Below are 72,089 nucleotides of genomic sequence, written 5' to 3' on the forward strand. Positions count from 1 at the left end.
CACCTTTCAAGAAACAATATGTCTAAAATGTGCATTATTTAATTTCTATAAAATCTCATAAATTTTTAACTGGCATCATAAAATTATCTGACAACAGGTTTTTCATATGCAACCAAGTGAAATAGAAATATATTCTTTTGAAAACTGTAAAGGGGCATAAAATCTCAAAGGCAGACAAAAATAAATTAGATTAATCCTTGGATGAAATCTAGTGCATTGCATATTAGACACAGAATTTTTAATCATCATTTCTCTCACATTTCTAAACAGTCCAGATTCCCAAATTAGGTAGTGGAGAGGATTCCTTAATAAGTCACAAAATTGCATTTTTTTGCTAAAATATGTTTTCTGCATTTAAATGTGTCTTTCTAATCAAAGCCATTTGTCAAGGCTCATTGGACAGTCAGTGAAATTAACTTCCCCCATAGACAGATCCAATCTATTTTTCTTAGATCAGCTACAGTAGCTCTCTTGTACTTTCTTTTTTTCCACCAACTGTAGAGGTAGCCTAACTGCCAACTTAAGTTGTGAGTACAGCATTTAAATGGTTAAATATAGGGGCAGTTAAGGTTACCTTCTGTTATCTTTTTCTGTGTTTATGAACTATGTGGAAGTATTACCATTGTTATTGTTAAGAAGTTATAATTTAGTGTCAGCTAGATCATAATTTGATATGGATGGGTATTTTTTCTTTATTGCTTGCTTCCTCCATCTCTAGTTCCATAGATTTTGAGCACTGTTTTTTTCCTCAAATCCTTTTTTAATATCAAAATTTACCAATGTTTTATTGGAAATTTTTCAATGGTTTGGGTGTGTTTCTTTTTGTTCAAGTTAATTAGCTTGGAAGTGAAAGTAGCTAAACAATATCAGACCTTGAACAAACCAACATGATTTAACACAATGTGAGTGAAATTCCTATCCAAAATAAACAATGTGGTAAGTTCTTGAAATGATACAACATATTTTGTTAACCATTAAAAAAGTTCTGTATGATTAACTCCATGTTTGAACACTCAGGATAAAAATAATTTGCACCTTTCCCCAGGTGCTTCATCTGTCAGGGATGAAGATCCCTCTCTAGTATGAGACCTACAATGATTTATTAAATAAAAACAGGTCTTACCTGATGCTACGTTTCTAGCTGGGCAAATATGTGGAAGATGAAATGAGATAAAAAGTTTACCTACTGAGATTTTGCCTGGAACTGTAATTTAATCTGTGAGTAGTTAGAATCTGGACTGTCCTAGAATGATGTGCTGTAGGACAGCTTGAGAGATTTTCAAGCAGGAAATCTGAACTAAAATTAAAGGAAGTTCTTCATTTAAGATGAAGAATTTGCAATATTGGCTTTTCTTTTTCAATGCTTGAATAAATCTGAAGACTATTTTCTAACATTGATATGATAAACCACTACATTCTTTAATCCTCAGGTTTGTTTGTCCTCAAACTGGGTCAATGTTCTATGTTATATAAGGGACATGGTTTAAGTGGTGCACTTGACAGTGTTAGGTTAATGGTGACACGCAATGACCTTAGAAGTGTTTTTCAATTGAAAGGATTCTGTGATTCTATGATTCTATGTATATTTGCCAAACATGAGCATGACTATATCTAATTTTTGACATCTGAGAATGTGGTGAGAGCTGTTTTTAAGGCTTCCTTTATTGCTAAAAAAGAGGAACTGATTCTTTAGGAACTGATTCTTCCCACCTTACAGCAGTAGGCAGGAGAACCTACATTGTCAAGCAGTTGTCTCTTGGAAGTGAGTGCAGAAGGAGCTAAAATAGTGGATTTTAGAAGTCACCTGACATAGAGATGCTGCATATGGTAAGATTATTTGTACCTGAAACTTCTAGGTGCTAATAACTCCACAGAGAGGATCTGCCTTCAGAAGTCTGTCTCACATGTTAATATTGTCCCCAGACTAATTTAGTCCCTTTAGAGGAATTGTACTCAGAGCAGCTGAACTCTTATTGGAGGCAGCCATGTCCTTGAAAACTGTCAATAACTTCAGTACAATATAATTTTTAGATTGGTAAATCCTCTCTTACTCACTCAGTCAATAGTTTCATAGAGAATGTAATAGTAAAAATCTGTTCATGTGTGTATTGCATCACTCTGGCTGGAGTACAGTGATCATTGCCAGGTCATGCCTCTTTAGAGTCTCTCTTTAGAGCTTGTTCTCATCCAACAGGGCAGAAAACTATTAAATTAAACTTCTGCCCCTGAAGACCAGTTTCAGGGAGACATCTGTCCCCATCTTAATATGAATATGGATAAACAGCTGGCATCACAGACAGTGTTTCTTTCAGGAAATCATTATTTGCTTCCACTCTGAAAACCCAGTATATTTTGCACCCAGCTTCAGAAGCTCTGTCAGTTTCTGTTGTAATACTGCTACAAATTTGTACTTTAGGTTTTATTGCCATAACTTGCATTGGCTGCTACAGTTTTAGACTTCTTTAAGAATCAGCTGCATCTCTTACATCTTGGCTGATAATTCCTAAAGAAACCTGACAATTTCTTCTGGTGCTTGACAGAAAATTCTAGTAGTTTTTAGGACAACTGCAATGCAAAATTATAAGGAATTTTCTACTGTGTCGATTCCCTTCTTTTGTGTGCATTTTTAAATTTTTGTCTGAAAAAAACCCAAAACCCATACAACTGCACAAACCCACCAAGATTAGTCCTGTTATTTTTGCCAATTGCTACAACTTCAAACACTAAACCATGGAACCACCAGCCTCCACTCCTCCTGTTGTCACATCTCTAGAAACATGGCTATGCCAATAAGAAGAGATTTTGTTTCAGCCCTAAATGGACTTTTATTCTATAGACTTGTAATGGCAATTCAATATTATCTTTTGACATAGTTGAAAATACTGACATTGTTAAAGAAAACAATATAATTTGAAATAGCTTGTGAACTTTAGAAGTAACAAGACAATTTTAGCTGATTGCTGACTGCAGCATGGGAATTGCTGAGTCAATTAATGACCTCTAGTTTCCTTTTACAAGAAAGTTCATTAGAGATGAACATAATTTTGCAATGTTAAGTAATGACCTCTAGTTTCCTTTTAGAAGAAAGTTCATTAGAGATTAAGATAATTTTGCAGTGTTACTGTGGAAAAGGCCATTTGACCTTCAAGCTTGCAACAGCAAAATACTTCCTTTTCTTTTCTGTTGTGTAATTAATAAATATTTGTTTTCACAGCATTTATATTTTGAAGAATTACTTCTTGCTTATGCAACTAGTCTTTTCAGACCAGTTGAATTTGTTCACTTAAATAAATACTATTTTAGTAATCAAATGCTTCATGATTGAACTCCAAATATCAAATGCTTTTCTTAGTTTGGATCTATATATGATATAAATAAATTATTACTTTATGATAATTGAAGCAACCTAACATTTTAAAATTTCCAGATTTTAAACTAGATTTTCTCAGATTTCTGCACTGATTTTTGTGTTTGGTACAAATAATTTTGTATGTTGTTGTTTTAAGTCAAAAGAAACAAAACAAATTACAATGTGACATGCTTCCTATTAATTTCAATCTAACAAGAACACATACTCTAACAGCATATTCTCCTCTCTCTCCATTTAGTGGTTTAGCTGTTTTTTTTTTTTGTCTTTATGGATATGTTTGTCTTCATGGTAGGTTTTTCTTTGTTAGTTTGTTTTAGTTTTATTTTGTTTTGGTTTGTTTTTTAATTGGGCATGTGCTTTTAGCCTTGGAAAATCTTGGAAGCTGAACTTCATCAGTCATTATGCTTCCTGGAGCCCCCTAGTCACCTCTGCTATAATGTCAAGATCACAGAATAGCAAGCTGAAAGAGCAAGTGAAACCAGAAGTGATTTTGGATCACAAAAGGAAGAATTCCTTTGTCAGGGAAGTACCATCAGCCACAGTTGTCCTGAATTATGAACTATCCAAATAGCAGATGTTAGTTTTTAATTGTGATGCTCACTGTCAATGATTTGACCCCAAATGACCTTGTAATGAAGTGGGATGAATATTGATTGCTAGATCCTGAGTGAAAAATTACTTTTTCAATGCCCATTGACATGCTGGTTTGATGCCACTCCAAGTAGAGAGTGTTTATCTTCAAGTGACACAACTCCTCTCCCTCAGTTTTTCCCACTGTGGTGGTATCAGCACTTTTTTAGCTTTTGCTTTTCTGAGTGCTTTACTCAGCTTTGGTCTTAATATTAGAGTTGGTAGCTATGGGCAGAAATATAGCATACTAATACACAGAGGATCTTAACCCATCAGCCTACAACCTAAAACAACCAAGAAGTACCAGAGCTTGTCATGTGGAGAATGCTTTGTCAGACACAAGGAGAAGAGGGGGAGCTTGTGGACAAAGAAAACTGGGCCTTCCACTGTAATAAACTGCTCCAAATCCACTAAGACCCTGCCAGATACAATACTTAAGCAAGGCAACACTACTCCTGATTCAGGCACACTGAGAAGGTAGAGTGAGAAAAAAGGTAATGGAAGTGGAATTTTTATTTGGGATGTCTTCAGTCCTGAACTTCCAGCTTCACTTCTTGCTGTAAGCACTGCCAATATACAAGGAGAGATGGCAAGTCCTCCAAGGGACAGAACTGATTGATTTCATTGTCTTTAATTCTGACTAAATTTGTATTGATATGTGACCTAGTAAGGGGCAGAACTGATACAACAATTCCTTGACTGTTTCCTGAACCAATATGCACTATGAACTAACTGAGAGAAATGTAGCACAAATCTCTCATTTGCATTTGAAAATTGGTTTCTGGAAGAAGAACAGAGAAAGTAAGCTTGCTGGAGTTCTCTGTATGCAATAACCTTGTAATGCAGGCTTCTGATTCCTCTTTGTTTTTTTCTGAGAGTAATATACTTGCTAGGTTTTTTTGTGTTGCTGTTTTCATACTCAGTTTTATTTATGGCAGGACACTGACAGAAATAACACAGCATCATTTGAAATGATGGAAGGTGTAATTAAATGTGTTTTTGAAATTACCTGTAAGGGCTGGCAACATCATATTAATGAAGAATACAAGTATTAATGAAGGAATATGTGATGTACTATTTAAATTTGCCTCTGTAGTTTGTGGAGTAACTTGAAATAATGAAGCAATATCTGTTTTTGCAACTCCCTTCTCATAACATTGTAAAACTTTTCAGTCCTTGATACATAGCTCTAGATATTGCTAATAAAAGCCAGAGGGCAATTTTAATGAGAAGAAATCATAAATCTAGGATGTAGCTACCAAGAAACAGATCAGAAGCTAAAGGATAGCCAGGCTGTTTCTAGTTTAGCTAGATTTAACAGAAAATAGAACCACAAAGCACTCTGTCCTTTGCCAGATATCTTTGTCATGAAAATACCATTCTGAATAAAGGAGAGTTTTGAAAAAAGGAATGAGTATTTTGACTCCCATGAGAAATTGTGCAGGTACCAAGCCTTAGGACAGCCATTGTGCCAATAATGACTGTGCCCAGATCCATTCTTCCAATAATGGTTGCGCCCAATTCCATTCCTTTGGATCAAGTCTCTTACAAAATTTTTGCTGCATTTCTGGGTATGGGTGTTAAAAGGCTGTGCCCTCTCTTTGTCTCTCCCTCAGCTCAGAGATGAATAGTGGTTCCATCCTTTTCCTTTAAGTAACCTGTTATAGTTCAAGAACTCTGTCAGGAGTTTCTAATTGATATTGTGACAGAAATATTACAAAGTGCTTCAATGTCCAAATCTACTGTGAACTGACAAGATGTTATTTGTGCCTACAAATATGAATCATAAAACCATATAATCAGAAAAAGATGGGAATGTCATATGATGTAAATGTGCAGAAGTTGCTCCACTGACAGATGGAGACTTAAGGGATAACAGATTGGGGGTGTGTGGGGTGTGTGAAGAGTCAGGAGAGAGGCAGAGAGAAGGAGAGGGAGAGAGAGGAGAGACACAGAATTCTGGGGAGATGCCATGGGCATTGTGCCCTCCTGGCCACCACAAATCACTCCTCTGGGGTTTTTATGATTCCCTCTCACCCTGCACCCCACCCCCACCAGTATTTATTTTTAGCATGGTAGCAGAAAAAATAGGTTACTATAGCAGAGAAATAGGTTACTATGAGGATTTTTTCAAAATATAAGTGTAAATTAATGGGAAGTTAAATTTGTTTTAGAAGCCTAAATGAAGTGTGCTATATAGCTACCTTATGGCTTTGTTTATTAAATTCTAAGTGCAAACTGCTGATATTGTGGACTGTATGTAAAAGGACATGTTCCAGTGAGGAGGCAGTCACTGAGGGGAGTGGAGTCCCTATATCCCCATACGTGCAAGTCTGCTTGGAGAAACACCAATACCTTCTGTCTGGGCCAGGGAAGCTTCAGAGCCCAGATGCCCTGTAAACCAGAGAAACACCAACCAGCCAAACGAGACCAACCAATCAGAAAATGCCCAGGATGAGGACAGTGCAGCAGGAGTGCTTTCATCTGTCAGAGGGACAACAACTTTTAACCTGAGCAGGAATATTTTTGCTAATAAAAGTAACGAGGGTCGTGTGGGCTGGATTGCAAAACTTAGTAGTGAATGCTGCTCATCTGATTTTTGGTTTTACTTTTTCAAATGGAAGTATAATTTATTTTTAGCTGTTTCAAAAACTAGGTATAGTACTTGAGATACAATAACACATAATGGGATTTAAAATATAGATGCCAATGAAGCTGAGGATTATGGAACAGCAATCCACTAAATAAATTGAGGAAAATAACTATTATCATTGTGTTAGAATGTAAGCAGTGTCTTTAGTATGTCAAAATTTTTGTCACGTCTGGGTAGTCTCGGGCCAGTTTCTTAGATAACTTTAATAATCAGTGACATTAGTAGGAGCTATATTGCTTGATGAATTCCATGGATTTGCTTCTTTCCAGTTCTGCTATGAAAACCTGAGTACATCTCTAGTTAAATCAACAGAGTAACAAAACTTTTTTTCATTATTTCTTCTTCACTCTCTGCTGACAGTGAATTCCCCGAAAAATAACACAATATAGTAGGCTTGAAAACAATATTGTTAACATCTATTAATGTTAACAGGGAATGTTCTTAATATTAATATGTTAACATATTAATTTACATAATATTAATATGTTAACATAATCATGTTAACATTAATCTGTTCCATTCCTTTCCCATTGGCAAAACCTGTGTATTGGATCAAGCTTGTAACTTAAGAGGGGAATATAATGTAGCTGTGAATGCCTGCTGAGTTGTACTAGCTCTTGTTTTGGTTGCTAGCAGGAGAGTTGGCTTTTATAAACAAATATATTTTTCATTACTTCATTGCCTTCATTTTTGCATACAGCTTCATTTTCTTTCAGCCTCAGTTATAAAATCTAGGAGCTTCTATGCTCACTTGCCAGATGTTCACTTCCATTACAAACAACAAATATGTTAGGAAAACAAATTTGGAAATGTCCTAAACACCAACATTATTTTTCTGCACTATTGCTCATACTTATGTATTACCTAATTACTATAACTCAATATCTAGAGAAAGGCTTAAGCACAGAAGAGTGATGCTGAACACTGAGTGATGTGTGCAGTGTTCTCTGACACCCCTAACACTTCTTTCTGAAATTCTAATGGAATCATTTCTGCTCTTCTCCATCCTCCTAGGGAGACATTCTGATATTGTGCTCTCTTATCCCCATCTTGAGCCATCAGAGGATCCCTTTTACCCTGACTTTTGCTGAACTATTCCAACCTGCTAAAACTCTCACCAACATTTCGCAGACTCCTGCCCACCTCCAGGACTTCCTGGACACCTCCCAGATACTTGTACAAAAATACTGTGCAGCTGAGTGGGAGAGTAGTTCTGTTCAGGTATCAGAGCTTAAAGAGCAATATACTGTAATGTATAAGCTTGAGTCAAATAACAGTTTGAAGATTGCAGGAAATGCTAAATTTTTTACAAGTCTTCTTGGTTTTTATTAATTGGAAAGCTTAAGACAAGGGAATTCTACTGGGAGTTACAATAGCTGTTGCCATACCAAAAAAACTAGAAAATGGATTTTGTTTTACTTTTCAATATATATATATATATATATATATATATATATATATATCTGCATCAGAAGAGACTCCTTACTTAAAGAATTCTAGCCAGAATCACTCTGAGGAACAGAAGTTAATACCCAGCTAATTTTCAAATGGTCATGTGATGTGATAAGGGCAGTTATTTTCACTGTGCTGAGGCCTCACAGTGCTAAGCAATAGAACATATGAAGTATTTGTCTGGTATGTTGTGCATTTGTTTTATACAATGATCTGTCCACACTTTCATGTTCTCGGTACCTGTTTTCAAATCTGTATTAAAATAACTGGTAATTCATGGGATTTTTCAGTGTTTTTCTCAGTGCAGCCACATGAAAATTTGTCTCATTCAAAAATGAGTTAAATTGTAACATAAAAATGGAGATCTCTATATTCTAAACAGCAAAGCCCCATTATTTTTATTTGAATTCCTCTGCAAATTACATCAGAAAAGAGTTCAGAAGTATGCCTACTTTTAAAGTGGCTTTCTTCCATGCTTTACATCAGAGAAGCTGCAGTTACAATATTTCATCCTTCCTCTATACTTTCTGAGTTGTAGACTTAAAACCCAACCCAAACCAAACAAAGAGGCAGAATGGTACTTCAATAGGATTGCATTACCCTGGAAAAACAGTGAAGGCACTGATGTGTCTACTTAAAACTGCAGTTGAGTGTGTTTCAGAAAGTATGTCAGTTTTTTACTCAGTATTCTCTCCTTATTTTTAAAACCTTGCAGTACACCAAGTACAGCCACATCATGCAGGAAAGTACTTGGATATGAATTTGAGTTTCATTTCCAGGGAATGCAATGAAAATATAGGTATGAAACTACTCAAAGGAATAGTATTATGGGTTCATCTTTTGCCTTTAAATATCTTTATATTGATACAGGTTTCCTCAGTGTATGTGAGGGGACGGTCTTAGCTTTTGGAGAAAATATGGCTCCCTCCTAAACCTATCGTTATGCACCAAATTGCTGATGCAAACCACGAGCAGCAGCAGACTTTTCTGTGGAAAAGTCCAGAAGTCAAATTGCTGTAAGGTTTTCAGGCGCTGTTTTCAACCATTGGTAATATTTTATTTGATCTTAATTTGTGCTTTGTTCACAGAAGGAGTGTATTTAGGAATTCTGTTAATCATTCCATGAAAGTGCCAACACAGGAGATGACAGATAGGACACAAATACCTATTGGTCTTTCAGCTTTGCTTGATTGACTAGTTGCTTGCAGCTTTGAATATGGACTAGAATAAAGAACACCTGGAATAGGAGTGCTTTGAGTAACCATGTGATACATCTAGGTTTCATATTTTGTATGCACACAGTATATATAAAAGACTTAATACAGTGGAAGTATTATTACTGACTCTGCACTACTCCTTTTTCAAACTGACATCAATTTCAGCAGGGATATTTAAAAAAATTACTCTTGCCAATCCAGTGCCCATGATAGACCATTGCTACACTGTTGCTATTACCCTATTGATTTTTTTCTTTTTTTTTTAGCTTTGTTTTAGTTTGGGGTTTTTGTTTGTGTTTTTTTTTTTTTTTTCTTTTTAAAAGTAAGCTTATCTCTTTTACTCTGCACAGCAACCCTATTTTGTAAGAAAAAATTACTCTAAAGCAATTATTTTTGAAGTATTAGACGGGGCCCTGATTTTTCATGTCATGCATAATTTTGTTTGTTTTTATACAGATCCCCAGGAACTATTACAGTTTTTATTCTCAGTCTTTCATCAAGCCAGAAAAATTAATGTGGGAATCATAACACTAAATCAGACAAGTGCTCCACTGAGTCCATGTCACTGTCCAATCTCTAATTAAAACCAACTGGTGGAAACTGGGGCGCATAAAACTACAGAAGATTTTGTTTAATGTCCAGATCTTCTTGACTATTTGTCTCTGATCACATCTTAAAATCATAGTTAATGTTAGTCTCTGCTTTACAGCTGACAGCAGTAATTTAAACACTCATTCTCTATGCGACATTTTCTTATTTTATCTTTTCCATTAAAAGTAATCTGACAATGGATGTGGCAAAGAAATCAAAATGGTATTAAACTTATTGTATTTTTCCTAGACGTAAGAAATGATTAGTTACCACATGCAGGTGCTCTCAGAGCACTAAAATATTCTCGACCTGCTGTCAGACCAGTAAAGAGTAAAACACTGCTGAGACAAACATTAGACATGTTTGTCTAATCTGATTAGACTCTTACAGAACTAGATATGTAATTGATATAATTCAGGTTTTAGTCAGCTGATATGGTGCACAGAAATTCCAAAAATGTGCACAAGATTGTGAATGGTACTTCTAGAGTTTATTAGTGCCTGTCCAAATGGGAATGGAACAACTATAAAATCTCTGTGCATGGTGTGCCTGGTTCTGTACACCACTGCAGTACAAAATATCTTGTTCAGGAGAACTGCAAATGGCATTTCTGATCACCCTGAAGTGGCATTCCAGCTCCTGCTACACCAGAAGGCAATTAATCTACCTCCAAGGAATTAAGAGGAAAATCAAACGAAGATTTTTTATTTCTTCAATTACAAGGGTTCATGTAATATCTTTACATACAAAGATACTGATACTGCAGATGTTTATTTTGCCATCTACTGGTCCTTCTTTTTCTTATAAAGAGCAATTTTTTTTTTCTCTGTAGATATTCTGTGCAGTAACTTCCAGAAGTTGTGAGTAGAAAAACAGTTATCATTTTCATTATATCTCTAATTTATAGCTATAAATTATGTTTACTCCAAGGTAATAAGATTCTGCAACATTTTATTTTTAGTCATGCTATTATTGGTAATTATAATGGTGCACTGATAAATGGTCAAATATTAATGTCAGCCTTTCATATTTATATGAAAGTACTTCCTAGATATCTTTATAAGATTGTGAGTTTGAAAAGTTTGCCATACTCTCTCTCAATAGAAAAAGGATCAACAGTGTCATTATAAAATGTAGTAGGAAACCTGCTTTCTGACCTGTCTGAAAAGATAATTTATGCAGTCTTCTGACTGTCTCAGGCCTGAAAAGAGAGGAAAAAAAAGAGGAGAGGGAGAGAAAAAGAATCCAAAGCCTATTTCAAACATCAAATGCTAATTGCAGCTAAAGAAAAGCACCTGAATTTCTGCCACAAAGGGAGAAGAGTGTTGCCAGGAGCATTGCACTGACCATTTGACATTTCAGCTGTCGGCCCTGCAGCATATAATCATAGGGTGTATTTAAGTACTCCAGAAATTGCAAGCCTACAAAAAATGTAGTATTCTGACAGCCATCAAGCTGAAAGAATGACAGGTAAAAAATACACATGAATATAAATTGCATGGTGATTTTTGTTATAAAAAGCGATTGAGCTTGCATTTGAGTAAGTTTTCTTTTCATTCTTCTTCTTTGAAAACCTTGAAATCACTTGGTAGCAATAACACAGTGTAATTGTTTTATGAAGCTATTATGAGTATTTAGCTTCATAATGACTACCTGTGCACTAAGTAGCAGAATTTTTTTCACTGTTTCAGAATGAGAGTCTTTGTGCATTTGAAAAGTGCATGCCTTTTCCCTCAGGTCACACAGTTTCAGGAATGGTTGTGAGAGATTTGGAAATCCATAGCCGTCATTCTTGCCTACTCCACTGGAAGCTATCTATGCTAACAACAATAACCTCAGCTTCTTCACATTATAACAATCCCAGAAGTAATGTCTTCTATGCAATGGCTTCCACATCAAAGTCACTGAGTGATCTGTGAGCCAAAGCCTAAAGAAATGGAATAAAATGCCATCTTGGTGCCATAGGGTAGAATCCCATGTTACAGGCAAATAGCAGTTGCTTACCTGTATGCTTATGGAATTCTATTTGAAAGCTTATCTTCAAGTGCTAGGGTACTTAAGTAGGTCCCTACCCAACATAACATATACATAGGTATAATATGATGTATAGTCATAATTTTAATAAGACAACAATAGTCTTTACATTTTGCAGTTAAAAGTCTCAAGTAGACAATGCTATGCAGGCAGAATATTGGAATATTGACAGAAAAACATTTTAAAACCACCAAATCAGGAAGAACATTTCCACTGTATCTGAATCATAAATTTTCTTTCTCTTCAGTAAATATCTTCCTTGAAACAAGTCTTCTTCAACTTCATCTCACCAGTGGCAAAGGGATGAGTTTGAACATCAGACATTAAGAAGATCCTTTATTTCAATACTTGTAAAGATATAGCATAAAACAAAGCTGTGATGCAAGTCAATCTCAAATTTGGAGTATTGTGGACACAGCTAAATGGGATTAGTGAATACAGCCTAAAATAATGGATGTGTTTATTCTTTCTGATTGCATATGCATTGCTTACCCTGTATGATAGCTTAGTTTTTGCTTTGGGGCACCTTACTGGGTCTTGCAAGTGTAGTTTATACAGCTGAATGTTAATTTCTGATTAATTTTGTTGGAAGCTGTGTCTAAATAATGACACAGAAATGGAAGTTCTATGTGTGACTGGTAATCATTTGGAAAAGCACAAAAATTCTCTACCTTGCTTGCAAAGCTGGTTTTGTATTAGATGCATATACCTGAGTTTACATGGAAATAGTGTATAGTTTAGAGCTAAAATAGTGTCTCCAAAACAAATTAAAACTGCAAGATTTATGAGAGTATCAGCCCCAAGGCATGCCAAAATGATGATTCAGGATCATCTACTGCAGCATTTTTCTTGAATAGTAAGAGGGTAATGAAACTCACCCACCCTTCAAAATATGTCTAATGCCAGGAGCACTTGAAAGCTCAAGAAATTATAGAATTAAGTAGAGAATGAATGTAAGAAGACACATCTTGTGTTCTGATGTGATAGAATCTTGAGAGCATTCACAGCAACCACACACCCAGAATGAGGGCAGATTCTGGACTTGACTGTGGTATGAGATGTGCTCATTCTATGTCATGGCCACAAAGCTTCTACAAACAAGGTTAAAATGGAGATATAAAAGGAATTTAAAGTTGGTTTTATGATTAAAAAAATACAGAAGGATGATATTAAATGCAGGGCAAGAGGCCACATACAATCCCATAGCTGAATATTCCTGAGGGGAAAAAGAGAAAGAAAAACAGGCTGACATGAAGAGGTGCCCCTATATTAATATTAAAGCAAAAATCTGTGGTGACTACTGATCTGAGATGGTTTATTCCCCATCTCTGGCTGTTAAGTTTACAGATCTCAGCTGGGCCCATTTGGTATTTATCTTTTCTCTAGGGAGAGAAGGGAAAAAACAGAGTACAGACTTCCCAGTCTTTGAAAGCCCAAAATAATAGCTGTTACACTTCACATTGGCTGACCTTTGTGAGTGAGGACATGCCTCCAACTGGCTCAGATATTTTCTCAGTAGAGATGTCAGTGTGCTGCACATACTCCATGTTACTGAAGAAAGCTTTAGGGGCTTCTTAGTAATCAGGAAGCAGCTTCCATTTGCATGAGAAGATTCCCTTCAAACTGCACCTGGTGTGTTCACTATGTTTAATTGTGTGACACTGCTAAACCTAACAAATAGTATTGCTTCATAAACTAAACATATGCTTTATTGCAGTAGTACATCAAGAAATGATGCCTTAAGATAGTTCTTCAGGTAACTCCGTAAACACTATAAAATAATTACTTCAGAATATGAAAGCACAAGAAAGACTGTACCTCATGGCCTGTGTTACAGACTTTATGACCAAGACTTTAACTGGATCTGCTCTAGCCATTTTCTTTCAACTTCAGAAATATGACAATGAATGTGGCTTAAAAACTAAGATTGACTTTTATCATGAGAGTATGTAATGACAGTATGTCTGTCTAAAACCACTTTTCTCCATAACAGTGCATCGGCCACTATTTTAAGGGCTGGGGTCAAGTTTAATAAGGCTGTATCATAGACAGAAGAAGGGAAAAAGCATGAAAAAAATTAAATCAGCTTCAAAATAAAATGAAATTACTTCATACTCCAAAATGTTCTACTTTTTGAGTCATATAAATACATCAAGGAAATTGAAGGCAAATGTAGAGGAAATAAATATTATTTATAATTCCTCTTTGAATGATACTGAAGACTTACTATTTAGGTAGCAACAAGAAAACAATGTTCTATGGCCATGTAAAGCACCTAAATTGGTAGATGGATTGCAAAGTGTGGAAAATAGTGGAAAACACATTCCCAGTATAGGTGTAGTGGTAGGCTATATTTTAGATTCCAGTTCAAAAGAAGTTAAGAGAGGCTTGGAAGATCCATTTACATTTGCCTGGAATGGTATGTGTGAACTTTAGATAAAAGTTAAATGAACCAGAACCTCTTGAGGGTGGAGTGTGGAATATCTTCCTTTTACAGTTACTGGTCAGATGAATATGTTTCTATTTTGCAGCTGCTATATGGCCACCTTGTATCCATTCCCAAGTTCTGACAGCCAATGGTGTGTGGGTCAAAATTATTTTTGTTCAAGACCTCTTCTACTGCAGTATTGATTTTAGAGCAGAATTAAAGGGTGCAGAATTCTTTCATCTCCAACCAAACACAGCAGAAGTTGAAAGCATGCAGACTGGACCTTTTGAGGACACCAATACCAGCTGAACATCTTGTGGGAAACAATCTTTGTGCTTACATGACCATGCTGCTCTGTGTTACGTATCTCGGAAACATAAGATTAATGTTGTGCAGGAAATACTGTAATAGGCCAGAAAACTAAACAAACAGCAGTCATTCCCCACTCTCAGCTATTTCATCAGTTTTCTGTAATTGTTACAGATGGCTTAACTAAAACCAGAAAGAAGTGTCTGAGGACCCCTCCTACAGGAAAACCTGCAGAGCAGTATAACGAATAAGAAATCTCTGCACAGTCTATTCAAAAGTTGTTCTCACTGATTCCAAATGGGGAGGAGGAGGCAATATTCACTTTTCTGTATAGGAACACAGCAAATTCCTGTGCATATCAGCTACAGACTGATGTCAAAGTGATCCCAGGCAATCAGCTGCAGAGCAAACCATTCAGACATGGAGATATCTAACAAACTTGCACAAAAAATTATCCCTGGGGAGAAGCCTCAGGAATAATTGCACACATTCCTATTATGAAAGAAGTTCCTTGTAGGTTTTTAAGGTTAAAAAACATAAAGGCCCTCCCAAAATAAAAACAAAACAGATCATCAGGGAAATAATTTCTGATTGTTAGAGTATCAGAAAAGTGTTGCCAGTTCAAACACTCCAAAGGAGATTTGTCTGAGAAACCATATGATACAATTTATTGGACAGTGACCTGTGCACACAACAAGCTGCTGTCTAGTTGCTAAAGCTGCGGTCATGAGGAGGGGAAAAAACAAATTGCTATAGAATGACCATAACATTACAAGCAGAAAGTCCAGCAAATGAACTTAAATCTCATGAAAATGTGATTCATGAAACAAAGATTTGTTTTCTGAATTACAGAGCAGAAGAGGTATGTATTCCTAAAACTTAGTTGAGTTTTAGGTACATATGAAATCTCTGTATGAAGAATAATTCACAGTTTACTCAGCATGAAGATCAGTCATGATAATCCTAGGCAGTCATGGTTTGGTGTGCAAGGTTTTGATAGCAGGAAAGCTACAGGTGTGGCTTCTGTGAGAAGTTCCTAGAAGCTTCCTCTGTGTCTGATAAAGCCAATGCCAGCTGGCTCCAACACCAGGCCATGTGTCAAGGCTAGCCATTGGTGATACTGGTAGCATCTCTGGGATACTTAAGAGGGAAGGACCCTGGTTCAATAAGAGCAGCAGCAGTCAGAAGTGAGGAATGGGAATAAGTGAAATTACTCTGCAGACAAGGTCAGTGCAGAGAGAGGGAGAGGAAGTGCTGTAGGTGTGGGAGCAGAGATTCCCCTGCAGCCCATGGTGAAGGCCATGGTGAGGCAGCTGTGCCCCTGCAGTCCAAGGAAGTTCATAATGGAGCAGAGATCCATTTGCAGCCCATGAAAGCCCAGTGGGAAGGCCATGCTGCAGCAGGCTCCTGGAAGAACTTGCAGAACCTTGGAGAGAGTAATTTTGTGAAGCAGATTTTTTAGCATTACCTATTACCCCATAGGGGACTCATGCCTGTTCCTGAGAGACTGTTGAATGGACCCATACTGGTGTAGTTAATGAAGCATTGCAGCCCATGGGAAGAATTCACATTAGAGAAGTTAATACAGTGCTCCTGTGGGAAGAGCCCCAAGATGGATCAGAGTGTGAGGTGTGTTCCCTCTGAGGAGGAAGGGGCAGCAGAGATGATATGTCTAACTGCAACTGACTGCAGCCCCCACTCCCTATAGCCCTCCTGTTGCCTTCAGGGGAAGGCAAGGCGACCTGGTTTCAAGGAACAGCACGGCAGCCCAGTCTCCCCTGGGCCACTCGGGCCAACGACACACGCAGGCACCAGTGTGGTGGACGGTCGAAAGCCTTTATTATCTTATCTCATGGGTTTAAATAGTCTTGGGGGACTCTGCTACGTCAGGGGGGGTTGGTAGGGTCTCTAGGGTTAGTCAGGAGTGGAAGACTACTGGGTTAGGTGTGGTTACATTCTTTGGGGTAATGGATAACATGTTGCAGGGTGAGAGGGGGAAGGGGTCTTTCTTTCCGTCACATCCCGAAATCTTCCGTTCGCCTGTCCCTATCTACTACATCTCCCCCCTCCTTTTCATAAGTAACATGAGGTAGTCGTAGATATAGGCACTGGAGTGAGGTACAAACTTGTAACTTGGTAAGGAAAAAAGGGTTTTTGGTAAACCTGAGTAAATCTCGCAAGGTGAGTTTCGAAGGCTTTTTGCAGCTGACTGTGTTCGCACTTTTTGGTTTACAGCATTTGTTGCTGGCCTACAAACAGAATGTTTGCCCGTTCTAGACGGGCCTGAACAAACGAGACTAGCTTGTTCAGCAGGCATGGTCCTATGGTAACAGCTAAAAGCAGTATTGCCAGTGGACCTACCAGGGCAGAAATTAAAGTGGTGAGCCAAGGTGATTGATTGAACCAGGATTCGAACCAGCTTTGCTGGGTTTCCCTGTCTCTCTTTCTCTGAGCCAGTCTATCTCGGAGTTCTGCCATGGAGTCTTTAATGACTCCCGTATGATCTGCATAAAAGCAGCATTCCTCTTTCAAGGCTGCACACAGTCCTCCTTGTTGCATGAACAAGAGGTCCAGTCCTCGCCTATTCTGTAAAACTACTTCTGAAAGCGAAGAGACTGATTTCTCTAGATAGGAGATGGATTTCTCGATCCTCTGCAGGTCTTCGTCGATGGTCATTTGCAGCTGAGAGAGTCCGTGCTGTTGGGTTGCGATGGCTGAGACACCCGTGGCTGTGCCAGCTGCTCCTAGGCCGAGCAGCATTGCGATAGTTATACCTGTGATGATTTCTCTTTTGTGGAGTCTGTCAGGTTCTTCGAAAAGGTGGTACACTTCTTCATCTGAGTGGTATAGGACCCTAGGAACAATCAGAACTTGGACACAGAAGTCAATAGAGTCATTAAATTTGGCAAGGAACACACAAGGACTCACTCCGGATCGCTGGCAAACCCACATCCCAGATGCGGATGGGACCACCCACTTACCGATCTTTCTGTTGGGCTTGACAACTTTAGTGCAGAAGTTGCCTTTCTGCTTTGCTAAAGTTGCATTACCAAAACATTTGCCTTGTCCTGTGATTTGACTCAGGGTGATTCCTCTGCGGGGAGTGTCCCATCTGCACTGGTGGGGGGCACTGGCTGTGGAGTAACTGAAGGGGGTGTCTAAAGCAATGCCTTCGTAGAAAGGGGGTTTAACATCATAACAAAGCCAACAGGAGTTAGTCAGGTTTGGTTTGGTTTCGTTTAGGGTTAGAAAGGTAGCTTCTAGCATACGAAAAATTGGGTTTGGATCGGACTCGGCTGTGCGGCTTATCTGGAATACATCTGCATGGCTAGCCGGGGTGTCGGTGACTTTTGGGGGCAAGGTTTTGGGGTGGGTTGTGTTTTTCCCTTTGAGCACATTCCTGATAACTTTATTGGGTCCTACTGGTCGAGGTGCTGGTGGTTGGAGTTTGATAATTCGTACATTCACCCACTTTCTCGGTCCTCTGAGGACCACTGTCTACGTTCTACCTGTGGTCTAACTAGGGTGGTCTGGCTGCAGAACGGTCATGTTATAACTTACACATCCCCGATATCTAGGCTGTGCATTGTGATCTCCGCAGCCAAAGGGTGCCCAGGTGAACTGTAAGAATTTGTCGGGCTCCTGTGGTTGCCACCCAAAACTGAAGCCCTATGACATGGTGGTCCTGACTGCCATAAAGGCGGCACGTCCCCCACACCTTCGGTGGCTCCTTCCCTATTTTCATGGCCAGGGCCACCCAGGGGTCCCGTTCTGGGGCGTCCCCTGCTGACCCTGCGGCACAGGCGCTGTTTGCGGCGGTAGTGGGTACGAAGGTACCGCAGGCTGTGTTGCGAAATTCGCTGGCGAGGGTACGAAGCTGGCTGCCTCCCGTGGGGGTATGGGGTATAAGGGTGTCCCGTCCCACTGGGGGTTGGCATAGATGGGCTGCCTTGCATTTGCAGCGGGAGGAGGCTGGGTGCAGCCCGCACGCCCCCTCCCTCTCCCGTTTCCCTGGGGCCGGGACCTGCATTCCTTGGCCAGATGCCCCTTCCTCCCGCAGCTCCAACAGGCTCCTCTCTGGCGTGTTTGGGGTGGAGGCGCCGCGGCGGGCTGCCGTGTCGGCTGGGGACAGCTCACCGCGATGTGACCTGCCTCACCACACTTGAAACACGCCATGGCACTGGTCAGGGTGTGGACGGCTGCCTGAATGGGTGTCAGGTGTTCTTCCCTCACTACATGTCTGATCATGTCAGCCAGGCTGGCTCCGGCTGGCAGGGAACGTAAGATATCTTTGGTGACAGAGTTGCACTGCTGGCGCAAGCAGTCAGCTACCACGGGGCCCTTTGCCTCTGCCGACAGGGTAGAGGAGTCTATTGCTGCCTGCAGGCGATCTACGAACTGCGTGAAGCTTTCGCTCTCTGCCTGCCTCACGGTGGACCACGGCGACGGCTTGGCTACGACCCGAGAGGCTGCACGAATAGCCTCCCTAGCAGCCTGAGTGGTCGCCCTGACCTCCTCAGCCCGCATCTGCGTGGCTTGTTGCTGAGGCGTGATCATATCATCGTGCTTTCCCATAAGCCTGGATAGAGTCGATCTGTGTAGTGGCTGCCTCGCGCCAGATGCTTGGGCTAATAGCTTTGTACAATTATCCTCCCATTCTTGTCTAAATACAATCATTCCCGCGCCATCAAGTATCATGCGACCTATTCGCTCGATATCAAAGGGAAGCAGGTCGTCATTACTAAAAAGACCATCAATTAGTGTAGAGACCATGGCCGAATTGATTCCTTTTTCTGCAATGGCTTTGACAATTGATTGTACATCTTTTGGGTTTACCGGGGCATATACCCTCTGCTGGTTCCCTTCCGGGCCGGTGATCCTCACTGGGAAGGCTTGTACGGCGGCCGCTGGGGACCATTCAGCACAGGCTATTTTTATTTCTCCCCAGTCGGTAAACTGGGCTGGTTCGTATTGTAGCTGCTTTTCGGTGCGGCTTAAAGCTTTACTTGGTTTTGTTTTAAATTGCATTGGCTCTATTCTCTTCGTCTCAGAGTCCCAGCCGGCTCCCGGCAGCTCCTCCGAGCTGCCGGAGCTGCTGCTGGACTCAGAGTCGGAAGTCGAATGCCAGCGCACTTCCGGGTCTCGGTGCCGTTTTGTGCGGCTCTGACCCCGCTCCTCCCCCCGGGGGTGGCGCCGCTGCTGCCCCCCGGGCTCGCCCTGCCTCCTGCAGGGGTGGGTTTCTCCCTTACATGGTAGCGGCGTCAGGCACGGCTGCCGATCGGCTCCGAGCCCTCTGCCGCTCTCCTCCTCTTTCTCCCGCACGCGCACATTAGCAAAGCTCCGCGCCTCTGGGCTCTTCGCGCCGAGACTGCCCGCGCCCCGCCCCTCCCCTTGGCTGCCGGCGCCATTTTCAAAGGCGTATGGAGGCGGCGTGGGCAGCCTCCCCTCCCGAGCCGCGGCTCCCGCGGCTCTGGCTTCCCCCGCCAGTCCCTGCCAAAAGAACTCTGCGCGCTGCTGCACCTCCGGTACCGGGTCACCGACCGGCGGTGGCGGGGCGGATGGGGAAGCCGCGGATTTTTGGGAAGGCTCTGCGGGGGGTCCCGGGCCCCGGCCCGGGGAGGGGGGGGACGCGCCGGGCCCCCCCGGATCCCCGCTCCCGGGCGGATCGCCCTCAGGGGCGGTTTGCGTTGCCGCTCCTACCCCTAGCTTGGGTGTAACTAATAAACACGTACGCGCTGCGCTCCATGTCTCCTGCTCTTCTATTGCTCTGCGCAGGGCTTTCTCTACTTTTCCCCACGCCTTAAGGCATTTGCCGCTGCCTGAGGATTTCGTGTCCTCGGCCAGCGCGGCTGTGCATTTTTCCCATATCTCCGGATGCAAAACATCTACAGGGCGTTCAATTGCCCCAAGCTCAAGCAGCCTTGCTATAGCAAGATAAAAGTCTTTGAGCTTACACTCAATTCCCCATTGCTTATGAACCTCACTTACGACCCTGGCGATGGCATCCATGATGATCGCGGGTCCTGGGACGTCTCCCTCACCGAGAACACGGTTTCACCGGTCTGGCCGCTGCTCTTGTCCAGGCGACACCCGCTGCCCGAGCGAATTATTCCCGGGTTTCGGCACCAGTTATGTTGCCTTCAGGGGAAGGCAAGGCGACCTGGTTTCAAGGAACAGCACGGCAGCCCAGTCTCCCCTGGGCCACTCGGGCCAACGACACACGCAGGCACCAGTGTGGTGGACGGTCGAAAGCCTTTATTATCTTATCTCATGGGTTTAAATAGTCTTGGGGGACTCTGCTACGTCAGGGGGGGTTGGTAGGGTCTCTAGGGTTAGTCAGGAGTGGAAGACTACTGGGTTAGGTGTGGTTACATTCTTTGGGGTAATGGATAACATGTTGCAGGGTGAGAGGGGGAAGGGGTCTTTCTTTCCGTCACATCCCGAAATCTTCCGTTCGCCTGTCCCTATCTACTACACCCTCCACTACTGTGAAGGAGGAGTTAAGAAAATCAGAGCAAAGCTGAACCCTGGAAGAGGAAAGGGAAGGTGTTTTAAGATTTAGTTTTCTCATTATCCTGCTCTGAGTTTATTGGTAGTAAATTAAATTATTTTTCCTCAAAGTGAAATCTGTTTTCTATCTTTTGGTAATTGTTGAGTCTCTCCCTGTCCTTTTCTTGACCTGTAGGCTTTATTATATTTTCTCCCCTCTATCTTGCTGAGGAGTGAAATAATATATAGTGGCTGCAGAGGGCACCAGGTGTCCGGGTGAGGTCAACCCACCACAGGGTGTTTTAAGCAGGGTGAAATGGTATGTATCTGTTTAAATTAAAATTTAAAAAATGCTGCAGTATGACAAGCAATTCATGAAGGAAGAAGAAACAAAAAATGCTTACTGGAAAAGGGTGGACAAGAGAAACGTAACTATTGTGTGAAGCACATGAGAGCAAATCCATTCTGTAAGTAAACACTTGCTGCAGCGTGAAGACTTGTCCTTACATGCAGCACTGGGATGTGACGAACCCAGTGTTAACGGTTAGTGTTGTTTCTGCCTTTATGATGTATATACTAAATTTATGTACAACTGAATTCTTCAAAAACTGATAAGCCACAACTGCATGTGAACTGTCAATAGCATATCTAATTATTACTATATTATTGCTAATAAAACCAGCACTTACAACCTCTAGAAGAAAAGCAGAAAGGCATAAGTTTTTCATCAGGAATTTGAGTTTCAGTTGCTAGAATGGCAGACTAGTACAGTTGCACCCCCCTCATCAGTTTATCTATTATCTTATCTCTTCTAGAGTTGAGGCATTTCTCCCCAGATTTACATGCTCTACTGGCTGTCATTGTCCCATTGTTGGCTTTTCAAACACTGTTAGATCTTTTTCCATCCTACTTCTTGCATTTGTAAGGAGATTCCCAAGGCTGCAATGTTTCTCTCTCCAGCTAAATGCATTTATTTTTTTCATCTGTGATGCTTCCCAAAATCTTCTGCAATAGTTATGTTACTCATGTGAAGAGTATTAAGATGATAAGACAATATCTTTGCTGCCTCTACTGCTTCATCTGGCTCTTTCCATCTGTTGATTCCTGTAGACTGCAAGACATTTTCACTCAGGATTATAATTTTCTTCTGTGTTTGTAAACAACATAGAGCTGGGATTCCAGCAGGGCTCTTAAGAGCTGATAAACAGAAACAGCACCAAGCAACAACAAAATAATACATGCAGTAGAAATACTTTTGTTGATGACTCTCTCTTTAATGGAGAAGATTGTAAATATAGTAAATATTTTTCCTAACTTTTTTTGTTGTGCCTTTTTTTTTTTTTTTTTGATAATTTAGTGACTGGTATTACCAACATTAATAAACTAAAAGTGCTGCACTGAAAGGACTTATGGCCAACATATGGTTTAGAAGCTGCTTGAATTATTTTGAGGGAAATAGCTATATTAAAATCATGGGGATTTGAGAAAAATTAAATGGTAGCTGGAATCTGTGCAGGTAGTCATTAATGAATGGGAAAGGAAGTGAAGATAGAAGGGGGTAATGTATACAGTGAGAGTGCATCAGAAGGAATCATTGACTAATGTAAGCAGATTGTTGTCAGAAAATTATATTAAGTAGTGATACAGATCCAGGAAATAAGAAAAAATAAAAAGAGCTTTGAGGGAAGAACAACCACAATGTAGAAATGGGTATGGGACAGTTAAGACCATAAATATTTGAAAACATTTAAGATGCCTGTCTTTCCAAAGAAAATGTGGGAAATGAGATAAATCGAGTATGGACTACTTCAGCAGTCAAATGAAAAGCAGAATAAACAAATTAATAAAGGATTGTTTGTTTTTTATAAATAAAACAAAGGAGTCTGCAAAGATAAAATTAAAATAGCCAAAAATTTAAGTAATTATTAGTGTAGTTTGATAGCAAAAACAAAGGAAACAAATAGATCATTATTTACATCATTGTAATCTAGAAAACCATGTTCTGCATCTAAATGTAAAAGATGAAAAGATGGTAAACTATTGGTGAGAGCTGAAGCCCACTATTCAGATATTAACTTTGTTACACAGATGATTGTTTTTTCCTAATTTGGAGGCACACTTATGTTAAGATGCAGATATTCTCATATACTGCTTTGGATAAATTTTTTTAATAGGTGTTTCAGAATTTCTGTGAGGGATTGTAGTATGTAAGAAGATGATAATAACAGAGAGATAATCTGCGTTAGGCCCATGGTCCATCTAAGACATATACATCAAGATTATTAGAACTAAAGGAAACACTGAGTAATACTTTTGGTATATCATTACAACATTCACTTATTCATTAAGATACCTTTACGTTCCATTTATTTTCTAACTTTGTTTTTATTTGTGTGTGTTTGTTTCTTTTATGACTCATTATTTCTTTCTTTCTTTTTTTTTTTTTTTAAAAGAAAAAAGCTCTTTATGTGTCAGCCAATCATGGAATAGACTTTTTTCCAGAGAATTTAAACTAATAATTTTTTTCTGACAAGTAAAAACAATTTGACTAAAAGTTGTCAAATTGCGTAAAAAAGCAACAGATTATATGCATCTCACCCATCAGAAAAAGATCACCTCACATTATAGAACAGAAGTTTTGTGTGACCACCAATGACCACTGAAGTCTCCCCAAATAAACCTCCATGTGTACCTGGAACCTAGGCTGTAGGATAAACCTACACAGTGGGAACTTGAGATAAGATAAAGAAGGTATTATTGTCTGAGTGTTATCTCAGACCTATGGGGAGGCTATCAAAGCTGGGGAGAAGAATATCACTGGTAATGGACAAAAAGAACACAGAATTTATGGGCCACCCACAAACCAACCCACAGACTCAAAGAAGTGAAAGATTAAGCATGTGGGCTAATTAGGATTAGGAGAGGGGAAATAATTTAACTGGTAGAATAAGAGAACTCTATAGCCAATGATCATCAAGTCCTTTTTTTGCTAAAACATATTGTGAAAAGTCTTGGACAGTCTCAGGTTCCCCACCACTGATATGCCCTGAGTAAAGAAGGACCGATAGGACACTGCTAAATTCACAATGGTATGGATCTGTGTCTGTCTCACTCTCTCTCCCTCTGTCCCTTTTCTATTTCTATTTCTCTACCTCTCATTTTATTGTTAAACAAAATTGAATTTGGCATATGGTCCCCTTTACACCTTAATTCAGGCAGAGGCAGCTCTCTCTGATCAGATCTTACTAATCACCATGCTGAGAGTTTGACAAGGAATATATAGTTTGTGAATTGTTCCTATGGTCTATCATTTAGTACCTATCCTTGCTTTTTTGAGGAAAAGGGAATTTGGGGATGATATTTCAAAAATTTTTCTCCCTTACATTTAGATTTGCAGCTATGAAAGTCAACTGAAACATCACCTAAACCTTCCCTCTTTTTGTTTGAAGCCATTCCCCCTTGGCCTGTATCACTACAGGCCCTTGTAAAATATCACTCTCCTGCTCTCTTGTACCAGTACCCCTTTAGGTACTGGAAGGCACTACAAAGTCTCTCCAGAGCTCCTCCAGGCTGAACAGCCCCCATTCTCTCAGGGGACTTGCTTCAGCCCTATGATCATATTCATGGTTTCCTTTGGATCTGTACTAATAGGTCTGCTTCTTTCTTGCATCTAGTCCCAGACTGGATGGAACACTCCAGGTGGGATCTCACCAGGGCAGAGCAGAGGTATAGAATTGGCTCCCTCATCCTGCTGGCCAATGCTGCTTTGACTGCAGCCCAGGATGTGTTTTTCTTTCTGGGCTGCAAGTACACATTCCTGGGTCATGTTGAACTTTTTGTCCAGCAATGGCCCAATGGTCCAGCTCAGGACCACTCAAATCCATTCTCCACCCAGCCTCTATTTGTGCTTGGGACTGCCCTGACCCAGGTGCAGGATCTTTCACTTTGCATTATTGAACTTCCAGAGGCTTATATGTGTAAGCCTCACATGTACATACATCTCAGAGTAATTTGTACGTTTGCAAAGGGACATGTTCTGCTTTCAGAGCAGAGACAGAACAATCTTCTCTGAAATAACATTGTCCAAGGCCTGAGTCTGAGGTGACCCCCTTTTTTTTTTTTTTCTTTTTTTTTTTTTTTTTTTTTTTGATAGATAGCAGTAAGCTTGTCTTAAAGCAGAGGTTAATAATCTAATTGTGTTTTTATGTTTTATGTTTCAGGCTAATAAATAGAGACTGAGTGTGATAAAAGATTGGAAAAATCCAGAAAATATTGGATGAAATATTTAAGGACAGATAGTAAAGACAAAGATTTTACAATTAATAAGTAATACTGAGGTGCCATGTGGTAACTTACGATTAGTTTTCTGAAGAGCAACCTGGAACTACTACAGTCAATAAGAAAGAAAAAGAATGACATAAAAAAGAGCATACTAGCTATAAACAAATACAATAGTGAATATAAATTGCAAGATAATTTATAAAAAATTGCTTTGGTAGATTTACAGAACAGTGGTGGCACAGAGAGCACTTAGAATTCATACTGGAATTCAGAGTTTCTGGATAGAACTCATTGTTTCTGCTAACAAATGGAGGGTTTACTTCTTTTTATAAAAAAAGTAGGTGCATTGTGAAAATGCATGCCGCTGGTTCAGTGGCTTCACATTACTTATTTTTACAAGAACAGGTTTAAAAATTGCCAATACAGTAATGTAATAAACCGAAATTCTTCCTCAAGACATCAGCGATTACTATTTATGCATCTGAATAATTAAAAATAGGTTAATATTTTGTAATATAATGGATGTTAAATGTAAAATGGATATTTTAGAGATAGCTCAGCTGTTTGTTTCATTTGCTTTAGTGGGTTTGAGATAGATCAAGACAAAAATCTCCATGTGAAGTCATCTATGACCTAATGAAAAAATAGCATAAGCAATTAATAGAAATACAAAAGGTTTTTCATGACTGTAATCTTGTCTTAGAATTTAGATATTTTCAAGACTGTTGAGAATTTTCTGCTTCTGTCTGTGGGGAGAATTTGGTCAGATTTCAGCATCAGAGACATTCTTCTCATCATGAAGTCCATATTTAGGCACAAATTCAAAAGCCAATGATTTACTTGACAGAAAAAAATTATCTCTCTGCAGCTGACGCAATTTGAGTTTCCCATTGGCTCCAAACAGAAGCTGGAAGAGGCTATGTGTGAGAAGGTAGCTGTTGATCTCTCTAGCAGACTAATTCATCTTTGCTGCTTTTAAATTAATTTTCCATCACTGCCAGATCAAGCAGTTTCAGTTTCTTACCATGCTATCAGACCAAGACATTTTTTAGCTAGATGTGCTAGAAGAAGGCAACTTGGTTTAGATAGCCTAGATAAAATCTATGGATTTTTTAAAATGGAAACAAAACCATACAAATTAAAATAAGCTAAAAATAAAATTAGCCTCACATCCAGTCTTGGTATTATTTAAAGTATTGCTTAGCCAGGTTCTAGACAAAGTAGATTTCTGTTTGCATAGGTAAGCAATTTTAATATGGTCAGACAGGGAAGAGCTTTTTACTGTCACAGTATGGCAAGCTATTTCCTTCTGTGCTTTCCCCATTCACACTTCCTTCATTCCTTGTGCTGTCCTTTCCCCACCTACACTGTTAATGTTATTTTCTGGAATTGAAAATGTCTCCATGTTTTTTTTGGCCTAAAAAAGGATGGAGAATATTTCCAGACAGGAAAATTGTATGCTAAACAAATATATTTTGGATCTGAAATGTCCTCAGAACATTTATTTCCTATGTAACAATGATGTAAAAATCTTGATGCAAATAGAAACATTAAGTTTGGGAGAAACAAACCAAATGATCATAGATTTTTGGCTGAAGTATCAGCTTGAAGAATAAAGCATTTGTCTTAGTGTCTTACTGCTGGCAGGATCCAACTTCTTCAGTGGCTATCAGACTCTGTAGTTCTGGGTTTGGAGATTTCCCCACTTCATCACATAATTGTCTCAATCTGCTGTTTCATACAGTGCTGTTCCTATAATTTATTAAGGTGGAGAAGTAAGATCATCATTCACTGAACTGCTACACTTCTGCGGCATGAATATTATATTTTCATTTATATTTCTGTTGAAATAAGTGAAAAGGAATCAGAAGTTTTCCTGAAAAAGGGGATATTCCATTTCATTTTTACAGATATTACAAAATGGTATATATAAATAGATTAGGAAGCAGCCAGTTTTAGGGGCAGTTAGAATGTTCAGATATGTTACATGGGCATTGTGTTAAGCTATCTTGATTTCTGCCTGCAAAAGATGAGAGCTACCATTAAGAGCTGATGTAAAATAAGAAGTTTTTGCTACATAGATCTTATGTATTGTTACTTCAGTTTTGATAATGCTGTAGACTGTAGATGATGATGATGATGTAGATAAAACTCTAGGATATTGAGTGGGCACTGGAAGGAGAGAGAAAATAACTGGAAACCTATTGGACTCAGTTTTGAACAAGTTAAAAAGAGAATTCTTTGTGCAATATCTGATGACAGCAACTCCCTGCCAAAGGATATTGTGAATAATAAAAAATCTACACGGATTCCAGAGGAAAATGGAAAACTTGATGGAATGGAAATTCATTGGAGATTACAAACTGTATAGAAATCACTTCTTTCTCATGAAGAGCTGAAAAGACTCTCAGGTTTTAAGGAGGGACAATATATATCCTTGTCATGCTCTTACTTATACTGAGGTATTTGCCTGTCAGTCAGCCCTACTGGAGACTCAACAGAGTCTCCCAGACAGTGGGCTCAACAGACTTTTGCTGTTATACAGCAGATAATATTCCCATATTTTAGGAATTGAAGTTTAATATTTACTAATACAATAAAAATTTTTCATGTACCATATATATATATATATATATTCCATAGCTGAAAAAATAAATATACAACACAAATACATATAGTGTCTCTTTTTTTAAAAATTTAATATTCCATTTAGAAATAGTGATGTCATTGTATCAGTATGTGTCTCCACATGAGCAATAATTGAACTACTAGGAAAGTTTAAACTGAAGGTGCTTAGAAGATTTTCATATAGGAATCTCTATGCTTTGTAGTGGTTTCAATTGTCCAGATTGAGCAATCAGACTTCTCCAAATACCAGATATCTTCACTGTGACATTTAAAATAGAAGCATTAGACAATTTTGCTGGCATTATGAATACTTATTTTAAAGAAAAACATTTTTCCAGCCAAAACAGAAATACATATGGATAAGTCCCTTTACAGTGAAAATCAGTGCAGACAGAAGGCTATACCCATACAGATTAAATTGTGAGACTGCATTCCAAATATATTTGTCAGTAAGATATCTATCTAACCTATCTATCTATCTATCTATCTATCTATCTATCTATCTGTTAATCTACTCATTTTCTGTCTATCTCTAAATGTATTTCGAATATTCCCTGCCAGCTCTATGATCAACACACTGAAGGTTTTCCAAACAGAAAGCATGTGGTCAGTGATATATAATTTTGTATACCTTTTTGATAGCAACCCATAAACCCTTTAGCAACTTTTCTGTCTTGGTATGAAAAACAGTGCCATGCATAATGGAGTGAGAACTCATTGATTTATAGCATTTCAAAGGACCAATTAATTTGGTTCATCTGGTATATGCAAGAACAAATTCTAGAAAAGCTCATGCGTCTTTTACCCTTTTTTTCCTGAAACATTGAAAAATTGTGTTTTAATATTTGAAATTTACAAGAAAATGTATGTTGATTTCAATTGTTTTCTGAAACTTGGTCCAAACATTTTGAAATCAATGAGATATTTGATTTTATCTTGATTGGTCTTGGATCAGCCTTTTAGTAATCATAAAGTAAGTATAGACTCTATTACAATCAGGTCATATCATATTACCTCAAAACTTTAACTCTGTACTTTAGTATTAAGTTGATATATTTTAATAAAAATTTTATTTTAAAGCTTTTTCTGAATTCTGCATGTTTAAATTGATCTCTTTTATTCTCTTTTAAATTATTAATGTCTAACATTTATCAGAGTTCTGCTGTTTCCTTACCTTAATTCCTCTATTTGTGATTTATTCTCTTCTTATAAATAGGCAATTTTATTTTTTCCTTGTAATACCCTGTTTATGTGTAGAAACATTTGTGGGATACTGAAGTAATTTCACTGTAGTATTCAGTATGCATGAGTGTGCATGAGGAATCATGTGGCAGTAAAGTACATGATGAGTGAGTGGAAGTCATGTCTTTTTTCTTTTGTAAAGTACTATTCAGTGGGTATGACTAGTTTGACTTTTTGTTCAGCATCTGCATTTAATCAGCTGTTATTTCCCTATTTCCTAGACTGGTTAGTATAATCCTTCACCACTTTATCTCTCTTCTCTGCCAACCAGTCAATAAAAGGAAGTTTTCTAAGTTTCTCCTCTATGTTTGTGGTCAGCCTTGATAAAACCAAAATGTCTGATTTTCTGTAAAGAAGTGATAACATAAGTAAAGTAATTGACTAAACAAAACTTTTCAACTTTTTCTGTAAGTTTTGAGAAGCATGGCACAGCCATGACTCAGCAACACAGAGTAGGCTGAAAACATTAAAAAAATACCTAAATTTAAGTTCAGATATTAATTTAAGTTTACTCTAATTACAATTGAAAAAGAGCAGCGTTTTCATGTTTTTTTGGCATATTAATGACATTACCATGTATTAAGATTTCTGAATTTTTATTAAGGGATTCCCAGCCCTGAATGTCCCCCTCCCTACCTGACACAAAAGTGCTTAATCTCATCCTTCATGTAAGAAGTGGATCAAAACTGATACATATGTCCATGGAAAATCACACAGAAAAACAATATATATTTTAAAATTACCTCCAGATGCTAATTATTCCAAGAATAATTAGCATTTGACAATTAATAAATAATTAAAATTTAAATCCCTGTTACTTTCCACAGAGTTAAATCTCACATGAGTTCTTTAATTACATCCTGTTGCCCATCTACTCCCCATGCTCTCTGCTTGCCATCATGCCTGAATAATATGGAAGGATTTTCATCCTATGTGTAATACATATAATACATCATCACCACAAGGATCAGGTTGGATTGCCCCATTTGACAATGCCCAAAGACTGCACATGAGAAATAATCAGTAAAAAAATCTCAGCAATTTTTCCTTCCTGTAGTTGAGAGGTTCATGAGACCCTGTGGAGATTGATAACACAATGAAACTAATGGCCCGTTCACTCGAGGTCATGGAAACTGGGGAAGATGCCAAGAAATTAGTAGAATATGGAAAATATGTTTAACAATTTTGTAAGTTAAGAGTTTAGAATCCTGTATCAAATGTCATGATTTTAATATGTTGAAGAACTGTCTTCTGTCCATGAAGGTGAAGGATTTTAAAATATTCTCTATAGGGGCTAAAATCTGTCTCTAAATACTAAAGATCTGAATTGCCTCAGAGCATAAACCCTTGAGGAAACCTACTCTTGAAGTGCAGTGTCAACATAACGTAAACCATAAACTAAAGAGAGAAAAAAATAAATGAAATGAAAGTATTTTTTCACTCTGCAATACATTGCACAAGCACAGACAGTAAGGTAGCTGTCATCCTTTAGAACTCTGCAACAAAATTGCTTGATAGTGATATTCAACTCCAAATCTTTGTTTCTCTTTTAAGAGTTTAAAGTGAGAAGAACTGTAGTTCTTGGGTTGTGAAATAAATTTTAAGTCTTTATCTTTAATGAGATTATGTTACACATTACCCCAATTTTCCTTTCACTGAACTCCAAGGCACAGCTGAATGCCACCATAAATGTCATTAAGGAATGTCTGGGGGCTGTTTTTTGGGAGTGGGAGGACAGAGCTATGCATGGTAGTTTTGTTTTTTTTTAATATATGCTTTTCTTATCTGTTTGGACAAATATTGCATCATAAAAGTGACTCAAATTAAAGTTATTCTGCTACCTTGTGGCTGTAGCTTGAAATATCATGTGTTCAGTGGTTTCATTTATAAAATTCTCCATGACAATGATACTCATATCATTCGCTAAACTGCATCCAGAATACTGTACTTGATTTTAGACCTCTTCCCAGAACAGGAGATATGTCTCTTCTACTAAAGCCTGTTTGTCAGTGATGGTAAATCCTTACTTTTCCTTACCCTTCTTCAATCTCACATAGCATAGAAACAGAGCATGAAGGGGAAATTTTCACTGCAGTAGTTATTTTGGCTGCACATATTTCAAAACTGATAAGAGCAGACCAAGTTCAATGGAAAATGTGATACATAATCCTGGAGAACTTCAATCTGTAACAACTGTAATATTTAAATAAAAAAAGAACTCTATTATTTCAGGATTAGAACTTTATGTGCCTGAGTGTTGCAGAGATTCCACCTTAGATACCCTATTTTAAACTCTTAATACTGATCATACTTTTGAATATTTTTTATTCTTCTTGAAATAATAAAAAAGCGCATTTATTTAAGAGGAATAATCTACTACACACTTGCAGTGACCATGTGTGTCATATTTCTTTATCAGTAGAGGACAATAAACAGTATAAAGCATGTTTCCAGTCTGTGTGAATAATTGATCCATAGGGTACTTCAAGGCACTTCTGGAAAGTTCTTTATGTGCTACTTTAGACATGAGAAAAATATGATTTTTGGTAAGCTGAACTCATTCATTGGCCTGTTCTCCCTTTTTCTGAGGGCTTTTTAGTGTGATGTCCAGATAAATATTTTTCTGGTAGTAAATAGTGAATGTATAACACATTTTAACTGAAAATTTTCCTATTCTGATTTAATTAAAATGAGTTTAAGTTGCTTATTATAAAAGCTATGTCAAGATTTTGAATCTCTGGACTTTTCTAATTACCTAATTCTGAAAGATTATGCAAATTTTATTACAATTCCTAAGTGTTTAGAATACCCCATTTGTGGTGCCTGACTGTAGCTGTGCTAACAATGAAACATTGCTGACCTAATACCTAAATAGTGTAGAAAGAGTGAGATGAACCTCATAACCATAACAATAAAAGTAAGATTATTCTGACATCCAGGGTCCCATTCTGTTCTAATGATTTTGAAAAATACTTTATATAACTTGATGTGTTACTCTATCTTCAGATGACCTCCAAACATCTACTGTCATTGAAATCAGCTTTAGATCTGTCCTGGTATTTGTAGCTATTCGTAGCAGGAACTCTTTTAGCAATTTCATTCATTTGTAAAATAGTGTAACATAGTGACTGAATAGCATCCTAATTGCATCACCTTTCAAACCACATTCTACAGCAATAATTTATTTGTGGTAATATTGGTGATGATAATAAATTACTGAAATGAATCATTGTTGCTTATGACATATCTGCAGAATAGTCTTTCCATCATGATCTTCGAATTACATTTCATTGAATCAGATTTGCTAGATGGACTGTCTTCATCTTGTATTTTATGTAGAAATCTATTGGCAAAACTTCTCAATATTGTTCTCCTGCAAGAGTTTTTAATTATATTTAGCGATATCTAATGTCCTGCTGGATAGAAAGAGCTGTTTAACACAAGAGAAGAAAAAAGCCTCAATATTTGAGTTATTGATTCAAAATTCCGTTAGAGGCCCTAAATACTAATTTTAGTACTATTTAGTACTATATAGTACTTTAAACATTTAAAAAAGCTTTTGCTTTTGAAGCTGAAGGGCAAAAGTCTAATTCTCTATCAGCAAAAGAACATCTAACAGATATAAGCATAGATCAGTGTCATACATCAAGAAAATAAAGAAACCTTATGCAGCAGAAGTTGTTTCAGAAAGCATTTTCATCTGTGGAAGTTTCTGATAGAAGAGGAAGAAAGTTCCATTCATGCTACAAATAAAGCATTTCAGTATAGAAGGACACTGACATGAAAAACAGAAGACCCACAATTATGGGGAGACACTAAGCACCATATTTGTACAATAATATATGCATAAACATTTTTGAAAAGTGTCATTATACATAGGAGATATTTGACTGGCATACAAATGACAGTTTCATCTTATTGTAAGAAACTCACAGCATAGATTTTACCTTACTGTGGAACCTCATTCACAGTATATCTCACTCCATACTTTTGGTGGCAAGACAGTTCTGTAATGTAGAAAAGAAATCTTAGAAATGAGGGACATGTACGTTATTTAGTATGAGTTTACCCATAATGTCAGGGTAACAGAATGTCCCGGGTTGACTATACGTTTGTATCCCCAGTCGTCTGTTCTGTTTGTGCTGAATAATAGTTTTGCACCATTAAGACTTGTTCCAGGAGTGTAGGGGGGGAGAAGAAGTGCAGAGTTTGTTTTCAGAAACTCTCCCACCCCCTCCTCCACATTCCCGATCCCGGGCTGTGCTGTCTGCAGCCGGACAGACAGAGCTCTCCTTTGCTTTTAGTTAGTTTTAGCTAGCCGAGGTGAAGAAGTTCCCTGGACTGGTTTTTTCCTTTCTTTGGCCCTGCTCAGCCCTGCTCTGGATGAACACCGGAGCAGCAGCAGCAGCAGCAGCACCTGTGCCCCACCGCGCCAGGCCGGGGCCGCGGCGTTTCCAGCACCGGAGGGGCTGCTCGGAGACCGAGTGAGCCGAGCTGCACCCGTGGAGGGACTTTCTGAGTTTGTCCCTCTTTTGGAGCAGCAAGACGTTTTATTGTTTCATATTGTTTAGATTTTCTTCTTTAATAAACGGTTTTTTCCACTTTTCTCCAAGGAGGTATCTTTCCCAAACCAGCTGGGGAAGGGGCCGATTGGATCTGCCTTCTAGAGGAGCCCCTTTGGGGGTTCTTTCCCAAATTTGCAGTGAACCAGGGCACAGAAATAATCTGGAATGATACCAAAGCAAATGCATGAATCCCAAACTGTTTTTTCCAAACTTTTTAAACAAATATTTTTCTTAAAACATGATTGCTTAGATTTAAAAATACTAAATATATATGTAAATCCTATTCATATTGATATGTTAGTATGGATATTTATGAGTCTCACTGATTTTTTGACAACATTTTAAATTTTCTTTGTCCAGTCTAGAGCAAGAGTTCCTTAGCAGGGAGACGGAATATTACTTTGTGTGGATAGCATTGGATAAAAATATGATGATGCTTAAGTGTGTGAATTAGATATGAAAGTTATGTATTCCAAAAGAGCAAACTAAGTGGCTTTTCTTTGGATGCATATCTCAAATAATAGATTAAAATTTTGCCGTCATGAAAGAAAGAACTAGAGAATGCTCTCATCCAGACTTTCCCATATATCATGTTTTAAGCAGATGAACAGCAATTGCATTCAGCTGTTTCTTTTTCAGATGATACATAGAATAATATTTACATGGCTAAATGAAAGCTATTTTATTTTTATTTCCCATTATTTTAATTACTCATGCAGTCTGCCATGAAAACTGTGTTTATTTATTATAAGATCTTTCTGACTGACTTGTGATAGGAGAATTCTCTTTTTTTTTTTTAATATTCATCAATGTAAGCTAAAGTCAATTTAGATCAGAAGTTTTACACATGGAGAGGTTTTGATTGTAATTATAGTTTGATGCAAAGGGTGCATTCATTTCAGACTTCTTATTTCAACCACATTTAGAAGCTGAAGAAAATCTTAACAAGAAGAATGTTTCTATGGATTTTACTTATACAACAGGTGAGTGAGGGAGTGGAACCCAAGTATTTTGTCCCCAGAAGAAAGTGGAAGCAGAATTCAATTTCTACATGTTTTAAATGGCCACAACACTGCTGATCCTTTTCCTGGTGAAGATAGGAAAGTTGTGTGTTGAATTATACAAGTGAAAAAATAAATACAATTTTTTCTGAAGCAAAGCTTCACTGACTGTTTACCATAAAACCATTTTAATTGTAAGGGTTTCATTCTTAACCTATAGTCAGCAAGTAAATGTTCAGCTACAGTTTATATTTTACATCTATCACATTGGACTAATATTACTGTTGGATTGTGATATAGTAGGTATTATTTCTGCTGATCTTACATATGACTAGACCTAGGCTGGCAGCTGTGCAAATTGCATTTGAGGATGCTGTACCTGTATTGTAGTCAAATTTCCCTGGTATGACTTAAGCTCTATCCTGTTTCCAGCATTTCTTACCACACAGTGCCTCAGCTCTTAAAATATGCAGTTGTAGAAAAATTTGGGTGAAAGGGACCTCTGTGAGTGTTGTACTGTGGCCTCTTAGGCACAATTCACATCAAACCTCAGTGTATGATTCAATGTCCAACTGAGTTTTACAATCCCTAAGGAAGGAAATTCCACACTGTCTGCAAGCAATCGCTTCCAGTCCTTCAGCACTGCCACAGAGAACCATTTTAAAAATATTTAATTACAATTTCCTCTGTTGAACTTTCTGCCCCTTATCTTTTCCCCTTGTACATCTCTCTGATGAGAAAGCTAGAATGCACCTCCCTGTAGGGAAATCTGCAATCAGGTCCCCTCTTCTTCAGGCATCCTTGCACAGTCCCCTCAGATACTCTTAGCAGCTGGTTCTCCAGTCCTTGATCACCTCAGTGGGTTGTCCTCTTCTAGATTCTCTCAGGTTTATCACTTTTTACTTTTTAAAAATCATAGTCACAGAATGGTTTGGGTTGGAAGGGGCCTTAAAGAGCTTCTAGTTCCAACATCCCTGCTGTGTGCCTGGGGCATAGACTTGGTTGCTCAGACCCTCCTCCCACCTGGACTTAAACCCTTCCAGGGATGGGGCAGACACAATTTCTCTGTTCCACTGCATCACCACCCTCACAGTAAACATTTTTTTCCTAATATCTTATAGAAACCAACTCCGTTTCAGTCTGAAGCCATTAAAGGTTAGCTGTATAAAACTGAACCCACTATTCCACATGCAGAATTACAAGTTTCTAGTACTGCAATGCAATTTGCATCAGTTTTTTGGTCACACTGTTGTTAACACAACCCAAAATATGTTTCATTTTCATACTGCAAAGGTACAGTCTTCACTTTTGACTACGGTGAACATCCCTCATTCACAGCTTAATTGTTATGAGGCACATTTTAGTAAGCAGTGAACAGATTCTTCCTCGAAGGAAGAATCCTCTTTATTTTTTCCCCTCAAATTAAAGCAAAAACCCCAAACTGAAGCACCAACCTAAGATGCTAATCAGTTCCAGGTATTTTGACCTGTGTACTTGCAGGGTAGTGTAGAGTGGAAGATGTTGCTGCTCTTCTTGTGTCTTGTCTCCATTTTCAGTCTGTATACCATAATCACAGCATTCATTCACCTGAGGCTGACAGGCTCTGACTTCAGTCTTGTGCTCACTCATAAATTAACCCTGCTTTGGAGGTCTGGTTTATGAGAAAACTTGAAGAGAACTGCATTCACCTGAGGAGTAGCAATTCTTGTGTTAAGAACCTCAGGTGAGAACTTCTGTTGAGACATTTTACCAGCAGGCTTGCTAGTGAACAGCATCCTTCTGACTGGTTGTCTTTGAAATGTACTTTGTGCATCTTCTGCTTTGAAATGTCTGTTAATCAATTTGGTCTCAAGACCAATTTCACCTACTGTAAAACACTACTGACCTGCAGGAGTGTTCACTATGTTTTTTCCTTTCTACTTTTTTAAGACATGCTTATCCTTGCTACATGCATGGATAAGGTAATTCCTTGAAATCCCACTTCTAGTTCAGTAGGCCAGGCCTTGTGCTCATTTCAGTGCCATGGATCTAAAGGGTGAGAAAAATCCACAGTTTTTATGAGTCTAGGCCTTAATATTCCTTAAATCTTCTCAGTCTATATATTTAGGTGTTTTTATGTGATTCAAAATATTTAAAAGGTGTTCAAGCTTCTTGGAAAAGCTTTTTCTTGCATATTTTATTCTTATTAAGGTGATAATATCTGACTCATAATCTCTGCAACTGTCATCTTTTACAATTTTACAACCCCATTTCCAGATGAGTTTCCACTGAGAACTTTATTTTCTGAAACTGCATGTTTGGTGTTTTCCAGGAATTGCTTATGGCCAAATATTAAAGCAAATGTCTCAGTGTCATTGTCTTACATACCGCACAGGAGTACTTTCATGTTGTTGTTGGCATTAGCACATATCATAAATTAAGCTTATTTTGAGATTCTAATCAAGGATCAGGATGCATATTATCTTATAGTTTCTATGGATGCAGGGAAAAGATAGAGTGATTTGTGTAAGGAAACAGGTACCTAACACAAAAACCTAATAGGACCTCTAATGAGGCGTATCAGTCACGTGATCTTCATTTCAGATTTATGTAGGTAACTAATAAATCAAGAAGAAAAATCTTTTGGGAGACCCAGGAAAAGTGAGACTTGTGCCGCCTTCTGAGTTTTATAGAGTTACAGAGAGGAGAATTTTCTCTATTCCATCCAGATGTTGTGAATTATGTGCTTGTTATTCCTCCATCATGTATCCTTACATTCTAGCACTACCTACTACCCACTAGCCTGTGGGTTTCCTTCATCCTGGACTTCCTTCTGTCCCTGCCTTCATTCAGGATATTTTGAATCCAGATATCACAAAAGTGGATTTCATGCTTTTGACTTCCTGCAATTAGGAATTTGCTACAGTTATTAACTTGTTGTGGCTGAATAAAAATTTTCCACATCTTTCCTTCTCTGAATATAATGCTGGTAATTCTAAGATACAAATTTGATTACAACATACCAGAAAAATGTCTTTTCAAGTAAATTAATATTTATAAGCTATCTACATGAAACTACTTTTCCATTTTTACTTAGACATATGCATTTTCTTCAGCTGCCACAAGATGGGAGTGTTGACACTTAAAGCTCTCATTTTGTTCTTTGCTTTTTCTTTACTCTTGCGCTGTGCCAGAGACTTAGAGGATATATATTGTTCCTTCCTGAACAAGTTCTCTGCAATGAATTAAACTGGAGAGAATTTCTGGGATGTTTAGAGAATGGTAGTCAGCCTTATTCCAATATTGATTCAGGAGGCAAAGATCACATGTACATTAAAAGAATTTATTGCAACTAAGCATCACATTTCTCTGATACAAATTTCAGAGTGATTCTTTGTCAGTTCTGCACTGATCTGCCACCTTTTCAGATAATGGGTTCCCTTTAGTACACTCACAAGGCTGTAAGAATAAGTGGAGCAAGAGATCAAAATGTTTCTTGCTGCATTTACAGGTCACTATCTGCAAGTTGGAAAGAACAGAGCTTATGTGATAAAATTAGTGATTGAGTAATTTTGGGAAAAGGAGCTTATGTTAAGAAAACATTAAGGTCAAGAAAATCCCAGTTAAATGTTAGTATATGTAAACATACTACTAATTGTTCTGCCTTTAAGATTATTTTTGAAAGGTTTGAGCATGCAGATTTGTTCTCCGGTTTGTACTATTGTGGCCCTATATAGTACCTATGAAGGCACTAAAAAAAAATGAACCAATTCAAAAGTTTCTGAGCATTGAGGACCATTCAGATATGAATATTCGTGGCCTGTGCTTAAAGCATTCAAAATTTCATCTGCACATAATGTGACCCATATCCCTCTCACATCTGAAACACAGCATCATCCAAGATGTCTTTTATTGGTTTTTCAATTTTTCATTGTCACACCAGTCCTCCCCTTCTCCTTCAGTTAAAGAGTGAAGTATTTTATAAAGGACTGTGTAGGAGGTACTTGGATACCTTGTTACCTGCTAAAGGACATTTTATATGTGTTCAAAACTCTTTGTCCTTATGGTGAATGATGTCCTTCATCCAACTGGTACTAAGAAGAGAGAAAATTACTTAACTATTACATGCTTTTTGCAGGTATTAAAACAAATGTAATCAGACAAAATATAATTTCTGGTTTTGTTAATTAGATGCGTGCTATAAACAAGCAACATTCTAATATATTTTCCAAAGAACTTGATTCCTATTTAAATAATTCAAAGGAAAATCAGGGTTTTTTCAGAAGCCACTGTGAAATTTTAAATCTGGTTGTAGGGTGTTTTGTTTGTTTATTTGTTTTTATTTAAAGTAGCATGCTGAAGTTTTTTTCTGGTTTTTTTTTTGGTTTTTTTTTTTTTTGTTTGTTTTGTTTTTTTTTTTTTTTTTCCATTAAAACCTCCTGGAATTTATGCTGGGTTTAAATTGGTTTACTAATAGTAGGAAAGAAGATACTTTGTTTGTTTGGTTGGGTATTTTTTTTCATATAGATGATATGAGTAACAAACAGCCATTACATTTTGCCTCGGTAAATATCATCTTTTCAGGGTTTGACATCTGTATCTAGCTGCAAATAATTTGCCAGCTTTGGTCTACTTTTTAACAAGATGAAAACTTGAATCTTCTTGCTCCTATGCTGTGGACACACTGAGAACTTTAGTGCTGATGGTCCATCTGGGTACACAATCATGAAAACAAAGACTGAGCTGACTTGAGGCAAGCAGTGACAAAATTGCAGCGGATATATTCGTTCCCCACATGATTAGGTCTCTTGCTAAATCTGAAACCTCGACTTCCATCACTGTGATCCTTCTAGAAGCTTGATATTTTGGCCTCTAGGATAAAAGAAACTCATCTTTGACATGCTACAGGAATAGCTGAAGAAATATACCTGAGACTTAGACCTGTATTTAAGGAATTAAAAAAGAAATCTTACTAAGAGAGGAGGAAAGGACATGCAGCATCTTCATGGCAAATAGCATGATATCTGTTTGACAGAAAAGTGACCTTGGAACAGTATGCTTTCTGCCCTCCTTCTCTTGTTGCCTGTTTTTCACTGGATATGTAGAACTATGATAAATGGCTGGCAGTAGGTTTCACAGAAGATTACTTCAGTGCCTCCTGAGTGTGACACTACAACTCTTCTGCAGACTGCCCTTTCAGGCCTTCCCGAGGCCCTCCTCAGCCATCTGGTGCATATTTGTAAAGGACAGGGATTAATTCCCAGGTGAGAAGCAGATGTAGCTCAAGGAGTACAGAAAATTTAAAATTCATGGTTACTTTCGTTACATTTTGGGAATGCCTCTGGAAAAATAGAGCTGGTTTTCCTTTCTTTATGAGTACATTTTAATTAAGATATTAAGTTCCTGGTTGTTAAACTGCTTGGTAGGAGGACATATATGAATACTTTTTCTTAAATCAGAACGCTTTGGATGTACATGTAGAAACAGTGAATCAGAAAATATAATACTGGAGATGAAACTTTATTTAAAAATGTTATCTGATTAAAGGAACCCCCTTATAGCACCAGGCTGTATTACCTCTGTAGTGACTTTAAGTGGGGTCAATAGTTTATACAGACAGTAAAATTGAAGACAATAATGAAAATCATGTCCCCGGGCATGGAAGGCTGAATTTAACTCTGTTTCCACACTCTGATAAGATCAGGTCCAAAGGAGAATCATAATTTGGTGAGACAGGAGATGCAAGTTGATAGGCAATGCCATGTCTGGGGCAGTTAACGGGCCCAGCCAACATGCACCTCATTTTTGGGGGAATTTAATGAGGTGTTTCTAACTGCCTCACATAGAGAACTTTCTAGTGATCTTTTGTGGATTTTAGTATAAGCAAAACAATTCCATGTCTGGCTCAGAGCTTATGAGACGATTCAGTAAGGTATTTTATGACTTCCATCTTATACCTCATATACTAACTCAGTAATTTCAAATGCAATGGCAGTCCTAAAGAAACCAATGGTCCTTGTTAGATATTGAGTCTAAAAGGATGTTCTGTATTCCTAAGATGTCACCCAAAATAAGAGATCATGCTATTGCAAGGACAGTATGGATGAGACATATGGCTCTTTACTGTAGTTGGATTTATCTTGTTTTTATTTTGTTATCTTACCATAATGAACTTTGAGTAGTGTTTGGTCATGTTTTGTGGTTTTTTTTCAGTATGGTGAAGAATATGTTAGCAAAGTAGCATCATAGAAGTATGAAAGAGAGAGGAATAATATTGTGAAAAACTTTAGAATAATTCAGCTTTTCATCACCAGTGGTGACTAAAATGTAGGAAAAAGAATTTTCTCTAAAGGTCTAAAGGCAAGTGCATTAAAATTGAAGGCATTTTGAATTCACTGAAGGCTGTAGACAAACAAAAATATTTCCCATATTTTGTACAAGTTCAGAAAGTGTTGTGGAGGAAATCAATAATACAAACCTTGTAGAGGTGGAACAGCAACATAAGGCATTTCTGATCTCTTTTTTTCTGTCATCAGGTTGCAATCTGATGTAGCTGTACTGCTCAAGGAGCTGTCTAATGGATAGAGATCATGTGGGCTATGTGCAGCGTGGCCTGTTGTCTTTTCACACTCCCTGGAACAGCCAAGGCAGAACAAGGAAGGGACAAGGCTGGTTGGGGCTCCAGTGGAACTGAAATTCAATTCCATGCCTCCTGTAGACCTAATGTCACTGTAAAATTGGACTGACAATTTTACCTTTAATCGTGCCTGTGTGAACTCTCTTTGATGTTAAAGATGGGCTACCCTCATCCACCTTTCTTGTCATACTGTGAGCAAGCCTCACTAAATTGGTTAGCAAGATGCAGACCTTTCAGGAAACCCAGATATGGACAGCTTTCTCCAGCCCTTGAAAGTACAGGGGATTGATCTGTTTGCTGTACAATCCCCAAGCCCCAGGCTATGGATAAAATTTCTTAGAAGAGAGGCAAAGTAAATCAATTCTATTCTGTTGCTGGGGTAAAGTTGGTCAATAGATGATATTTTAAAGCACCTCCATCAACAATTTATGAGATTTATTCAGTTTATGCGAAAGAGCACTCCATAATCATCACTACACAGTGATAGCCCAACAGGGTGTTGCTAACTGGATATCATTTAATAAAAGTTTTTCAAGTGCTCAGCATGCTTTCATCAGAGGGTGATTTTTGTTTTTATCCTTGTTTTGTATGAATGTTAGGAGGTAATCAAGAAGTTATAAAAGTTGATGATTTATGAAGCTTTTGAAGTGGTGGGTGAAATTGTAGGCTAGATATAATGCTTATATTGATCACACTGTTGGTAAAAGCATGATAAGACTGTTGACTAAAAGTACTATTTAAATAAATTTCATGACAGGCTGTTAAATAGAGATCTAGTATTATTTAAATAACTTGATTTTGGTTAATAGTGGTCATGGTCAACACTGGGCAGTATTGTGTTGATAGGCATATAAACCTTACAAATATTACCATATTGACACTGTGTTTTCAGAATTGAAAAACTAGTTACATAGTTACCAGTCTCTCCCACACCAGCCCTTTATTTTCTTTTATTTCCAGCTGTATTCTTGTCTCTTACGCTAACAAACTTTTGAAATTTTTGTGCCATGCCCATGACTTCATCCCAGTCTCCTTTTTCAGTAACTTCTCCTGCTTTGTTGATAAGTTGTTTTTTTTTTTTTTAATACAATTCTACTTTTACTTTCTTTTGTTTTTCTCATATTTTGAAATTACTTTGATTGTGGTCCTGCTTGCTCCAGTTTTGAAAGCACAAGTGAGAACAATGTCATAACTTTTCTTTTTGCATATGTAATCCCATATCTAGTAATTCCTATTACATATTAGCCACTATTTAAAAATATTTTCAACAGCTTATTTTTAAATGTTCGTTGGTTTCTCTAATGAAGTAATTTTTAACCTTTTTTCTCTGACTATGCCTTCATTTCCATTTATAGCTATTTGCATTCTGAAGAGAGTGTCAGAATTTAAAATTCTCTTCATGAAAAATCACCATCTCCCCTAAACAAACAAACAAATATTTCCACCCCCCCCAAAACAAACAAAAATAAACACAGCAGAAAATTTTGACCAATTTTTTTTGGTTCTCATTTTGATTTTACTTTTACATCTCCATTCTCTAATTTATGCACTCTGTTTCACTGTATCTAGTTGAAGAGCTGGTATGTGCATACCAATGTGTTTTCAATTTACTAGTTGTTATTTAAATTAATATATGCAAAGAACCCCAAAGTTTGCAAAAACAATCCAGTGCTATCCATTAGGGCCGTTCAGCTTCACTCTCTGTATTTTTAATGTGCAGAATTTATTTTCTTTATTTTTGTCATATGGGTGCTGGTTGACATTTGTCATAGAAAAATACTGGTTTGTATCCTTTTGGAATGAGATGTCTGTTTTTAGTCTGCTTTCTCACACATCTCATGTACACATCACAACGTAGTCATGATATGAGAAAGTCCAATCTTATGAAGAAAAAACTGCAGAATCTGTTTTATACTGTGGAATCGTTTCTCAAAGTAAACAAATGTGTGTCATGAAAAACACTTTTCAAGAACCTCACCTGATAGTGCTGCTGCCTTGGTCTCTATTTGTGGGTGATCATCTGAGGCATGATATGATCTCCATAGGCTACGTTGTGCTTCTTTTGAACAGCAATTCCCCTTCAACCTAATCTACACAAGTTATTTATGTTTATGTTGTCACCTTTTCATATAAAAGTAAATCAAGTAAAATCACTAGAATTAAATTATCAGTGTCATAAAACCATCATGAAAAGGATTCATTTAGTCTTTTAATGTTAGACTTGGTATTTTGCTATTCTTCTAAAATCTGCTTTTAACAATAATTTTAGATTTTTTTTCAGATGCATTTCAGAAGCTCACTCACTGATATGAATAAAGCAATGTTCACTGCTTTAACTGGTGTTAGTTATTGTCTTCATTATATAACTGAATAAATATCTTAAGACATTTAAAATTGAGGAAAATTCACAGTGCATCTGCTGGAAGTTTTTTTCAAATTAATTTAGAAAATGTTGCTGCCTATAGAAGTTTCTTCATTATTCAGACAACCACTGATATCAAGATTAATATGGCAAAATCTTAAGCATGTCAAGAAAAGCTGTCAAATCTGCATGTACCTTTCAAGTCTCTTGAAAATGTGATGGGTTATCTCTGGAGTACTTCTGAAGTTGGGAAGATCTAGGTCATATTGGGAGGATTTTTCAAAACAAGTGTTGGTATATCTCTATTGGAACGTTTTATTCCAAATCCATAGAAAACTAGTTACGTGTACAGAAATTATATCATATACTATAACTAGACTAAATTTGTGCCTAAAGAGTAAGAATAAATTTTATGTCTCTTGCCAATACACTTTAAATATAGTCTTTCCTGAAGCACATAGCATAGTACAGAACATTAAAAAAGAAACAATAACAATAAAGAGGGACTAGATTTCCCAGAAAAGTTAGTAAATATCACTGCAATAATAAAATAAAACCCTTACTTGTTCAATAATTTTTGCTCTTTTAAAATCCTTATTATACCTCTCCTTGCTGAAATTTGACACAGGACTATAACCATTCTTCTTTTAATAGTGAAGAAATAATAGTGAAGAGGAATTCAACCTATAAAGACAGTAGGTAGTCTAGGGTTTGTTAGACATATGTATGCAATGCCAGTTTGAGAACAAGAGAGTTGGGAATTTAAAAAGAAAAATGTTTAAATCCTTTAATTTCTGTAAGACATGCAATGAAAGATTAATTACAGTGAGAAAAAATTGCTGTAGACATTAAACATCAGGAAAAAATTGTGAAACAGAACACAAAGGAGTGGGGAGTGGATGGCATAAGAATGACCTTACATCATATTCACTTATGTGAACTTGAAATGTATGTCTGTACTTATGGAAATTAGATCAGTATGTAATCCTTTGAAAACTCATTTAAGCATTATGACAGTTCTGCATGTTTTCATTCATGATGACATAAATGATAACAACATTGATAAGCCTAAATTAAAAAAAAAATGGAGGGAAGATTATATCACTATTGATTTTTTTTTTTTCCCCTTGCTATAACATTTAACTGAACCATTCTGTGTAAATTCACTGAGCTACTGGATCATCTGGCTTGAACTTTACAGGTTCAAGCTAGGGAATTGCACCAGTTTCTTTTCATAAAGGTCCTTATTCTCACCTGAACAGATGTGAAAATAATCTTTTGAGGTGTGTTAGAAAATTTGCAATAAGTTTTCTATATTCTGCACTGGGCACTGATCTTTTTTAGCATGGATTCCCACATGATATAAACCAGAGCAGCTCTGCTGAAGTCACTGGAGCAAATCAATCAATACTGGCTAAGAATTTTGTCCCAGTCCCCAGTGTTTTGATGGGAAGGCAGAAAAGAGACTCTTCACTGTCATGTACTGAGAAAAATCATGTGTCTTACTGGGTTAGGCTAAAGACTGCCCTTTGGAAAAAATATATAAAAAAAATCACTGCCTCTTCGCTAAGCAAAAGAACTGTGCAATTTTGAGTACAAACAATAGTGCCTTTGAACTAAGGATATGCAGGCATGAAACTGTCTGTTTATTTACAAGGAAAAATGACCCACTTTTCTAGGAACATGACCCAATTTAATCTGCTAGAAAAAAAAAATTGAAATGCTATTTGACCTAAATTTTCTGAAGCAAAAGTTGTGTGGAAAACAGAGAAGTGTCTTTATAGTATGTGAGGCAGCTTCATTTACAGGTCATTTGCTCCATGTGTCAGGCAGGATTGTGTTTCTTATAATAGGCTGTGATTAGGATTACCTGAAAACTTCCACAGAGCTTTGATCTGTCGTATCACTCTTTTGCAGCTGTCTTAGGGATGCAAGTACCCTGTAAACACTGGTATCACTTAAGTACACTCAGAGTCTCAGGATGGGCTAAGATAACATTTGGTGAGAATGAAGTACCTTTCTCAGACAGATGTGCAGAGGCAGAAAGACCTGATTCTTGAACTGTTAGATCTGAGATAATTTGGTATGATTTTCCTAGGAGATCAGCCCTACAATGCCACTGCTTTTAGAAATAGACAGAAAAATTATCTTTTTATTAATTTGGATGGTCAGGATGGTGGAAATCTCATATGCCTGCCTGGTCTGAAGAAATTCATGTTCCCTTGTCCATGCAGGAGTCTTTCCTAGGTACAAAAAACCTTCTCTGACTTTGACCTATTTCTTTTTCTCTACATATCTATGAATATACCGAATCATCAGAGACAGTCAGAACTGGGTCACTGCAGAAGAATTTATTCACTGTATTTCAATGGCAAGTCTTTCTGTGTACTCTTCTCAATGTGCATACCAAATCCTGAAATTTTAGAGAACAATGTAATTGACCTGTGGTATTCAAATCAGGTTGTAGTTTTAATTGAAAGGTCAGATATATCCATTTCCCTTCTCATATAAATCAAAAGCTGGAATAATTGTGAATGCTTGATGGTCACTTCTCCCCTACCTCAACAAAACTGCAAATGCAAAATGACTAATAGATGCTTCATAAATTTTGCTTGCAGAATTATGAAGATATTTAATAATTTAGAACAAAGAATTATATGAGCACTCTATCATGCAAGTTTTTTTGGTAAAAGTGACTGTGAGATAGCAGTAGCAAAAACTGGTTTGCGACTGTGACCTTTGGTCACAATTGTGATCACAATTACTTGAGGTACGAATCTTCATGTAACTTTCAGCATTTACCTTGTAGTTGTTTCTTCTTTTATGTGTGTAGGCCATATGCAACAAATAGGAGAATGGATCTTTAAAATAAATCCTTCTGCACATTTGTTACTTTGTAGGTATTTGTATTTACCTCCATTTGACATTTTTGTATTGCCTCTGGATGGGCAGCAAAAAGTCCCATGTGAACTTGAAAAGAACCTGAAAGATACTTGGAAGTAAAGGAAGACTGAAGAATATCATGGTGATAGTACATGATCAAGGTACATGACGACCAGAGGTAGATGGACATTAAAGAACTTTGTTAGAGCTCAGTAATCCTACCTTTTTTGGTAATTTATCTTACTATAGGTAATTCTTTTGGTGTCATAAAACTTCAGCTTTAACTCTCTGATTCAGTGGCTATAACTGCTAGGATTTTTTTACTGCCATCATGATAAACAAAATTATAGGCTTTTTTTTTTGTTGAAGGTGTGTAGTAAGATATAGCAGAGAGCAACAGATTTTCAGTCTGCAGAAATCTCAACTTTCTCTACTTCCTTTAGCAGAGGATACTCTGTGTGGTTCATCAGCCACTGGAAATGACTTTATGTAAGTGTATAGATGCAGCCATGTGACATGTGCAAGGCCTAAGCTGGCCTTTCCTGTTACCCCTACTCAGCCTTATCTATATTGCAGAAACTCTAATAAAAGTTGTAAGAGTCCAGTAAGATTGGCCAAAGTAGATAGCAGTCACCTCAAGCACAAAAGTGGACCACACAGCAGAATTTTCCCAGCCCAGGTGTGTATATATCACATATAAAAATATTTTAGGAATGTCATCATATCAAATTCATTCCTTTCATTTGTGAAAATTTTCAGATACTTATAACTTATAACTTATAATAACTTTCAGTATCTGTACAATCTGTGCAACTGAAATCCTTTCTTTTTCTGAAGAGATAATTATCTAGTAGTATCAATTTTGGCTGTGATTCTCAGCAGACAATCACAGAAATTTTTTGTATCTTCAGTGGATTGCTGTTGATAATTTTAAGACACAGGGTTTAACTCTAAACTAAAAAGAGCTCTCTAAATAGTGTTTGAAATTATTTGATTGCTTTCTTCACAATACTGATCTACAAGTTTTCTACTTTCATATTTGCCCTTGTACTAAGTGGAGCTAAGCATTTATTGTATGTCCCAATGACAGATTTACAGCCTTGATTACTCATGGTTGTTGTAGTCATCAACAATAGGCATTTGCATATGAACTTTTCACAACAGGCTTATTTTATTTACAGATAGTATGTGGCTAGCCATGCTCTTTTTAATCTGAAACTGGAATTTAACATTAGAAATATAAGCTAATTAAGCAAAGATAAGAGCACTGCCACTTGTTATACAGTTGGAAATAAATAATTGGGATTAGTGGCAGAAAATAGTGGAGCACTGGATTGTTGAGGATAAGGAAGTTTTTTATTTTTTAAAGGAATACTTTAGAATTATTAATTTAGCCAGTCTTAGTAGTAAAAAAACATCTGTTCAGAATTTTCTCTGACAAACACATTGCAAAAAAGAGTACTGCTTTTAGAAGTATTTAATAATGAAAAAGGATTGTAGAGGTATATGGCTGACAAAAGCCTCCACCTCCAAGGTGACCCACAGTTCCATTTTCCCCCTTCTGCTCCCTGCCTACACTTCTGCTCAAAGTGGTACAACTCCTAGAAACTATGAATGAAGAAAACTTCTTATGGGCATTTTTGAGATCAAGTATAATTGTACAGCTACTGCTTTCCTTTTCTATTATTTAAAATCTGAATTATTTCTTTACATTTAAGAGATTTTTTTGCCTACTACACACATTTACACTTAAAAAAATCTGCATTCTGTCACTTATTTCAGGTATGTTTATTTAAAAATTATTATTTAAAACGATTTTTTTTATGAGAGTACCTATACAGTTTATACAGTAATAGTATTAATTAGAGTACCTATATGGTTTATACAGTATTAGTCAATAGAACATACTTTTCATTACTGTTTATTTAAAAATACTTCTTGTGTTTATTAGCAGCTGAATTCTTCTTCAAATTCCTCTCTGAAGAATTTATTTAAATGAAACTCCTGCAGGTGAAGCATGGAAGGTTATTTTTAAGAGAAAAAATTGATTTATGCATGTACTGAGTGCTTCTGGAATAGAGTTTGCAGATTCAATCTTACAGTGCTGCACAATTTCTTACAGAGATGTGATTCAGCCACTGGCTTAGGAGTAAGGAATGAAATGAAAAAAAAAAGAGGCCCTTATACCCCCCCCATACACAAAAGATATAAAGTAAATTAACATTTACCATGTTTTCTAAATCATCTTCTGGAATCTAATAACATCTTTAATAGAAATAACAGCATGACTACTTAATAGCTTTTATTTTCCACCATTGCTTTACTGTCATACCTTTTGCCAAATCTCATTCCAGGAGTGCACAAATATCACTGCTGAGAGTGGAAGTGTGGTTTATTCCCATAGTTTGCTATTTGGGAAGGCAAGTGAAGTAGAAGCTGCAGTAGTCTTATGGTCTTCATCTTGCTCTATTTGTTTCAAGCAGTCTGACCTTCATCCTGCTGAATGAAACCATGGCTTACTTTCTTCCACTTGAAATAATCGCCTGTCTTCTGGTGATTAATTTAGTTATGCAGATTTTTTTTCTGCTTATTTTTGGAGCCTCAGCCATTCTGAGATTTTAATCATCAAATCCATTGCTCATAAATCTTTTTCCATGAAGATGTTTGTTACCTCCAACATGGGTGGTATATTCTGAGCAGTGCACCCCTCACTCAGCACTCAAGAGGTCACACCCACACCCGAGACCTCATGGTCAGTTTTGATGTAGCTGTTCACCCCAAATTCAGCTCGTTCCTGTTCATTTTCTGAAAGTATTCCTTCCACTAACTGACTATCTTTGTTCCAGACCCTTATCCAAAGCTTTTCCTCTCTGAAGTTGTTTTTTGCCAAGTCCTGGTTCCGGGACAGAGCACAGAAAATCAACAGTTCTGACCATTGTTTACTTGGGAGGAAATGGGATCTTTTCCCCAGTTTCCACCTGGATGGAGAGGTGCTTTAGTCCTAAGAAATTTCCTTCATCATTTGATGACCCTACCAGCAGGTTGTGTTCTGCAGCTTCCCCTCTCAGAGTAAAAAACCTAAACATTTTATTTTAATAAAATATCTTCCTCCTTTGCAGTCAGCCTCACTAGCATCCTACAGTTCTTTTTGCTTTTGGCAGCTCTCCCAGAACTCTGGGCTGAAGGCAGAAAGAAACCACACTGATTCTGTGGTTTCTAGAAGGGACCAAGGCTCCTTACATATTTCATGCAGCTGTGCTTTCTTGGCCATCTCTCTCATTTCCCCAGTTAAGTCCCAGTCTTTTTTTTTCTCCATTAGCACATATGGTTTTCTAAGATGATCAGGTCAATGACTCATTGTACACACTTGTTAAATGGGATAATTTTGAAGGTGTTTTGCAGTGAGGAGGTCTGGTTCAGTTTGGGTGTATTGCAATACAGAATTGCTAGTCTTGACTTGGAAAGTATAGGCGCTTCTATCTTATGCCTCCTTGCATATTGGTAGGCAACTTTTCATGCCAAAATACACTAATTTATCAATATCCAAACTGTATTAATTTAAACCCATTAAATACCTTTAAAAAGGTTCACTTCCTTCAGGGTTCTGTTAAGGAGGTTATGGAAATATATATTTCATCTCTGTGACCGTATATGTATGTGAATATATATATTTCCATATATACGAATACAGAGAAAACATACTTGAACTTACATTTCTTTCAAGATATGTAATGACGATAACTCACAGTCAATGGTTGCAGTATAAATTCCAAGAAAAAATAATTAAATTGCTATTAGAACATGTATCAGATAGACAAATAATACACACACATGCACACAAAATACATTGTTTAAAAACAAATAATCCAAATTATATTTGTATTGTAAGGGGGAAAAAAAGAGAGGTGTTAAATCTGTCCTTTTACATTGCAGCAATTCCACACATACAAGTAGATTTTTGAAGAAAGTAAAACATTTTTCAAATATAAGTGTTTAACTTCTGAAACATTTTTGAAAAAAAGAATAGTTGGACAATATAAGGCCATGTTTGAGTTAGAAAAAAGTGTTTATATTATTGAAGGTTAATGAAAGTATTTTTAGATTTATGTTTTCCTGTAATAGTCTCTTTATTTTTTTTCATAATAACCATGTTCCTACAAAAGAAACAAGTGTTTACTCTACATTTGAAGGTGCTCAGAGAGTAATAGAAATGTGTTACAGGAACCTGTCGCCCTGTGAATTCTCAGAGCTGTTTCCTGGTACAGTTCTGCAGATTCTATACAAGTGAAATGCTTTCTTTGTGGTAATTATAAACATGTGTTTTAGGAAGGAGAAGTCACCAGACTTCATGAATTGAGAAATTGTTATTATGACTTACTGTCACAGGTTTTCATACAAAGATTGAAATGGCTCTCCTGTCCAGATGGCTGCTCCCATCTCATCCCTATCTTCCAGTCCCTTTTGTGTGCAGGTGTCAGTCCAATTATATTTCCTGACACCTGATAGCTGTGTTTAGCTATGGTTCCCAGATCACAGATTTTTCAGTGGATACAGTGAAAATGTAGGGAAGTACCAACAGCAACTTCACTTATACTAAAAGTCTGCATTCTGGATGTAAGGAAAATACTTTGTTCCTTCTCATACTGTGTTATGAGGAAAGCAAAGAATAGTGAAAACAGGGTTTCTAATAGTGAACATGTGGCATGTATTATTTCTGTGATATAGAGAGGGGTCCCTACATCATTCAGCAGCAGTTTGAGTAGATCAGGGTGTCATAAGAAAAATCCTGGAAAAAATGATAATGCTGCATTACAGCTCTGATGTTTGGGCTTGTGCATTTTGAACAATATTTCTAGGTTCATTACATTTTTTAATCCCTAGGATTAAAAACTGAGAGAATGAACTAAGGATTTTACAGAGCTAATCACTCATCCTGAATTTGTCTTGAGAAAAAGGTAGAAGCATCCCTCTGGGATTTTGCTTCATTTGACTGAATAATTCTCTCTGTTTCATTGACTAATTTGGTAATTAATCTTAAAACTCTTCCTAGCCTCTTATACCTCTTCCTAACTTGTATGGCCATGGGTCTCACAGTATTGCCTATCTTCACATTTTTGTAAATGCTAAAATTCACTTCAACACATGGCATTTATATACTTCATCTTGAGGGTGTGATACGGCAGGATTCCAGCACTGAGTAAAAAGATCATATGAAAAAGAAAACCACAAATATTTACAGCAAAAGTTCTGCATTCTTATTTGGTACAGGATTTCTTGACCCTGTGATGCACCAGGGAAGACACCCTCCTTCAGATTCAGGCTGCCATTTCTTTGCAGCTGTACTCTAATATAAATTTTTGAAAAGATTGCATGAACTATGGCCGAACTTCTCTTGGCTACTTTGCTGCTGAAAATTTTCCTTCATCACAAAACTCCCAATTAAGTTTTGGTTCATAAATGCCCTGTAGTGTCAACTAAATTGTTACTGGATGCAGCTGTATGTGCTAACTATATATGAAGTTCAAGAATGTTACATTTTTAATGGGATAAAACATTCTTATAGCAGAAAGAAAACAAGTACCTTACTTTAATTTATAGTATGATAGCCTACAAGAATTGGGAAGAAATTTTTCTTCCCTTATGTAATTATCTAGTTACATTAAAAGGGTGAAAGGGGATTTGATTTCCAGTGAAATCTCAGGTGCTAGCCTCTGTAGAAAATATGATGATGACTAGATTAGATGAAGTAGCAGTCTATGTTAGGATGGAGACACCGATTATTCATAGGTTTTAAGACCCAGAAGGGACCATTATGGTAATTTAGTCTGACCTCTTGTATAACATAAGCCTTATAATTTCACACAGTAATTCTTGTGCTGAACTCCTAACACATTCCTGTACATTAGTAGACCAGTCCCGAAGCCTTACTTTGGCACAGAAAGAAAGTGAAAGTCAGTAAGACAAAAGAATATTTTCGTCCTTTCCTTATTCTACCGGAAAAAAATGATAATTTCACCTGAGTACATGAGAAAGGACAGTCAGTAAATGTTTTAGGAGCACAGGTCTGTATTTTTATCCAGAAATTTGTATACTATTATATCCCAAAGTTTAAACATAGTAGTTTATTTTAATTTGGTGAAAAAAAAAATGGGATATTATAGCTTAGACTAACTGGCAATGACTCATTACTATTTCTGTGAATGTTTTTTCTGTATCACCTTTAGGACCATTGAGGTAGCTAGGGCACAGCTGGTCTATTTGGTGATGGAGGAGGCAGTGGGCTCCAAAATTATTTTATTTTCCATATTTCTAAAATCTATGTTAGTTCATTTTTTAATTAATTTTAGTTATAATGGACTAGTCTTCAGTCCAGTTTAGTCTTCATTGCAATGCTAGAAGATGAATGAAGAATAAAAAGGCCATGTTCTTGGGTTCAGGTGGATCACATCAGAGATATTCAGCCAATTTGCGCGTAATTGCTTCTGTTTGAACTTGTGTACATAAGATCCTTAGAAAGAGTTGGGTGAGGATTTTTGGGAAAATCTGTTTTGCTTGTCATCTATCTTAGCTGGAGATTTTTTGTTTGTTGGTTCTGTCGGGTTTTATCCCTCTATGTGTTGTTTTGCCTGGAAAGTAAACCTCAAGCGATTGTTTTCCCTTTCACTTTCAGTTTCCTTCCTATTTCTCAAATGCTTCTGTTCTCTGTGAGTGTGTGTTTTCGGGTGTTTGCATCAAGGAATGTATGCCTTTTTTTCCTTGTACTGTGTTTTATTTGAAGTATGTGGAAAATATTACAGTGTGTTCACAATGTACCATTTTCTTCAAAATGCATACATAGTTGCAATAAAATACTTTTTGACCAATCTACTCATGTAGTCATTTCAAAAATGATTTGACTAGATGAACTGAGATGCTAATGCCATAACTAAATGCAAAAGAGAAAAAGGAAATATATATGGGTTACATTTTTATCTATTTTTCTGCTTCTTGGATGGCCACTAGAGAAACTACACCATCTAACTTGATGAAAATAGTAGAATTTAATCTGTTGCATCATTAGTTTTGAACATCCTCCTTTTTCTCTGATAATACATTCCTATTTGTCACATGCACCAGGACAGTCTGAACTTTATTCAAACATGAGCAAAATTAGACACATGGTCCTGACACAGTCTTGACACTATACTTCTCTAGCATAAAAATTTGTAAGTGTGGATAAATTCCACTGTTTGTGTGTGTCTGAAGATATGATAGCTGAAAGTCATCAAGTTGAAGATGATGCAAAGCTTTGGGCTTTGTTTTTCTTTGAGGAAATTAACTGCTCTTTGAAATGGGGCTTCTCAGTTTATAAGCCGAATGCAGCTTGCCAAGAGAACTTGTGATCATTAACTTCCAAATATTTGTTTCCTGAGAAGTTTTGAGCTCTGATCTAGGCCATACTGGAGAGCCTTCTCTTGATTGCTTTCTTTCCTGGATCTTTACTCAGCCCCTTTACATTTTTGAACAAACACAGAGCAATGTATGGATTGTGCCATACATCATTGAATGAACTGAACTCTTCTATGAACTAGACTAAAACTGTACTAGCAGGCACAGAATTGGAAACTGTCATATCATGAGACTAGGACTTGGGAATAAGACCCAGAAGGATGAATATTTTCCATTGATGTCCATTGGCATGTAATCATCTATTTCAGAATAGTTCTTTTATTATTTTTATATTTTTTTCATTACTCTTAATTCACATAAAGATAAGCACAAAACAAATACTAATTGCAATTACTCTTGCCACCTAACATTATGGTACTTTATCATCAAAATATTACTCCTATTTTTTCCTGGTTTTTCTAATTTTACTATTCCTTATAGAAGTGGCCACAAGGGAAGGCAATCATTCACTTTGGTGATGGTATTTCTTTATTATTTCCTCTACTGGTGTTCTTATCTCTGAAAATAAATTCTATTATGCTTTTTATGTCCAAGAAACACAATATTTTATTGTTATTTTATCATATGTGTTTGTCCTTGAGTTTGACTTTTAGGAATATATAGAAAATATATTTGTTCTGTAGCTATCTCAGTCAGCTAACATATATAAGCGACTTACAACATAAGAAATGAGGAATTTAGAATTCTGCCTTAGTCTTTGCTGACTCTTAAGCACAGAATGAAATCTGAAGATATTTGTGAACCTGTAGCCTCTTCCTGAATTTAACATGGAAGCATATAATACTAGGATGCATCAACTACCTTGAACTATAAATAAATTTGAAGTAGTTTTTGCATCTTAATTCTTCAGTAATAAGTGTATATGTAATAGAAAATGTATTTGCTTAGAAGAAAAAAAAAAACCTCCTCATCCTGTCACACACAGCCAAGCCCTCCCCAAGCAGAAGAGGAGCACCTAAAACTTAGCCTCTAAAAAGGAACCAGGTATCTCTAGTCTGATGCTTCCAGAGAAACACAATTATGAGCCAAATAATTTCCCATTTTGTCCTCACTCTTATAATCTGTGCAGGGCTAGCTACCAAAAGGAAATACCAGCGTGCTGAGACAATGAAACTGAGGACGGTTTGTGTGAATATTGTAGATGTTTCAAGATATTTTCTACAATTCCCTATAATTAGGCTCCTGCTGACACATTGTCTGTCTTCCAGTGATGATTCTCACTTTAAAATGAAACAGTCAAAACTATGATGATCCAAAGGGGCCTTGGGCTTCTTGATTGATGGGAAAGTGGGAAAGGAATTGTTATTTTTTTTATTTTCTCAGATGTCTCTCTCTATTACCAGAAAGAGCAATGTTCTCTGTGCTTGCGTTTTCCATGTATCTTGAGTTTACTCAGAACATTCAGTGAAGCAGATGGCTAGGGACCTTAAACTGCATGATATAAGTTTTATTAAAGATCAGTCTGGACCACAACATCAAAAGCCAAACAATAAAATGTATGATAGCACTGAAGAAAAAGAAGAGAGATAAAGATGAATTCTGATGCAAATATGATAAAACAAACAAACAAACAAACCAACAACAAAAAACCAAACCAAAACAAAACAATTAATTGGAACTGGTTAGTGCAAGAATAAGGGAAAATTGGATAAAAATTTCAGCCTTCAGTGACTAGAAAAATTTTAATTTTCTGGAAGTGTAGGCTAAAGTTTTTTTTTTTTTATCCTTTCGATTAATTTAATAATAAAATTTTGAAGAGTGGAAAGAAAAGGAACATGAAAGATGCATAAAGTCTCAAAGTTATTTTTTTCATCACTTGTTTGAAAGCAGTTTCCTCTTAGTTTAATTACACTTTGAAATCTAAAACTTAATTAGTAACATAACATCCATATTCAGGCATCATGGATCACCTTCTGTTGGGAAAATGTGAATTTTAAATCATATACTGTATTGTAAAATATCCTAATTTGTTTAATGTGTTTTTATCTCTTACTATCATATCAGCCCTGATTCAATTAGCCCAGTGGTGACTCCCTAGTTTTACTGCAACAGGATTTTTCTATTTGACATATCTGATTTGCAGAGGAGTTGCCTCCTGTCATTTCATTCAGAGACGGATGAAAATGCTAATTTTCTAGGGAGGAAATCTTTGTCTGCTGTTTTATTAGTAATATGACTCCAAATCATCTTACAGGTGTTTTTCAGTGGCGGAGTTAGACTCCATCTCAATCTGATAAGGAGTTCCTAATAAGAGAAAATTAGGTCAGTACTCGCAGAAAAAAATTAAGTACCATATGTCCTGACTCTTCATAATGATCATTAAATCCCTAAAGGGCACCTACACAATACATGCAATTTTGAGAAAATAAAGAAAGTCTTCATGAAACGGTTACAGTTTTCTGAGAGCTAATTAGGATCAAGATATTAGGTACTCTCATTAATATGAGAAGATAAAAAAACATGCCATAAACAGAGAATTTTGCAAACTGATCCTTTTTACCAGCCTTGATAAGTTTATTTTTATGCATGGACAAAAGTAAATATGAAACAAATTGGTGTATTCTGAAATATAACTTGGAAAACAGAGAGTTATTATCCCATGTAATTTACTTGCATTCCTCTGTTTATAAACATTTTATAAAGATTTCCTTCATTAAAAAAAATATATATATTTTTAGATTAGAGTTTTCCAAATCTTATAGAACATATTTATAAGCAATATGATATAAACTGTTCAGGCAATGTAAGCCATCCATTGTTGCTGATTATCTAAATTTGAAGAATGAAATATTCCAAGTATCTTCTCATTTCATATTTGCTTTATATGTATGAAATTATAAACCACAAATGTATTGACATTGGAGACAAAGACAGATTTTATACCAGGTTTTAATTTTACACAGATCAGTGATCAGATACTGGTGCCTTTTAGCAGCCTATCTATGAAAAAAGAATCACTATTCTCATTTGACTCACCCTTACCACAGCCAGTGTTCATCCAGTGTGTTTTATAGGATGTTTGTATGCATGTTACAGTTTAATTTTAAAAGAAGTATTGGAACTCAGTGCTTTGAAACACAATTTGGGTTTGCTCTTTATATCAATAATTACAAAATGGCACTTTATTTTGGCCTAGTAACAATAGATAAAGGAGTAGAAAGAAAGTGAAAAATACACTATTAGGAAAATTCAATTATCTTACGTTTTTCAAAGCAGCATGAAATTATGCATTGTGGCAATTTTAAAAATATAGGCAAATGTAAAAACCCTACAAACAATGGGAATTTTTTTCTCTTTAGACTGAAGTGAAGCAACAACCACAAGTGTCATAAATGTAAATGCCAACTGCAAAATTCAATTGTTTTAATTTTCAGCGGAAGTAAAATTTATTAAGACAAGCATTGAAAAGTCCTAACTATACTGTGGAAAACATACAGTTGCCTGTGTTAAAACATTTTTGAAAGGAAAAAGCCACTACAGATGCTTAAATTCAGTGCAAATAACTCAGAAGCATAGGAAAATATGCTAGTATGGTAGTTCTCTGAAAGAAATCCTTCCCTTGTTTTAGGAAGGGAACCACATTTTAGGAAGGAAACACATTTTTCTGCTGCAAAATAAAACATGTATTCTAAAGAAGTATCATTTGTCTTTGATTTATCTTAGTATAAAAAACACTATTCAGAGAGAGATTTATTAACAGAGGAATTGCATTTTCTCACCCCTAATTAGCTCTAGGGACAAATTAAAGTTTATAGCCTTCAGGAAAGTGCAGTGTATATGTAATCCAGGATGATCCAGTGGTGCCACTACTATTTCTACATAGATCTTTTCCTCTTTCTAGTTTAGATTCAAATTTTGAAAGCATTTTGGTTAGAATTGGGTGCTATACAAATAATTTTTTAGAGTTTTTATATTCCCACCACCACTGAAAAATCAAGCAGTTTAATGAGGTCTTGTGCTGGTTTCAGCTATAGTAGAGCAAATTTCTTCTTAGTAGGTGTTAAAATGCTGTGGTTTGGATTCAGAATGAAAAAGGTGTTGATAATGCACTGATGTTCGGGATTCTGCTAAGGCTTGTTTAGCCTAAGTCAAGGACTTTGTCTCATGCTCTGCCAGTGAGGACATATGCAAAAAAGCCTCCCAAAACCCAAAAACTAACTGTGAAGGAGCATAGCAAAAACAGGTGATTGCAACTGACCATAGGAACATTTTACACCACAGAAGCCATGCCCAGGATATAAACTGGGGGGAGTTATGCAGAAGCATGGCAGATCTGGGTTTGGAAGTGGGGGGGGTCTGGCATCAGTCAGTGAGTGGGAACAATTGCATTGTGCATTACCTGCTTGTTTCTTCTTTATTATCATAATTACTATTTACTAGTATTACTGCATTTTACTTTGGTATCAATGATTAAACTATTCTTATTTGAGCATACAAGTTTTTCTCAGATTTTCCTCCTCATGGTGAGGGCAAGAGAAGAAGGGTGTTGAGTGAGGGGCTCTGTGGTGTTTCATCTCCAGCAGGGCTTAAACCATGACAGGTGTTTAATATGAGAAGTGCCTGATTTTAAGTTTGAGGAAACTGGCATTGTATTTATGGTCTGGGACCCCCTGGAAGAGAATTTAGGTCTGATAGTTTTAGCCAACAAAAAATAAGAGAACTGAACACTCTTGACTATGTAGCTCTGGCCACTGTTCATTCCTAGCACTGTCCTTTGCCAAATTCAGCAATTGTATTAGGGAGAGGCCTAAAGACAGATTGCTATTTCATGCACTCAATTATACATGCATGTAGAGAAGAAAATATTGTACTTCCATTACTCCAGGAGAACTATCAATTCCTGTGGAAAAACTATAGATAAACCTCAAAGTTCTCTTAAACTTCTAAGGTTTCAGCCTGTTAAGAAGTATGATATTACTATCTCTTTCTAAATAAAACCATTTTTTCTAAACCCAGCAGTACTGTAAAACATGGTTTATTCCTGTACTGGAGAAGTGATGATTACAGTGTTCAACTTAGCCAAAGAGCTAGAGAGGTAGCAGGAGATTTGCTGCTTTAAAAACAGCCACAGGGGAAAGGTGAAAATTTTATTAATGCTGGTATGTTTATTAAATTCCAAAATTTGTTCAAGATAGCAACAGTAGCAACAAGGCTATCACAATTAATTACAAGTATGGCTGTCTGTTCACCTATTGTGGCACATGAAGCACAGAATGGTTTATATTGGAAGGAATATTAAAGATCACCTAGTTCCAAACCCACTGCCATGAGAGAGACTTTCCACTAGATCAGGTTTCTCAAATCCACATCCCATTTTTATCTGATAAGCAGTGGCATGACCAAAGAGAACAACATAAAGCTGTGTCAGGGGATGCATAAATTGGATTTTTAGAAAAGGTTCTTCATTCAGAGGGTGGCTGGGCTCTTGAATGGGCTCCTCAGGGAAGTGGTCAGAGTTCAATAAGTGTTTTCAGGCAGATGCTGAGAATCTTTGGGTTGTCCTGTATAGGATCAGGAGCTGGACTCAGTTATCCTTGTGAATCCCTTTCAACTCAGGATACTCCATGATTCTATGATACAATCTAACTTTGATCATTACCAAGAACAGGTCAAGAAAACTTATTTGGGCCAACCAGTTCCATCCTCACAGTAAAGAATTTATTTTTAATATCTAATCTAAGCCTTCCCTCTTTCAATTAAAAAGCATTCCCTCTTGCCCTATCACTACATGTCCTCGTAAAAAGTCCCTCTCCAAGATTTCTTGTAGGACCCCTCTAGGCACTTGGAGCCTGCTATAATGTGGAACCTTCTCCTCTCCAGGAAGAAAACTGACCACTGTCTCAGCTTTGGAGAGGTTCTCCAGCCATCTGATCATCTTCATGGCCTCCTATGTACCTGTTCTAACAAGTCTGGGTTCTTATTTTGAGTGTCCCACCTCTGGATGCAGTGCTCCAGGTGGGACCTCACCTGAGCACAGCACGACGGCAGAGTCCCTCCCTCCCCTGCTGCCCACGGGGCTCTGGATGCAGCCCAGGACACGTTTGGCTCTCTGGGCTGTGAGTGCCATGGCCAGGGCATGTCCAACCACTCACCCACAGCACCCCCAAGTCCTTCTCTCAGATCTGCTCTTGATCCATCTCCATTCAGCCTGTATTTGTGTCTGGGATTGCCTCAACCCAGGTGCAAAACTCACTTGGTGTTCTTGAACTTCATGAGATTTGCATAGGCCCACCCACCTCTCAAGCCTGTCCAGATTCTTCTGGATGGTATCACTTCCCTCCAGTGTGTCAGCTGCCCCACACGGTTTGGTGTTGTCTGCAGAGTTGCAGAGGGCACACTCAATCTCACCATCCTTGTCACCAATAAAGTAAAACAGCACCAATCCCAATACTGAACCTGAAGGATGGTACTTGTCACTGGCCTCCACTTGGGCATCAGGCTACTGACCACATCTCTCTAAGTCCAAACATCTGTCCAATTCCATTTATATGATGTCCATCTATCAAACCCATTCCCTCCAGTTTAGAGACAGGGATATTGTGTGGGACAATGTCAAATACATGACTGCAACTAGATGGTGTCTTTTCCCTTGCCTACTAATGCCACAACCTCATCATAGAAGGCCACCAAATTTATCAGGCAAGGTTTACATTTTAGTGAAACCATGCTGTCTGTTACAGATCACCTCCTTATATTCCACAAGGCTTAGCATAGTTTTCAGAAGTATCTCCTCCATGATCCTCCTTAGATCTGGGCTGACACTGATCTGTAGTTCCCCATGTCTGCCTTTTCTCTTTTGAGAGAAGGAACTTTCTCTGACTGTGAGCAATTCCTGTACTTTGGAATACACTGATGTGAGCCATAGCTTCTTCAATGGATTTGAACTCAATCTACATGTTGCATCTCTATTGTATTGCCATGATTCATTTAAAAACAAATGCTTTTGAGCATGGCTGTCTTTTGGCTTTCACAGTAGGGTGGGCAGCCAGATAACAGAAACACTTCAGAGCTGGATTTTTATGGCTTATATCTGGAAGGGAAAATGGCTAAAAGCATTAGTCTCTTTGCTATTCAGAGTTTTGACTGCTTTAGCTAGAGGGGTTGGATTCATGATCCATTTACTGTTTCCTGTCCAGCATCTAGTTGGTACATTATGTTCCATGTCTCATTTCATTAGCTGAGCCCTACATGATGTCAATTGAGAAAAGCAGTAGCTGTACATTATAAAATCCTTGTAATGGTATGACAATGACAGTATTATAGTGGTCTTTTTCTTGGTTCCAATGTACATTTTACCATTAAATTTCATTCCTTCGGCTCATATGCAGTGATAGAAAGAGATTCAGCTATACCTCAGCAGGAGTTGTAAAATTTTCCTTGAAACGTTACATAAGGGAACACTTGATAGATGGAAAATACTGATATTGCTTTCAGTTCACCAAATGTAGAATAGTAATCTTGGTAACCAGCCTGACAACATCATAGATATTCACCTCCCTTTGGGAAAAGAAAAAAAAAAGGAATGGGGAAGGGAGGGCATGGGAAGGGAAACAAACCCTTTCTTACCACAGTAGAAATCATAAATTGTCAGAATACATTTTTATGTAAGTCTTATGTCAGAGAGAAAATTTTTGATGAGGAATGAATGAGAGATGTGGTTACATCTAGATTTGGAAGAATCACTGCAATGCACGTAGTCAGATTTAGAAGTAGGGAGGCACTGTCTGTTTTGTAAGAATTGGGTGCTCATTCCTAGTTGGATTTTACTTAGACTACATACTTACTAAAGGCAATTGTGAAACTTACAACATCTTATTTCATGCCCAAATTTATGTAAAAAAAATATGTAAAATGGGAATGTGTTGTACAAAGCAACTATTCATTGACTTAACTGCTTTCAGTAATCACACGCACACACAAGAGACAATAATTGGGAACAAATCTTAATGTCTATCGATATCTATACCCAGAGTGCCCCATTTTCGTGCAGGTTTCTCCATTTGCTTTTCTTGTATGGATAAAATGAGTCTGTAGATAGGACTGCTGGGCATTTACAGCACTGTCTATGGAGATGTACTTGAACTTTCATGAGAGAGTGCAGCTACAAATACATTTTCTACTAACCTACTAACCAAATCCAAACCTCTGTGAGATTTATTAGGGACAGAGTATAGAAATATCTCCTTAGAGCTAAAAAAAACATTCCCTTCTGAAAGAACAGTTTCAATTCCTTGCAGTTTTTTGTCAGTCCTTTATGTCACAAACCAATATTTTCTAGATTCATGTACAGAAAGTATGAATTTTGCTCCAAGTAAGGCAGGTGGGATGGATGTGTGTGTGTGTGTGCGTGTGCGCATAGCTCTCACTATATGAAAAGAAACTAAACATTTTTAGCAAAATTCATAGTGGTATGAAGAGCATGGCTAGAAGGAGACACTCCGGAAGCTACTGTCTGAAGAAGAGAAAAGTAAAACTAGACTGCACACTTTGAAACATTAAATGCATAGTGTCCTGTATTAAAGAGGATAAATGCATAAACTGTTGTATTTTCATAAAATGTTGGGATAAGAAAATATTTTTACACACATCACAACAAGGCTTGCTTACTGTATTGTATCATTTGTGATAAAAACCAATTTATTCCTAAGGAGTTCACCCCACAAAAACTGGTAATGCAATCATTTTAATACCTTCCATTTTTCAGTGTTTTTTATTTGAAAAAGAAATGGAGTTTCTCTTGTCTCCAAACAGAATAGATGCACACAATCATTCATTTATTTTTTCCTTCCACATAGTTTGCTGTACTGATAGCTCAGTACAGATTGCCATGATTACCAGAATACAAAACATTTCCTCCAGTCTTCTCACTTCATGGCATGACAATTTTAGTTTTGCTGCATGTTGATCTGCCGATATCAAGTCTCTGATTCTTTGCACAAATATCACAGTCTTTTTTATGTCTGGACTGGAGCTCATGAGAATCACAGAAGCAGCTGAAATTATTATTACCATTTTATACTCTATAAACCTTTGAGGCTGCAAAGGAATTTAGAGGACTCTACTTGTGCTAGGGTCTTAAGCTATTTTCTTATGATATTAGTAGTCATCCAGAAGCAGTCTATGACAGAAGGTAAACCCCTAATATCAGAAAAGATTCCACAAGACTTCTGGTCAGGTGTTAAATATAGATGAGAAATGAAAAACTGTTGAGTATAGTCTTGAAGATCCTGAAGACTGTAAAATTGCTATTACTATATGGTTCATTCCTAAAGAATGTTTAAATCTGGAAGAGAAAATATATTTATATTGCAGAATGTATTGTCAATATATTATTTGTTAAAAAAGGTTATGAACTTCTCCCTTTCAGCTTTTCCCTATGTATTTATTAAGAAAACGTTCTTAACAGTATAGTATTTTGTAGAAATAGTGGACAAATGAAGATTTAAGAACAGTTAGTTGCCTTGTTGCCATGGTTACCAAGAGTAATTGACACTGATTGCTGAATACACTAAAATAGAAACAGAATGTACCATTTTAAAGAGGGTACATATAGAAAATTTAGAAGAAAATTAACACTCAAGAAAAGAACAACAGCACAATTTATTTTCAACTGAGTTCTCTACTTGATATAGTTTTGTGCACAAAGCATACATTAAATGTGGCAGGGTGATAAAAGAAACCTCTCCATCATTGGAAGTGGTTTTAAATAATATCTCTTCGGTTCTGTAGAGGGAAGTGCATGTGTGCGTGTGTCTGTGTGAATGTGCAGACATGAATATCTGTTGTAGGACAGTAGACAAATACTGTTCTTTATTCCAGATACTGATAATAGCATACAATTTCATCTATACTGTGTGTTTTAAAATGCTTAGTTATTATTCTAGATTATAGATAATTTAGGAAGTCAGATTTTCTGTTTCCAGAGTTTTGGTCCATGCCATAATTTCAGATGAAACTCTTAAATAAGGTGTGTTACTTAGTATAATAGAAACAAACTAATGGGGAATATATCCAATTTTTTTTTTAAAAAAAACAACAGTGTGTTTAGCCTCTAGAATATCTGCATAGTAATACAAGTTAGAGTTGATTGTGGTTTAAGGTTAGGAGATGGACAGGTGTGATGAACTTGCAGCTCATTTATCCATGATTTTCTTCCAAAAGAAAAGGTTTTGTAAGAGACAATTCTACCCTAAGGTGGAATGTAGAAAATGGTGAGATTGTTTAATACTCTGTTAGTACAGAAGGTGCATTTCTGCAGCACTGTAGTTTTTCATAAAGTGTTAATTACCTTGCAAGACTTGCAGGCTACAAAGAAATATTATATACAATGACTTTCACTAAGGATATTGAGGTAAATTTTTTAAGTATGTGTGATGGAGTTGAGACATTAAATGCCATCATTTTCAAAAATCTCAGGTCTCCTTAAGGTTAATTTTTTAAAGGTTGCATGTTACTAGGCAGTTTTCAAAATCTGGTTTCTTACTTGGGTTCCCAAAATTGGGCTACATCATTAGCAGATATAAAAGTGAAATGCTCAGAGTTCTAGTGAGCCACAACCATAATCTAATTTACTATTGAGCTCCACTGTTTTCTCTTGTTAACTCACACATGCAATTTAGTTGGCAACCAGTTTAAAATGTTCTCTTGGCAAAATACTTTAAAATACTCACCAATACAGCTTTAAAAATTTTCATTTCAGTAAAAATCAGCCACACAAAGCAAAAAAACCAACCTGGATGCAACTTGACATTAGCAAGAAAGAAAGATTTCACCAAACCAAGGGAATTTCTCATGAGAGCCTAATGAAATGACTGGAAGAATTGAAATGATGAATTATTGTGTTAGTGAATAAGAAATAATGACCATTAAGACACCTCTGTGGTAACAATCTTGACTTACAGTAGCAACATTTTCAGAGGGCTGAATCAGAACTCTCTTATACTGAGCTTGTTGTGATCAAAGCCTTCCCAAGCTTTGGGACTGCAATTCTTTGCATGTCTCCTTTGGATTTCAGTAGACCTCTATAATTTCTCAGAATTCATGCTACTCACATATTTCTTTATGCAACAGTACTGAGTAGGAGACATCACAACAGTGTATATTTATCAGTTTAAAGCTGGGATCAAAGGAATGTTTTTGAAAGTTAGGGAAAGGCTTGCATGGACGAGTTTTGTCTGTAAACCAGCCTAATAAAGAAAGGGATTGAGAGCCAGGAAAGCGCCTCTTGCCTGAGTCTCATGAGCTACTTAGATGTGTAAATACCAGTCGAATGTCAGCGCTTTCTACAGCATGTTGTTCTAGGCAAATGACACCCGAATAATAAAGACAAGAAGATTAGAGTGAGCCTTTTGTGAAATTAGAAGAAGGGGATTTCCTAGATTTATTTCTTGCAAGGGAAGGAACTACTTCATCTACTGGGGTTAAGGAACTGAAGAGGTAATCCTCAACCTACTCCTTCTATCCCAGTTTAAATTTGATGCTTCCTTTGTCATTGTTCCTCTGCTCCTGTCACCTAGGGATCTGGGATTTACTTTGTGTAAACTGAAGTTTACTTCTGACTAAAATAATATTGGGGTAGCTATATATTGGGGTATTTCAGTATCCTAATGACTGACATTAGCTTGAAGAAGTAAAAGAGCCAACTTGAGGTGCTAGTCACCAATGCAAACACTCTGGACACTGTTTCTCTGCAGAGGGAAGCTGTGCCAGGAATCATCCCCATCAGCTGCTACTGCCTCTTGCTAATCCCCTCAGGGTACATCTATACTTGCAGTCATACGTGATTGCCATGTTTGCTGTGTGTGAAAATGCACATTAGCTAGGTTTAGAGGTTGAAAACATACCCCAGAAGCAGAGTAAATAAGCTTAGCAAGGTGCTCTCTGTATCTGCTCAGGGCTTGTAGTAGTAGCCCTATTCTTTGTACCGGATCAGGGATGTTAGCAATAGCTCTTGTGCACAGGAAGGGTGAATTGAATTGCTGCCGTGACAGCTGGATAGACAGATCCCAAGCTATTAAGGGAGCTTCACAGTCCTATTCTGAAATTGTGTGTTTGAGGTGTTTTTTTTTGTTTTTTTTTTTTTTTTTTAATATATACACCAGAACCATCCCCTTATTTTTTCCCAATACTCTGATGATAAATATAAAATCACAAAATCACATTTGTATCACGACGCCTTATTGTAGAACTAGAAAATTGTATTTTTAGTCTTTAAAAGAGAGGCTGCCCTGTAGGTAAATCTGAAGGAAGCATTTCTGTTGTAGTGACTGTTTCACAAGAGATAGCAAAGTATTATCCACAGGTTTAATTTTATTATTGCTCTTAGTTTTCTTCCAAGGATGCCTAATAAGAAAGGTATCATCAAAACATAGACAGATTTTTGCTGAATGACATAAAACTGTCAGAGATGCTGAGCTTTGATGTTCCATTAAGTGATCGATGTGGATTACTGACTTTTGGCTAAATGCTGCTCAACTCTGTGAGGTCAATATTTGTTAGTTCATTGGTAGAATAATTAATCAATCAATACAGGATGCTTGAAGTCAGGGAAAAAATATTGCCAAGACTGAATGTCTTGCATTAGGAACTAAAATCATTTCATAATGTCTTTGGAGTATTATTAACTCCCTGTTTACAGAATTTATTTGTAACCATCACATTTCTAGTGGAAGGAAGAAAAAAAAGCCAAGCAAAGAGCACTTGTAACCTTGAGCTGCAGGAAGGAAATACCTCTAACAAGCAGAGTGCATCATCATTAGTTCTTCCCTTTCACATCATCACACTCAGCTTGGAAAAATAATTGCATGCAATTTTTCTATTTTACAGTTGGGCTACATGACATAGTATTCTTTCTTTAGAGCTTCTACTCCAGTTCTCTCATCTTGCCTTTTTTGTAGTCTTTAGCACTGCCAGTAGCCTCTCACATGTCTCCACTGGAAGCTTTTACAGCACTGCATGTACAATGCCTTCCATGACAAGGCTCTGAACCATCAGGCAGAACTTTTAGAACACAGACTGCTGCAATAATATTAATGAATATAGATAAAAGGCATCAATAGGAAGACTGGGTATTTTCCAGATATAATAGCTTTAAACACATTTTATTAAAGTTTATAGTCTAATGCACCTGCCATTGCTTTCAACTTACATGTAAAAAAAATGTGTATAGACTTCTTGTCTAGAATGCTAAGATAGGCACTTCACTCACTTCATGTGTCCAGAATGTTTTCAGGCTCTGAGAATTGAAAGTAGTAATTCTTTCTCAGAAATTTACAAAAGGTGTTTTTAATGAGTACTTCAAATAGTTTAAAGCAAATTCCTTCTTTATATGCCTTGTTTTTGTACCTGCAGAAATAAAATAATTGCGGATAATTGAGGGTGCACTCAATTGTGATATCCAAAAGTCCTGAAAATTTAGGAAATGGCAGATGAATATTTGAAGAATAAATAGTTGACACCCTTCATTAAGAAAAGGATGTTTTTCTCCTCGCTAAATGTAAACATCAAACTCAATTTAACTAATATCAAAACTACTTAGCATAAGTGGGAAAAGGAGTTGCAATAGAGATACTAGTTTTGCTAGGATCCGTTGGAAAAGGTAGAGAACAGCTTCATGGTGTTTTCAGGGGTGGGAGACAACAAGCCAGCTGGCTTGCAAATTCTAGACCTTAATAAGGGCATCTCCCTGGCTTTGGTTCTTAACTAGGCCATGCTCTGGCTTTATATAAATCCCTCAGTCATGCAGTGGGGTAGAAGGATTCTGCAAGGGTGAGGCTGAGCACTGCTGTGCTGTAGTCTGTTCCTCATCACCTGAGTGAGAGGGCACATTGTTCAGAGAAACTGAGGCTGCAACGAGTAGCAGGGATGAGAAATTATGGTCCTTTAGGGCCCACTTTTTCTGGCAGCAACAGTATAGAATTTTTCTTCCAATTTAGCAATGGAGAATGGAAGCACTAAGAGCCTACATATCTGGGATTTAGAGCAGGGCTGGAAACTACCAAGCCATGTATTTATTGAATCAAGTGAAAATGCATAAGCCTCTTGGTACTTTATTAAATTTATTAGTATGATAAACTCATAAGAATTTTGATTCAAAATTATGACAGTTATGGGAAACATTTTCTCACACAGTTATCTTAATACTATGTATTTTTTGGGGTGTTCTTAATACGTAACTATATAATTTGATTGATTTTTTAAAGAGATTATTTTTACAGGAATAATGATTATTGGTTTTGTATGATGGAGCACAGAAAAGACAGGCTCAGAGTTTTTCTCTCATGGTTTTGGTTAATTTGAAGGTTTTATAAAAGCAATCTAACACAACAAATTACAAGAAAATTTTCTTACATAACTTCTGTTAAATATTTACAGTTTGGCTGTTTCACATATTACTGGAATAGTTTATTGCTTTCTGTTTGTCTGTGTTGGATTAGAAGAATGTACTTCAAACATTTCAAGTCCTGTAATAACATCATAGTTCCATCTGCCTTGCAGTGTCATTTACTCATTCAAATTGAGATGACTGTAGGTGTCAGACTGTGTGATCTGTTTCGAAGGGAGAAAGAGCACTTCAGTGGAATTTCCTATGTACCATGTTTCACTGGATTATACTGGGTTACTGTGCCACAGCTTGTTATACCACATTGCAACTAACATGTCATGACAGAAATAAATCAGTAAGGATACAAGGTACTACAACACTTAGCTCTGGCAAATGCATACAAAGCTGAAAATGAAATGGCACTGAAATAGATGTTGTATCTCAATAACCATAGTTTTTTTTTCACCAATAGTTTTCATACAATGACTCTAGAATTTTACACTGACAAAAGGCTGTCATGATCTGAACTGTGGGTCCAGGCAGAGGTTAAGAATCTCTCTGAAATCTTGAGAAACTGTTACTCTGAATGTCACACTTCTGAAAAAAAGTTTTCTTCCTAATATTGAACTTCTAAACACTTTACTGTTATTATGACCCCTGTTGCACTCCATCAGGTTGCAAATATCTCAGTAGTGGGTGCTATCCAGATATACAGGAAGATACATAATACGATTCAGCATAAGTGACTTGAAATTTGAAAGTGTTAGGAAGAAAGCTGGAAGTCCTGAAAAAGCTACTTTTGATGACAATCAATAATAATAATAAAAAATTCATTCTGATGAGCCTGTAAGTTACAGCCTAACAACCTTTTCTATCAGGGGATGCTGCAGAGCTTCCCAAAGGAGGTAATGTCATTGTCTCTGTTTTATAGAAAAGGACAAAAACGGATGAATTTGTTCAGTATGACCCAGGAGATGAGTGGCCAAGGCTAGACCATGGTTAATGTCATCATAGAACTGAGTAAATACTACTTTGTCTGCTCAATGGGGTGTGCTTTCAATGGTTTCTGATGACACTTTCCTAGGAATTGCAACATAGTCAACATGTACTCAAATGCCACATTAAAACTGGTTGCCTGTAATTTTCCTCCTTTTATTTTTAAGGAAGGGTCTCAAAAAAATTATGATATTGCTGAAATATTATATACTTCTAAGAATTTTAGCTATTGGAATAATCTTTTTTTAAAGAATTTTGTGCAGATGAAGTTCTTGACATTAGCAATTTGCTCATTTTTTTTCTTTTTGAAAGCTTTTACTTCAGAGGCAAATTCAAGTATCTTCTTTCTGGGAATATTGTTCCAAACAATTTTTTTTTCCTGATAATTGGTCAGAAATAGAGGCCAATAAATGCCTACAAGAAATTATCAATCTTCTCTACTTACACATCTTATTTTATGTTTGGTTACATTAAGATAACACATATATGATTTACCACTGTTTAAATGTGAGTTTTGTCTTGAAACACATCAGAGTTACTAGCACTCAATAAAAACAAATAGAAAATCAGCAACAGGCAGGAAGAATTCTTACAAATAGAATTAGTGGATGTCTCAGAGATTTTATCCAGTAACATGCCTGGATGGTATCTGTGGTTCATATCCAGATGCATCTTCATATGGAGACTGATAGTTATCCTTCAAAATGGGATGGTCATCAGCTAATTTCTAAGACAGGTTGCCAACACAGAAGGACAGGAATAGGAAAGAATGCTGTAGGCATGACTTCTTCCCAAATTAGAGGAACCTGCAGTCCTGTGAAGTTTCCTCTGTAGAGGGTATCTGGACAGAACTAGACATTTGGAAGTTAAGTACATGTATATTGCATTCCTCAGTATATTGGCATATATTTTTCACGTATTTTTAATGGCCAGATACAGAAGATTTGCAGGAAATCTGATGGTGTCCACATTTGCTAGTATCCATTATACCCAATTAGGAAATGCTGCAATTGTAGAAAGAATAGGCAGCCTGTATATTATGAATTCTGGTGTGAGGCAATAAACATGAAAGTTCTTTGACTGCCTGAGGGCTGTCTTAAGTGCTAGGCTTTTGATCTTAGTGACAGTTTTAAAACCCTTAAGCAAACCAGAACTAGGAATAAAAAAGCTGACAGCTATGGTTCACCTCTCTGTCTCTCTTTGCCTTCCTATTATCCTAAACCCTTGAAGATCTTTGGAGTGAGACACAGCTCATACTGCACATATGAAACAGCACTCATCATGTGTCTCCTGGAAGTGCACTATATATGTCTTTTTTACTTCTCTCAGGTTATTGAGATGACTAAAAGGTATGACCCTAAAGATATGAACACATTACTGAAAGAGCTAAGGTGGTTCAAGTTTACAGTGTATGCTGGTGTCCCTATATCTTCATGAATATTGACATCTTGTTGCTATCTTATAGTATTCAGGCAGCTTGCAATTTATGATGTGAAGCCAATGAACTACTTTGTAGGGAAAAAAAAAGCTCTTGATAGGAACAGGGAAGGCTTATAGACCACATAAATAAAAATATAATTTTATGATACAATAGTTATTACATGTCTAGAAAGTTTCATGTTACAGTTGGTGAATGAAAGCAGATAAAATCTGAACATGTCAGGTAAATAGTAAGTCTATTCTGGCTATAGATGTTGTTGCTTTAATTACGACATTCATCATCACTCTAGAAAAAGCCAAAATCTCTGAGTGTAGATATATATACACTCAGATTTTATGTGCAAACACAAATATCTTTTTACCAATGCAGCCATGTAACTGTGATTTTTGTAGGTATATATGGAAAGATATGTTCAAAACAGGGTTATAACACCTACTACAACATAAGCTATTAAGATTTTTTATGGAAACTCTAATGCCATCTATACAAATTCTTTATCACAATCAGTTCTGCTGAATAGCTGCATGGGGAATTGTAAAGGCAGTAGATGAGCCATTCCAATGATGGCCTTGGAGGACATTGTAATGATCTATTGTCTGAGACTGTCAGTGCTGTGGCTTCTATACTCTTTTCTCCATATACCACTTTCTAAAGTCATCATAGTTTATTGATGAGAATGACTGATTGTATATTTGGAAGCATTGCTGACAGAAATTATGCTCTAACTATTGCTGAGAAAGTTTTCAACTTACTGACTGCAGGTGAAATGGAAGTAAAAAATAAATAAAAATAATTTTCTGTGATAGCAGATGATAAATCTTCAGTATATTTTTAATATTGTTGGCTGACAAACTAATAAATCATTGCACTTAAAAGAATCTACTTAAAACCAGTTAGACTTCTCTAACTGCAGGGAAATTTTCTCTTGATTTCAAGATTAGAACAGAGTCATAGTGAACTGTGTTTGTGGTAGATGAAGTGCTCCTTTCTTTAATTTGGCAGGCTAACATTAGACTAACATTATTCACTGAGTTTCTGTGAAAGATGTAAGAATCCACACTGATTTTTTAAAGACCTGTACTGTTAATGGACTTACAATGTTTGGTCAGAATTGCTCCTGCTGTAGTAT

The sequence above is a fragment of the Lonchura striata genome, chromosome Z, assembly GCF_046129695.1.
Source record: "Lonchura striata isolate bLonStr1 chromosome Z, bLonStr1.mat, whole genome shotgun sequence".
Lineage (NCBI taxonomy): Eukaryota > Metazoa > Chordata > Aves > Passeriformes > Estrildidae > Lonchura > Lonchura striata.